The 72,089-nt window shown below is 37.8% G+C and overlaps 2 protein-coding genes across 10 annotated transcripts; both read right to left on the reverse strand.

Annotated features, from left to right (window-relative positions):
- Positions 1-2,903: 2,903 nt before the first annotated feature.
- On the reverse strand, positions 2,904-30,049 carry LOC145108677 (uncharacterized). 9 transcript variants are annotated; one of them, XM_079045748.1, is made up of 6 exons: positions 29,775-30,049; positions 29,387-29,627; positions 29,068-29,175; positions 28,615-28,703; positions 26,755-26,864; positions 20,246-20,812 (listed from the first exon to the last, which is right to left on the reverse strand). In XM_079045748.1, exons 3-6 carry the CDS (start codon positions 29,096-29,098, stop codon positions 20,476-20,478), a joined length of 567 nt encoding a protein of 188 aa, XP_078901874.1. In that variant the 5' UTR covers positions 29,099-29,175; positions 29,387-29,627; positions 29,775-30,049; the 3' UTR covers positions 20,246-20,475. The 9 variants fall into 9 exon arrangements, 1 of the variants encoding a protein (XP_078901874.1); XR_013708470.1 differs by lacking the exon at positions 28,615-28,703 and having other exon boundaries at positions 20,446-20,812; positions 29,068-29,627; XR_013708469.1 differs by lacking the exon at positions 26,755-26,864 and having other exon boundaries at positions 20,449-20,812; positions 29,068-29,627.
- A 3,142-nt stretch (positions 30,050-33,191) lies between these two features.
- On the reverse strand, positions 33,192-33,614 carry LOC145106284 (uncharacterized). Its single transcript, XM_079043293.1, has one exon. It carries the CDS (start codon positions 33,612-33,614, stop codon positions 33,192-33,194), a length of 423 nt encoding a protein of 140 aa, XP_078899419.1.
- Between the last annotated feature and the right edge of the window lie 38,475 nt (positions 33,615-72,089).

A 72,089-nucleotide genomic window follows, 5' to 3' on the forward strand; every position in this document is an offset into this window, starting at 1 on the left:
ACATAGGCGACATATCCTACGCAACCATGCTGAAGGTAACGCCTAGCCCTCGCTGTTGAACACAAAGTCGGCCCACGCTGCGGCCTCTCACCCTGAATCACTAGCTCTCCCCTACTTGGGGTCCTGACCCGAACCAACTGCTGCTCGCAGTCGATCACCTCCCCATTAGGGCTCAACCAGTCCATGCCTATGATGACCTTCTTCCCACGCAACGGAATGGGAACCAAATCCACGAGGTAACGCTCGCCGTACAACTTCAAGACCCAATCTCTGAAAACCTCTGATGCCCGGACAGATCGGTCGTCCGTAATCTCGAACTCTAATGGACAATCTAATGTTCCTGAAGACTCATCAAACCTCTTGCTGAGTGCAAGGGATACAAATGATCGGGTAGCTCCCGAATCAAATAACACCAATACTGGAATATCGTTCACATGAAACGATCCTAACAGAATACTTGAAACATAAATATCAAAACTGACATATAAATAAAGATAGGGAGAAGAAACATACCCGTCACCACATTCGGTGTGGCACGCACCTCCTCGGCGGTCAACTGGAAGGCTCGGCTCCTCACCACTGGAGCATTTGTCTTGCCATGTCGGTCATCTGTGATTCGCGGGGTCGCTGGGGCTGGCGCCGCCACTGGCGCTCCGGATGTCAATCTCGGGCAGTTGGCCTTTTTATGGCCCTTCTGATTGCAATGAAAGAAAATCAGGTCTGATGTCTGAAAGGTGGGGATAGGGGCAGTATAATCCCTTCCAAAGTGCCCAGTCTTGCCGCACTTATAGCAGTCCGATTCCCCCGCTCGGAAAACTCCCTCGTGTGGCTTGTCGCACTTCCCACAGCGGCGCTGGCCCTGGTGGCCCTTCGACCTGAAGTTGAATCCCTTGGGTTTCTTCCCAGAAACCCCATTCGCCTGCCGAGTCTCCGCCTTCCTCTCCTGATGTGCTATATATCAATATGCCTCTCCCTCGCCCTCGCAATCATGTCATCCAAAGTCGGGCATGCCGAGTAGCTGACATGTTTCCGAATGTTAGCTCTCAACATGGCATGGTACCGGGTCTTCCTCATCTCCTCATCACCTACGTACTGAGGCACTAGTAAGGCCCTCTCCCTGAACTTGGCGGTAATATCTGTCACCGACTCAGTAGTATGCCTCATATCCAGAAACTCCCTAGCCAGCTGCTGAATCTCCACAGCCGGCACAAACTCAGCCCTAAGCCTAGTCACAAAGTCCGACCAGGTCATAGCCTCAATGGCTGGGGCTCCCAGCGTGTCACTGACTTCCTCCCACCAGTCTCTAGCTCTGTCTCTCAAACATCTCGCCGCATACCGGACCTTCGACCCCTCAGGGTAGAATCTCATCAAATGTGCAGACTCAATGTCTGCAATCCATCTCCTGGACATAATGGGGTCCTTCACCCTGTGAAAGTCTGGCGCACCACATCCCCTGAAATCCTTGAAGAAGAGTGTGCGAGTCCCTGACTGCTGCAGTGCCATGTCTCTCCTGAATGTCCTGAGGCGATCCTCCATCAGCTCAATGATACCTTCCTTGATCGACCCAAAAATAGTCGGGGTCGACTCAATGATGCCTCTCGTAATCTCGGACGTGATGAACTCGCGCAATCCATCATCGACTTGCTCGGAACCCGAACCCGAACCTGAACCTGACCCAGACCATGAACCTCCCGCTCTGTGACGTGTCGACACCATTCTGAAACAAAATACATAATCGTTAGGGTCATACATAACCTCGAGAGGTCTCACCCCACAAGTTCCCTGGTTCTACCTCAGCCCTCCTTGACTCGAGTACGGATCCTCTGCTTTCAGTAGTACGGGCCCATACTACCTTCCACATATATCCGTACTTTCCTCAAGGATTGCCTTGACTTCACCAAGTCCCTTCTGCTACTATTTCTCTCCATGCTAATCTCATCCTAGGCGTACCCTAGGGTAATCTCCGACCCACTCTCCCCCATCAGATGCATAAGAAGTCCATGTTATCCTTCCCTAACTAGCTCGCGAATACCATTACATATCACTAAGACTAGATAATTCTTCGAATGAGAGGTCCTACCCTACAACGGTTGGACTCAAACAAGAGTTGCAAAATAGGGCTAGACATAACCTTCTGAAATTATTTAGTCCTCATAATATGTAAATTAACGTATTCGTTTACTAGTTCATTACAGATAACTAGAACTCCTAAAAGCACAAAGCAAGCAGCATTCGGGCTTTGAGTAACCAAAACCAAGCATATCCTAATCAGGCCATGATATCACTGACTAATCAGTTCTAGCATGTAATTCAATAAGCATCTATAGCAGGCATATAAGGCATCTTCCTAGATCCTTAGCCCTAATCTAACATGCAGTTCTCATACACATACAATAGGCATATAAGGCATCCTTCCTAGATCCTCGACCCTAATCTAGCATACAGTTCTCATAATCATATCCTATCATATCATGTATGGGTATCTTGGGGAAAACTTACTTGAGCTCGGCCGATTGCACGCATCACACTCCTTGTTCTTTCTCAAAAAAAAAAACAAAAAAAACACTTCATTTTAAATTTTGAAAAATTTAATTTTGTAAAAACTTTTGAAATCCTAGATTTGAGTCCAGACACCCCTGAATGTGTGTCTGAATCCCTCAAACCAAGGCTCTGATACCAACTTGTAACATCCCAAAATCCAAGACCAAAAACTTCATTTTTAATTTAATAATTCATAAAAACAGATTATTGAAAACGTCATTAAGTTATCTCATATCATAAAAACCCATAAGTCACACGTCTCAAAAACATGTCATATAATAATAATGTCAGAGTACAAATCCCAAGAATATCATAGTGCGGAAAATCATGGTGTGATGCGCTGTAGTCATGTCGGCTCCTTTCCCTTCGAAGAAGAGGTACCTGAAACCAAAACTGTAAATCGTAAGCACAAAGCTTAGTGAGTTCCCCCATTATACCACATAAACACATACTGTCAGGCATATCTGGGTGCCCGACCTACCCTGTTGAGCATAACTGGGTGCTCAACCTATCCATGGTAGGCATAGTAGGGTGCCCAACCTACCCCTGTCAAACATATCGGGGTGTCCGACCTACCCCTGTCAGGCATATCTGGGTGCCCAACCTACCCTCCGGTTTATCTCAACCGGTTACGGGGACTATTTCACCCCTACCACTACCACATAATTGATGGGTTTTGAGCACTACAACATTCCTATGGTGTACATGCAAACCCTAAAGCTTTGGATCTAGTTTGTCTAATGAAAATGCAATAATCATCCAAAGCCATAAAACCTTAGATCTAGCATGTGATAATCAAATAACATATGAATTAGGGTTTAGATCTTACCTTGATTGTTATGTAGCAATAACAATCTCAATTCCTTCTTATAATTGGCTTCTAAAAGCTTAGAGTCACAAATGTCACTCCTCTAATGGCTCACAAACACCAAGAGCAAGAGGATGAAGAAGGAGAAGTGGAGAGGCACTCAAAAACGTCTAGAAACCCTAAGGAAACTCTTAGCCATGTTTTTGGTGCCCTAGGGGTGCTTAAATAGTGAGGCTATTAGGGTTATCTAAAAAGGAAACCCTAATTTCACTAGTTAGGCCCTAAGCAACCCATGGACTCCTCCTTTAGAGGCCTTGGACGATTTCTAATGGGTTTCCCCATAGAATTCGTCCACCCCTCTAATAAGAAGTCCATTAGCCCAATATTCAACTATCACACAATTGATAGTTCTAGTCCCCTAAGTTTAATTAATCTCTTTTAGCCACAAAATTAATTCTTAGTTAATTATTGACTAATATTAATTAAACAATATGATTTCTCCTTTAATATATTATTCTCATAATATATTAATAAATCATAATTAATCCTCTCTCTCCATAATTCATCATATCAAGTTGCTTTGGTGAAGGCAACCCAAAAGGACCATGCACCATCGGGTCAAGTACATACCAAAATAGTTATAGGCTTAGACACTAATCCAACAATCTCCCACTTGGATAAGTCTAATAACTATTATGCATATGACTTCAGATCCTGATCAGCAATCGTAGCTTTCAAAAGTCGCTGTCAACTCTGATCTTATCAGAAACGCGTCCTTTAGACAAGGGATCATATATTCCTCCATTCTAGATATTGTATAGACGTGAGACATGGATTGAAATCATTCTCTCAGTCTATGTGTCGTTTCCCGATTTCCGATTTATGACAACTGACTAATTGAACAAATCAAATCAGTCCTGGCCCGACCGAGCACTTTCCTTTGTCATCACTAAATCATCGAGGGGCCCACAGATATCGCTTTAATCCCACTTTGGGTAAAAGGAACGGATAAACTTCGACTCAATGCTCGCTTGTACTTACTCACCGAATCACACACAACAATACGTTTTATAACACCAAGTTACTGGCGCGTTTACATATTATCAATGTGCAACCGACTCGCAAGATACAACTCACACATCTCGGTTTCAAGAATATAAGATATTATCATCTCACCAATCACTCGTGATAAAATCCATGAAGCGATCCAAGTGAGCGTGAGTTTAATGCAATGCTCAAATCATATTCGTAAGCACTCATGAACGTTGTAGCAAACTTTTGCTATGTCTAATACATTTTAGACAATCTACAAACCAATTCATGACAATCTTCTTTCATACTTACTTCCAAAGTATGAGCGACTATGGAACGTTCGAATAATCTTATTATTCAGGAAGTCAAAACATGCAAATTTGAAACACAAGAATAATACTAATCTTATATGGCCCCAAACTTTTGAGTATAAATAAAACACTTTTATTTAATCACCATATTACTCATTATTTGTTGTTTCGGGTAATCAACTTCTTACCTGAATTATAACGACAATTGTCCCATGCTCTTAGCATGCACTCTATGTTTACTTATGGTCCTTACTTTGTGAAATGGTATAATTGAATAACATTTTCAATCACACTCATTTTACAATTCCCAATCCTTACCACAAGTGTAAGAATACCAAATTCTTGCCACTTATAGAATATGTTAGATTCTAACACTTTACGCAACGGTCCTTTCGTAATGTCACGGTACTAAAGTCACCAAGACTCGGCCAATGAAATTACAAAATGCTCTATTGGAGATTGTTACAAGACAATTCCATAGACATGAAGTCTCACATTCAAAGTACATTCCTTTGAACATCCTTCTTGCATAAACGTTTTTCTAATCTAAACATAAATCTTAACGTCCAACTTCCAATATGGAAACATTTCCATATTTGCCATATGACAACTCATTATTAATATAATCGTATCTAATAATAATAATGTCAATATGGTCATTCCATTACTATACTTCCAACTGTTCACAAGCGACCAATCCTTGGCGAACCTTAGATTATCCTTGACAGTTGTTTAACTAATTCAGTCAAATCCGATTCTAGTCCTCTTTCCCTCTTAATGCCCTAGGCATTTGGAAAATTTTAGAACGGTCGAATATTACAACGACATGATACTTTACCAGTCTTTGCCATAATATTTCTATTTGCCATGTTCTCACGATTCGAACTATGAAGAGGGATGCCGTAATCATAATCGAGTGTGAGAACGCAACAATTATTTCCATATATAGAATTCTCTTACGTTGAATCCTTTCAACATAACATTCATATATCTTTTTGACTAAACTTTATCAAAATTTATCGATCTAAACCTTTAGATATAAACGAAGTATAATATTCTCTCCCTTAATTATAGCAAAACAACTATTCAACCTATGCAACTTTGCAAAGTGAAACTTTTGTTTTCTATAATTAATATTGATAACTTGCAATAATAATCATGCTCCCACTAACATGATGATTATATCCATACCAGCATAACATTTATGCTCCCACTAGCTTTGACACGTATTCAGAAAACAGCTGAACTTCTAGAAAACAATGTTTATCGAATTTCTTATGTTCATATTTCCAATACGATGTGCTTCGATAAGCCTTTATCTAAGCTTCTCAAATTCACATGCCTTCCTTAGATAGCTCACATGTGTGTCTAAAATAATTCATAACTTATATCACTAAGTCCCAAATGTTCAGGCTAATTGCCAAATCTCACAATTCAAACTATGAAGAGGGATGTCGTAATCATAATCGAATTTGAGAATGCAATTTACATAATCGCTATCTCCTTAAAATCTCTCTTAGTGAAAGCGTTTTCTCACAATCATTTTCATGAAGGAGAGAAACCTTATGACACTTAGATTTTATGGTGCATGTGTTCCTATCCATGCAAATTTGTCATAAGCATAATCATAAGATGATGTTTGTGATAAATTCAACCTCTTATAGACAGAACTTGTTCATTCTTAATTTCTTGTCATCAAGGGTCCCACCATTGCTTCCAAGTTATTTAGCAGCTCACCTATGCCACTCAATGTATTTTCATTGATCAATGTGTTTGCCCTTATGCATTCAATTGAGAACTCGTAGAACTCATATGCATAATCACTCAACTGGATTGGCACGGAAATAAAATTTTGTCAACACGATAGGTTACAATCCTCAAGTCGTGTGCTAGTGTTTATTAGGTTTACTTCTTGATTTGTTCTTGAAACTTTTCAAGATCTTTAGACTCCCACTGACCTCTTGACATATAAGATTCGCTTATCAAGAAACATTTCTTGACAAAACAAATATTCAAGAGTCAGTGTGTGTCTTTATCAAGACAAACCTACACACAATTTTGGTACTAGTTGGTCTTTGTCTTATCCAAGACATCACAACTTACCAATTTCAAATGTGCAAGAGCAAGAAAACATTTTCCTACTTCACATTTGATGAGTGTGTTAAATTTCTTAACATGATGTCACTCAAATCACAATTTTCGAGTACGACTCTAAAACTTGATTTTGGAATGAAGTACGATTCATCTTGTTGACTTAACCCATTTTGACAATTCCCGACTCCTCTTCTTAGCCATACTAGTGCACTAAGACGTCCTTAGAGGATGAATTGTAATATGGTTCTTATAATCTTTAAGACGATCATAAAACACGATCCAAAAGTACTCTCCCTTCTTCTTAGATTGGAGAAACTTTTATCTTTCTTGCCTAATTGATTCTTCTTATTCGTTCTGCCATTCATTGAAACTTTTCAATGATTCATAATCATACTTAATCTTTTAAGTATAATCATATTTACTAATCTTTTAGCAAATCATGACGAATATTTTATCGTTCTTTGTGGTGGACTTGACTAGTGCACAACATTGTGTACCAGATCTCATTATCCTTCACTTGACTCACATACTTATGTGAACAAGGAATTAGTCTCAATTTTTCAAATACGAAGGTTCTCATTCGTCACACAATACCAGTTGCATGATTCCAAGTTTCTGTCCAATTGAAACTTGGGTGATGAGAATCTTTCCTCATTTGGTAAATTTCTGACATTACCACAAATAACATAACTAAGAATCAAATTCATTCACAATATTGCTAACAATAGAACCATTCAAACACCAATTTTCAAAAAATCCATCGCAAGGAAACATAAATAAGTTAAATCAAAATTTATTTTATTGCGGAAAAATATTGTCCTTACAATGCGATTACAAATGAAAACTATGTAAATACTACTTAGCAATCTATCCTAACTCTAAAGTAGTAGCTTAAATATCTGATCCTTGAATCATGCGATCGAAATCCATTTCTTCGCGATCAGACTCAGCTTGCTCCTTCCTTTAAGCTCCCTTTCCTTTCTTTGATCCTTCAAAACATCGAAATGTAATCTTATCACATCATGTATTAAGAATCTCCAAATAGGAACTTAATGGAGTTAGATAGTGTATATTTCCTGAAGCAGAGTCATACATCTTGACTCTCCCATCTCTTAGATCTCTCAGGTAGTCAGAGCAACTTCGTAACCAATGCTCCTTCTTTTGGCAGTAGAAACACATTGATTCTTATGGAATGGTACACAGGACTATCTCAGACTCAGCCTTTCTCTTGCGTAGAGAAAACTTTTCTGGACTTCCAATGTTACCATTGTCCATAGAGGGTTGGGATATTGACTTACCAGACAAATTTGCTGACCAGTGCGCCAAATCATTTCTGATTCAGCAGCAATAAGCAAATAAGTCAAATCAATAAGAGTCATGTCGTGTTCCATCAGATAGTACTCTCTAACGAACTTACCATATGATTCGGGAAGTTACTGAAGAACCAAGTTAACAGCCAACTTCCTTTAAACATCGATACCTAACAATCCCAATCTATCAATATGTAACCTTTTATCCAAGACATGAGCACAAATAGACTTCCCATTTTCATGTCTTTTGCCAATAGGGCTTGAGTGACCTTGAACTTTTCAAGTCTTCGAACACGTGGGTCAGGGAGAATTATTGGAGGAGGTGGAGGAAATGAAGCATGATTTCCATTTCCACAATACAATCGTGGAACATCATCTTCACGTGGAAAACTTTTTCCAACGGATTTAGAAAGACCATAGTTGTCAGACTTTGACATCTATGAAACGGGAGAAAATTCAAGTTTAGTTGATTGAGTCCTTAATAAAACACCCAAATGAGATATTAAGGCTAGGACCCAACACAATATCCTACAAATTGGAAGAGGGATTCCGTAATCCAACTCGCAGAACATTTGAAGGTAGGTAAATGACGATTTACCAATTTCCACCATGAAAAACGAAAAGAATGTTAAGTTTTAAATGAATTGAAACTCCTAGATCTTTTGAGATTCATTGAACTTTTCAATGTCATGTTTAATCTCGATTATGCCCTTCATTTGTGACTGGGATGCCGATGATCACAAATAAGGTGTGAATAACCATGCGAATGTACGTGGTGCCCTCAATGTTACAGTCACCTAATCGACGTGCCGGTTAACCACACACGCTCCATTGATCTATGACAAACATCGAGTCACCCTTCGCTACCAATGCCAAACCCAACTTAGTGTGCCGGATAACCACACACGCTCCACTAATTGTCTCGACAAGGGTACAAAGTGTAATTCCATGGAATTGCATCGATTTCACTTTTTCCTAAAGTAACTAAGATTTGGGAATTTAGTAAAAACATTTAGTTACTTTAACATTCATTATACTTTCATGAGGAGAGGGTTTGCCCTATCCTACCCGTTCGGCTAACGACCCTCCACCAATCAAGGAAGCGGTGGGTGAGAGTGGACACCCATTAAACGGTCATTTTATAGGCCATAACCTTATACCCCCCTTATAGATTGACTTCGTGAATGAGGCCTACTAACGGTAAGACTAGCAGTTTAAGTTATACATATATAATATTAGACTTTTAATGTTATATATAGTATAGGGTGTATTTTACACTTTTAAAATACTAGGTGGGTTAATTTAATAAATTATACCTTTAATTTAATTAAATATAAACCATGTTTTTTTTAGAACGTCAAATCTACACTACTCCTAAGCTACTCCTAATACCACCTGTCTCCAATGAGACTTGAACCTTCAACCTCTAGGAGGGAGGGCAACACCGGTACCGTTGGGCTAGAAGCCCTTTGGTAAATATAAACCATGTCATTATGGATTTATTAACTCTCTTTTAATTATACTTTTAATTAACTTAATAAAACCATGAGGATGTAATTTGAACTTTTTCAAAACTAGAGTTTTAGAATTTAAAATTTTCAAAAATTAAACTTTTAGTCAAAAATTTAAATTCCAAAACTTGAGGGCAAGTTTTGAAACATTTCAAAACATTAGGGTTTAGAATTTAAATATTTCCAAATTAACCTTTTAATCAAAAAATTTTAATTCCAAAACTTGTGGACAAATTTTGAAACCTTTCAAAATATTAGGGTTTAACTATTTAAATTTCAAAACTAAAACTTTTAAAGATCAAATTTAAACTATAAAACCTAAGGGGTGTAAATAGAAACTTTTCAAACTTACTAGGTCAAATATTTGACTAATAATAATCTTATATTATCCATATTTAACCAAATCCATCAATTTTGATGAAGATAACCATTCCAAACTTAAAAAATCGGATTTTGGCAAGAAAAACGAGTTTTGGCAATTATCCTCAACAAAATCTGGCAAAAAATTCGAAAATCCCGGGACCAGAGCCCTGGACTCGTCGAGTCCACAATGGAACTCGTCAAGTAGGACCTACTCGTCGAGTCCATTCATGGACTCGGCGAGTTTGGCAGTCAGAACCCAAAAAAATCGATTTTTCAAGCAATAAACGATCAAATATGCATCAATTCATCAACAAACAGCCCTAGGCTCTGATACCACTGATGGGTTTTGAGCACTACAACATTCCTATGGTGTACATGCAAACCCTAAAGCTTTGGATCTAGTTTGTCTAATAAACATGCAATAATCATCCAAAGCCATAAAACCTTAGATCTAACATGTGATAATCAAATAACATATGAATTAGGGTTCAGATCTTACCTTGATTGTTATGTAGCAATAACAATCTCAATTCCTTCTTGTAATTGGCTTCTAAAAGCTTAGAGTCACAAATGTCACTCCTCTAATGGCTCACAAACACCAAGAGCAAGAGGATGAAGAAGGAGAAGTGGAGAGGCACTCAAAAACGTCTAGAAACCCTAAGGAAACTCTTAGCCACGTTTTTGGTGCCCTAGGGGTGCTTAAATAGTGAGGCTATTAGGGTTATCTAACAAGGAAACCCTAATTTGACTGCTTAGGCCCTAAGCAACCCATGGACTCCTCCTTTAGAGGCCTTGGACGATTTCTAATGGGTTTCCCCATAGAATTCGTCCACCCCTCTAATAAGAAGTCCATTAGCCCAATATTCAACTATGACACAATTGATAGTTCTAGTCCCCTAAGTTTAATTAAAATCTCTTTTAGCCACAAAATTAACTCTTAATTAATTATTGACTAATATTAATTAAACAATATGATTTCTCCTTTAATATATTATTCTCATAATATATTAATAAATCATAATTAATCCTCTATCTCCATAATTCATCCTATCAAGTTGCTTTGGTGAAGGCAACCCAAAAGGACCATGCACCATCGGGTCAAGTACATATCAAAATAGTTATGGGCTTAGACACTAATCCAACAATAATAACATATCATAAACATACTGCTAGGCATATATGGGTACTGTCTACCCCTTCGTCTCTTTCAACCAGTAACCGGGGACTATTTCACCCCAACTACCACTATCACATAATATCATAGCATACTAGCACATAAAACATAACCAATGGTGGCATACCAGACAATTATCACAAAGACAATCGTCCCTACTATAAACACCTACTAGTGGGCCGACATTAGTGTCGTAGACCCACTTCTACTGGAAGGTAACTCACCTCAAATGTCGTGAAGTAGCTGAACTGTCCTTGGCTCTGGAATCAACTCCACTCAAACTCCTACACATTAAAATCTCCTTTAATTACTCTTTCATACTCATAACCCCCCCCCCCCCCCCCCTTAAGAGTCAACTCTAGTCAAAGTCCAAGTCAAAGTCAACGTTCTGGTCAAAGTCAACCTTCTGGGTTGACTCAACTCGCCGAGTTCCATAAATCATAAACCCTGAAATCGCGACCCAACTCGTCGAGTTCTTTCACGAACTCGTCGAGTTCCTCCTATCAACAGAATCGGGACTTTTCACTACAACTTATCGAGTACTTCCTTGAACTCGTCGAGTTCTTTAATCTTCAAAACTCGAAAACTCGTCGAGTCGTCTCCTAGACTCACTGAGTTTGCTCAATAATCAGAAAAGGTTGGGGACCCCGATCCAACTCGCCGATTTAGATGAACAACTCGTCGAGTTCCCTTAGTCTAAACCCATTCAGTTGCTTCCAATCGAGTTCAATGCTTCCAAACCATATATCTGGTCCCCTTGGACTAAGTTACCACGTAAAGTTGATAACTTTACGTCCATACATGGTGTCATGAAGCTAAAAACACCAAAACTAAGCTTTATAGGAGATTTAGGGCATGGAGAAGGGCCAAGGCTTGATAAAGTTGGCAACTTTAAGTCTCATAAGTCCACGAGTGCCTAGATCTGAAGTCACAACTTCATGATATACTCAAATCCCGAAAATGACTTCAATACGGCCAAGAATGACAAAATACTACCCTAGATGAAGATCTAAGTAATAGAAAGCCAATGTATCAACTTTATACCTCAAATGAGTCAGAAATGAAGCTCAACTTCTGGATCTACTAGCTTGTTCTTGAATCCCCAAGCTTCTCCTTCCTTCACAAGCTTCAAAATCACAAGGAATGCACAAAAATGGCTCAAAACTCTCCAAAAGTGGATTAGGGTTTCGTGGCTAGGGTTTGGGACGATGGAGGCTATAAATGAGGCCAACCTTTGGAGGTTAAGGTGATTAAATAGGGTGCAAAACCCTTAAAATTAGGGTTTCATTCTGTCAGACCTACTCGTCGAGTTGAGGCTCTCAACTCGTCGAGTAGACTTCCTATCCCGCTTCCAAATTCCATCTCTACTCGACAATTTTGGGGCCTCCAGATCGTCGAGTTCTAAACAAAATGAATAAATTTGATTTAAAAATACATACCAGGAACCGGGCGTTACAATTTTGGGACGTATTACTCATCGCCTTGATGATGTAAACAATGATCCATTCTCTCAACCGACTGCGATTAAACATTTAAATTTTGACAAGGTTAATTTGCAGGGTACCAATCTTATTCTTGGATATATGCGAAGGTGGTTCTTAATCTACAAACGGAAGATACGATTGAGATTGAACTCAGCAAGTTCTTGGAGTTGTTTGAGAAAGAGCGTGTGTAAGTATAGGATGAACAAATAAGAGAAGGATCCACATCGTTCCATCTATTCTTGATGATACTAGATAAAGTTATAGCCAATCATCCCATTACAAAAAAGGAATATCATTTGATGAATCGGAAACTAAATGCTCTTGTTCGCAGAGTAGACTATTTTTGTCCAACAAATTTCCAAAACATGATGACGGTGAATGAAGCTTCTTCAAAAACTATTCTTTCTGAGAGTAGAATATTATTTAATGCTCAAGAGAAGTTGGTTCCTGAATCAACTGTGAAGGTTTATGTAACTCTTCCCAAGGCCATTGAAGTGATATCCAAAGTGGATAATGTTCTTTTTGAAGTTCAAACTCTTAAATCTTCAATCACATCCGAGAACATTGGTCATCATCAAGTTGTTACATTTGCATTTAACACTCTTGTTGATCACTATTCTTTGGAAGCAAAGATGGCAGATTTAATCGCAGAAAAGGAGAACAATATCAAGTCTCTTAAACTGGAATTGAGATAAATGAAGGAGTTTGAAAAGAAGATGAAAAGTTGTTGTTTGTTAAAGGAAGAAATTTTGAGATTAATCAAAGACTAGTTCACACTGTGGAGGGAAAAGATGCTCCTCATATTGACTACATGTCTCAAGTACTAGATGTGAAGCTCCTACCCATCCTTTCGCAACTTAGTGCTGATGTAGGTGTTACGAGTAGCAGGGCTACTTCGCAACAAGGGAGATAATGTAATGCTCCAATGAATGTTCCTCAAGTCAACATTAATAATCCTTATGATGTTCCACCAATGGTTAAAAATAATGATGCTCCAAAGGTTATAATTGTAGATAGATCACTAAAAAGGTGATTAGATGGATATTACTCCTGAAATTCCTGAAATTAATGTGGGAATTAATGAGGGAACAAGTTCAGTGAAGATCCTTTCGCAACCTGAAGTTGATCCAAACGATAAAGATGTAGAGAAGGAAGCTCAACTAAAGAAGGATAAAGAATTAGAAAGGATGAAACAACTTCAAATTTAGTTAGATAGACAAGATGCAAAAAAGGAGAGTAAAGGAAGCAGCTGAAGTAACATTGAAAGCTCTTTGGTCTGATGGACTGTTGAGAGAATTCAAAGTAAGGACATAAAGAATGTTGAAAAGTATTGGCTAGATCCACGATCTTCTTTTTATGATTAACAATTCATGTGATTTCCAGTTAGATCTTCTAATGATTGCAAGAAATTTTCTTTTTAGAAGCTTTCGGAATATTATTGGATTTCCCTTAGCAAACACTGTTGCGAATAAAAGCTTTTCAAGTTCTATGTTACTTATTCAAAGCCACAATACTATGTTGGAAGTCTAAAGAATATTGGTTCAGTCAAGAAGATTGAAGAAGTTAAAGTGCAAGGGTACACGAATTACAAATTGATAGTGTTGAGGGGATAAAATAATGAAATTTCTTCATTCACATTTTCTAATATTCCGATTATGAATCCCTGTGATTGGATTATGTTGTTTAGTATGTTGAAGAAGCATGAATGAAAGTTCCCAACTCAAATTCAACACTTAAAGCGAATGTTGAGATCGTATGTCATGGAGTTGTGCAAGATGGATATAGAAGTGGATGAGATTTTGAAGAACAATATAAGTGTTAAACCCAGCAAACAACCAGAAAATCTTGAATAGATGAGAGATAGGTTTATACAAAAGGAGCCATGGGGTATCGTATACAAAGTGAATCAAAATTATACTATGAAGAATTGCATGATGTATCTCCAAGACAAACATTGTTATAGATCTTCAACACTAACTGGAATCTTGACAAAAAAGAGGTTTGCAAAGCTAACACTAAAGATGATATGAAGTGCGTCTTAGATATGCTTAGATAGTGGATGATAGTTCGTATCATTATTATTGGATTGATACCTAAAGTGTTTGAAGAGACAAGATGAAGACCACTTTCGCAACTCAACACAAAATGGGAGATTGTTGGGATTCGCAGATTTATTATATAGTGTTTGAGTTATGATGTGAAAGGGATTTCAAAGTTATATGTTTTATTCTTCACTTGTATATGCGAACAACTTTCTTTGTGTTCGTATTTTTTGTACTTAGGCTTCGCAATTTATGTTTTTGTTTTGACAGCTATGTTAGCTTAGGTGTCCTGACCTCACTGATCAGAGCACAACCGAATTCTTTGTGCTCATTATATAAGGATAGTTAGTAGTAGAGAATATCTTTTGAGAGGTGTCTTACATTATTTGTAATTGTATGCCTTTTTCTCTCTAAATGAAAAAGCATATCTTATTTATCTTGATGTGTTCATTCGGTTATGTCATGACATTGTTGATTTTTATAGAATCTGTCGATCGTATCACAATAGTTTATTGTTTGATATGATCTTATCAACTTTTTTTTTTTTTGAAACAGCAAATATCATTGAAAAAGAAGCACCCGTAAGCAAGAAGCTAAAACGAGGCGAAATATATAATGCATAGAGAAAATGATATAAAAAAGATATAAACAAGAAAAATAGATTAAAATGAAAGATGAGTGAATGGTGAAACACTCCGGTCGTCCCATGCTCCATAACCAAGATTACATATATGTTTACACTAGACATATCATAAGGAAATAATGTTCAACTATTTTTTCCAGGGCACACCAGTTTTCTTGAAAACCTTGTCATTCATGGTCATACAAATGTTCCAAATAAGACAATAGAACACCATACTTATGATCGATTTCTTCCTAGGACAATTTCCCCAAGCAGCCGCATAATCAATGAAATCACTAACATTTGAGAATCTCCTGTTTTGGACCCCACACCATTTAAATATCCAATCTTGCACCACCTAAGTATACTTACAAGTAATGAGGAGGTGATCAGCTATTTCGATCTCCTTGTTACATAGTGGACAAATAGTGTTGGGGAAGTTAATTCCCCTAAACGCCAAACCATCCGCTATAGGGATCCTATCCAATGAGCCTCTCCAAATAAAGCATCAAACTTTTAAAGGAATCATCTTTGACCAGCAAATTATAAATTGTACTTTTGAAGTTTAAAACCTCTAAAAACGTTTGGTATTATTATTATTATTATTATTATTATTATTATTATTATTATTATTACTATTATTGTTACTGTTATTACTACTACTACTACTACTATTATTATTATCATTATTATTAGGACTTTATTAACGAAATGGTATCTATAAGTCACTAGACCTTCAGCTATTTTACTAATTTTTTTGCTACTAAAAGTATTATATTTGAGCATCACTTTTTTGGCTTATTATACAAGATGATATCATGCGGTTCGTAAAGCATTTTGAATTGGTTGGTTGTCTTTCAAGGGGTAGCAATTCTTCTTTTATTACTCTAGCTATTACCCAAAGTCAAGGATCCTCTTTCCTTATGTGATTATAGGCCCGTCAGTCTCGTTGGATGTGTCTATAAAATTATCGAGAAAGTCCTTGCTTATAGATTAAAAAATGAGATTGGTTCGGTGATTGATGGAGTCCATTCCACATACATTGAGGGATGTAATATTATTGATGGTCCTATGATCATTAATGAGGCGGTTTCTTGGGCTAAAAATACCAAAAACAAAATGTTATTGTTGAAAGTTGATTTTGACAAAGCTTTTGATTGTATTAATTAGTTGTTTCTGGATTCGGTGATGGCGCAAATGGGCTTTAGTGATAAATGGAGATTGTGGATAAAGGAATGTATCTCATCCTATAGAGCCTCGATTTTAATAAACATAGCTACAACCAAGTAATTTCCCATTATGAAAGGTGTTAGTCAACACGATCCTCTCTCGCCTTTTCTTTTCATTATTGCCATGGAGGGTCTCAATGTCGCCATGAAACCTTCATGTCAAAGTCTCTCTTTCACGGGATTCAAATTCCCAATGGTGGTGATGTGTTATTGCATCTCTTTTATGCTGATGATATTGTTTTTGTGGGTAATTGCTCTAGCTCTAATTTTGCAAATTTGGCATGTATTTGAAGATGCTTTCATGCTGCCTTCGGTCTAAAGGTTAATTTTCACAAGTAAAATGTCTATGAAATTGGTGTTTCGGCTAATGATGTCTCGAATTGTGCCCGAATTCTTGGTTGTAATGCATGATTCCCTCCTTTCAAATATTTAAGAGTTCTAGTAGGAGCTAATATGACTCTCAAAAGAAATTGGATCCCTATTGTTGATAGAGTTCAGAATCGTCTTTCTTCTTGGAAGGCTAAGACTCTCTCTTTTGGGGGGGGGGGGGGGGGGGGGGCTAACACTTTTGAAGTTTTTTATTGGCAATCTCCAGTTGTATTTCTTTCCTTTGTTCAAAGCTCCAAAATCGATTATTTATCTTCTTGAGAAATTGAGAAAACGGTTTTTATGGGGTGGTTGTGATGCGAAAAATAAAATAAATTGGGTGGCTTGGAATGTTATCCTTGGTGCTAAAGATACGAGAGGCTTGGGGGTTGGCTCTTTATGCTCTCTAAATTGGGCTCTTTTAATCAAATGGATTTGGCGATTCAAGGTTGATCATAAATCCCTTGTAGGGGCGTGTCATTAGTGGTATTCATAATCTTGCTTGCAGATCGGGTGAATTCATTTGCAAAGAAATCGTTCCCCGGTGTTTGGTACAATATTTCGAGGGTCATTCATGACATAAAGGGCATTGGTATCAATTTTTGTTCTCTCTTTGATATTTGTGTCACGTCTGGATCGACCACTCTGTTAAGATTTATGGAGTCATGAACAAATTGACAAGTTCCTAAGAGTTCAAGGGCCATAAATGAAACTTGGAAATTAAAACAATTGAATTGTTGAATGGACGGTGGAATCAATTGTTTAATATTTATTGTCACTATCTCTAATGTGAACGCAACAATTGAACATTTGAATTGGACGCAAACTTTCGGTGGAATAATCAATGGACGGCTAAAGAAAAATCTACGCATTTTTCAATCTTTGCGGCAATCTTGTGCATATTGCGGCTCACAAATATACCTATATATATGCATGTATGTTTTGCATATTTTGTGTGCAAAAACTTGAGAGAACATCAAGTGTCGAGTGATATTACCATTTGTAATCTTATAGTGGGTTAATATAAAATTCTCTAGTTGCAGCCCGTGGACGTAGGATTTGCACCGAATCCGAACCACGTAAAATCCTTGTGTTCTTCTTGCTTTATTTTCTCGTTTCGTTTGTGAGTGTGTGATAGTGTGTTTCCGTTGCGTGTACCCGGTCCGGTTCCTAACAACTGGTATCAGAGCTAGATTAGCAAGGTTTGGAGGGTACGATCGTTTTTTTATCACGCACGAGTGTACCTGATTTGTATCTTGTTTGTCATAATGGCTGAAGACAAGGTGGTAATCGAGAAGTTCAATGGTTCTGATTTTAGCTGGTGGAAAATGCAATTAGAAGCATTACTATGTCAGAAAGACTTGGACGTGGTACTCGGAGACAAACCGGAGAAAATGGAAAAAGCTTTTGAAGATGCGTGGAACTCAAAGGACAAGAAAGCCAAGGCGGTTATTACATTGTCGTTGACGAAGAGTGTTGCTTTCAACATCATGAATGAAACCACGGCGCGTGGTATGATGGAGGCTCTGTCAAATATGTATGAGAAACCATCGGCGGCTAACAAGGTGTTCTTGATGAAGGAGTTGTTCACTACAAGGATGAATGAGGAAGGCTCAGTTACGGTTCACATTAACAATCTAAATTCAATTCTGTCCAGATTATCATCTGTGGGAATTAAATTTGATAACGAGACTCAAGCATCACTGCTACTAGCTTCTCTACCTGATAGCTGGTCCGGAACAGTTACAGCTGTTACAAGTTTCGTGGGGACCAGTGGTATGACTTTTGAAGGGGTTAGAGATTTGGTTCTAGGCGAGGATATCAGACGCAAGAATCAAGGTGGATCTTCCTCTTCTGATTTATTAAATATCGGAAGAGGTAGAGGGAATAGCAGGAATAGTGGAAGCAGTGGGAGTCGGGGAAAAAGTTCTTCTAGAACTTTGAAGAATGTGAAATGCTGGAACTGCCAAGAGGTGGGACATGTTAAGAGTCAATGTCCAAAGAAAGAATTAAACATTGCTGGTGCTGAGAGTGTGTCTGAGGATGATGCACTGATACTCAATATGGAAAGTTCTGTGGACTCTTGGGTCATGGATTCAGGGGCTTCGTTTCACGCCATGGACAACGGGGAAACGATGGTGAATCTAAAAAAAGGAGATTTTGGAAAGGTACGTTTGGCAAATGACGAGATGCTTCAAGTAACGGGCATGGGAGATATTGATTTGGTTACTTCATTGGGAACTACATGGAGCCTGAAGGATGTCAGGGTGATTCCGGAGCTGAAAAAGAAATTGATTTATGTTGGTCAGCTGGATAAACAAGGACTGGAAGTAAGGTTTGGAAGTGGTAAATGGATGGTGGTCAATGGTAATTCGGTGATTGCTCAAGGTTTGAAGCGTGGGTCATTGTATATGGTTGAGGTATCTGATGAGGGAATTATGACCGTCCCTGTTAAGCAAGACAAAATCTGGTTCGCTAAATCTACGGCTAAGAGAGTTCATTTTGCAAACATGAATTCTGGAGCCAAAGAGATGTTAGCTGAACGAGTTCAAAAGTCTAAACCATTCAGGGGATTCTGTGACAGTGGGAGCACGAGACGTGTTCCTGGTACAGTTACAAAGAGTCGTTGGGTTTTGAAGACTAAGACTGAAAAATTCTCTCCTGTTGAATGTTTGCAAAGTTTGGAGAGTGTTAATGGTCCTCGGTGTATCTCTGGATCCGGTGGAGTGTCCAAACCGGTTGAGACAGAGGATGAGTCGGTGGCGGGATTAGCTATGGCTAAGTTGGAGCTAGTGGGAGCTTCAACTGGCCCTTTCTAGTAATTGATGATGAGGGGCGGCTGCAATTAGAGAAATCAGACTAAGTTTTAGCTTGTTCTTTGGAACTGGAAGCTTGAAGGACTTGGTTGTTTTTTTAAGATTACTGGAGTAATTGAGAGTTGGATGGCGGAGAAAGACTAATTTGTTCAAGTCTCCAAGTGGGAGATTGTTAAGATTTATGGAGTCATGAACAAATTGACAAGTTCCTAAGAGTTCAAGGACCATAAATGAAACTTGGAAATTAAAACAATTGAATTGTTGAATGGACGGTGGAATCAATTGTTTAATATTTATTGTCACTATCTCTAATGTGAACGCAACAATTGAACATTTGAATTGGACGCGAACTTTCGGTGGAATAATCAATGGACGGCTAAAGAAAAATCTACGCATTTTTCAATCTTTGCGGCAATCTTGTGCATATTGCGGCTCACAAATGTACCTATATATATGCATGTATGTTTTGCATATTTTGTGTGCAAAAACTTGAGAGAACATCAAATGTAGAGTGTCAAGCCAATTGTAATCTTGTGAGTTTTAATAAAATTCTCTAGTTGCAGCCCGTGGACGTAGGATTTGCACCGAATCCGAACCACGTAAAATCCTTGTGTTATTCTTGCTTTATTTTCTCGTTTCGTTTGTGAGTGTGTGATAGTGTGTTTCCGCTGCGTGTACCCGGTCCGGTTCCTAACACACTCTCATAATATAATCTTTGTTTATAAGAATACCCTGCGTATGTTGCTGTATCTAAATATCTGGTCATTAAAAACTATGGATCTTCATTATTTTCAAAATAAAGAATGATATCTTTATTTTCTAAAATTATGATATTATCTTTATGAGATGACTCTTTATATTCAAAATTATCATTGATGGTTTCACCATCTGTAATCATTTGAGCGAAGCTAGGAATATTTTCCTTTTTTGTTTCCAGAAATGCTTTAAATTCCTCATATAATGGGCTTCCAGGAACTGGAAGGGGCTGATTGTTTGCTTGTGATGAAGTTCCAGCTCTATAAGAACTGCTTGAAGCCGTACGATTTCCTCGACCTCTATTATAACCACCCCTATATGAAAGATGGCCTCTTCCCCGATTGGGATTCATCCTGCAAGTTAGCATGTAGTTTCAGAAAAAAAAATTATGAAGATATTTGAACATAACGTTATACATTTGTATGTCAATTCTTGTAATTGGCCTATTATCCTTTTTATTTCGTTTGATAAGGAATCTAAGGCCTTTATTTGTTTACAATGAAGATTATTCTTTACTTGTAATTTTGAGTCACTCATAATATTAATTCAAGAGTAATATAAGTTTGTTTTCAAGATTTTTAAGATGAATTCTTAATCCTATCAGTCTTAGTTTAATTACTGTTCTTCTATAATATGGTTCATTAGTTAGGTTGGCTAATTCAACTTCTGCCTCTTTAATTGAATTTTTTATTTCGATAATATTATGAGATAATTGTCTTAGATGGTTGAGACTCATTTAGAAATTCTCTAGTTAAAAAATCTGGAAGACTATTATCACTTCGTTTTTTATATTGAATTTCAAAATCAAAACATACTAATGTAGCTTGCCATCTAGTAAACATTTGTTTGGAAACATTATGTTTAAAGTCTTTATTAAACATAAATTTAGCTGCTTGACAATCTGTTTTTATAATGAAATGTTGATTATATAAATCATCTTGAAATTTAAGAATACATTTTACTAGTGCCAAAATTTCTTTAGCAGTAGTAGAATAATTCTTTTGACTAGGAGTCCATTTTCCAGAATGGAACCTAACTAGGAATTCTTGTCTATTATTAGGGTGAATTTGTTTCAAGATTCCTCCAAAACCTATTTCAGAGGCATCTGTTTCAACTATTTTTTCCCAATTTGGATTAGCCAAAGATAAACATGGTAGATTTTTTACTTTATTTTTTATTCTTTTGACTGCTTGGGTATGATTATTAGTCCAAGCACAAGGATTTTTCTTTAATCTATCATATAAAATTGCACTATCGGATGATAAATCTTTATAAAAAGGTGATATATAGTTTAGGCTACCCAAAAATCTTTGTAGCTGAGTTTTATCTTTTATCTCATCTGGGAATTTTGCAGCAAACTCTATACTTCTTTGTATAGGAATGACCTGTCCTTTTTCAATATTATGACCTAAAAATCTCACATTTGTTTGGAATAAAGACATCTTAGATTGTGAAATTACTAAACCATTTTTTAATATTATTGCTTCAAAAGTATGCAAATGATCAAAATGTTCTTGAATATGTTTTGAAAATACTAAGATATCATCTATATATACTATAATAAAATTACTATAAGGATTGAATATATCATTCATTATATTTTGAAATTCTGAAGGGACATTTTTTAAGCCAAATGGCATAACATTCCATTCATATTGCCCAAAAGGAACATTAAAGGCAGTCTTATATCTATCTTTTTTATCAATCTGGATTTGCCAATATCCTGATTTTAAATCAAACTTTGAAAATATTAGAGAATCATGTAAACGATCTAATAAATCTTTTTTATTAGGAATAGGATATCTGATCCATTTTAAAACCTTATTAAGTGGCTTATAATTTATAACTAGTCTTGGTATTCCTCTTTCTTGTTCTGAATGTTTGTTAACATAAAACGTCGTACATGACCATGGAGATTTAGAAGGTTGTATTAAATTTTTATCTAATAAAGAAGCTATTTCCTTTTTACATATATTTAAGTATTCGAAATTAATTTGACAAGGTCTTGCCTTGGTAGGAATTTGTTTTTCATTGAAATCTTCCTCATAGGGAAGCATGGCTATATGTTTTTTTCTTTCCCAAAAGGCATTAGGATGCTCATTACAAATTTTTAAAGAAAATTGGTTTGTTAAAAGTTTAATTTTTTCCTGTTGTTCTAACTGTTCATCTATTTGAACTGTCCTAATTTCCTCTTTAAGAAAATTTATCTGGTTTTTCTTTAAATCCAACTCATTTACCCAAATAGAATAAGGGTCAGAGACAAAATTTAAAATAACAGGTTGATTCTTATAAGATCCTATTATTTTATTTTTATCAATAGTTAGTGGAAGTATCCTTTCCAGAAAAGGATTTCCTAAAATCATTGTATTGCTTGTCATATTTTTAATTACTGTGAAATTAATAGGTATACAAATATTTTCTGTACAAATTTTTGCATCTGTTAATTTATATCTAATATCCAATTTTGAACTTGATACTTCTCTCAACGTATGTGTTGATTTTTGAAAATATTTAGTAGGTATTATTCCTTCTCGTATGCAGTTTAGATCTGCACCACTATCTATTAAAGCAACAAAATTTCTTTGATAATTGTAAGTAATAAATAAACTGACTGTGACATGCCATTTTCTAGAGATTACTAGTTCCATGGACTGAAGGAAACTATTATCATTATTATTACTAGTACCAATGTCATGTTTATTTTGTAGTTTTTCTAATCTATTAATTCGTTGATTGTTTATCAATTGGTCATTTTTTATTTTAGATATGTCCTATTTAAATGATTGAATTTCATCTTGTAAATCCTGTACTGTAGGCTTATTAGCACAACTTTTATTTCTTCTTTCTTTTAGCATATCCTGTACGTTTTTCATGGAATAGATCCCTTCTTCTTTAATACTTTGTTCCCTAGTATTCAAATTTTCTATTATTTTTTGCCTTATTTCTGGATCATCAATTTCTCTTAATAAGTTTGCTATATCATTGCTAATCATATTTATGGTTAAATTTTCTTTAAATTGAGACTGGAGTAAGTATAACTGATGGTCTATGTTACATGAGCATTGTTCTAAATTATCACAATGACATTCATCTTCTTCAGATTTTGAAGAATAATCAGAATGGTAGTCTATTATATTATCAGAATTATTATCTGAACTTTCTTCATCAGAAGAAGAATTATCAATCAAATTTATTAATTGCAGCTTTATATCTTCACTTAAGTCCATGTTATTAATTTGTTTTTTTATCTTTTTATTTTTGCATTCATTAGCATAGTGCCCTGTTTTTCCACACGAAAAACAAGTAGGGGGTTTTTTATTAATGTTTTCTTTTCTAATAAATTTCTTTTTTATGTGTTTATCCTTTTTGTTAGGATCATTATATCTTTTTTTGTAAAACTTTTTCTTTTGTTGAAAATCTTTTTTCTGTTTTTTCTTACTTCTATTAGTTTCTATTCCGAATTGATCACAAAATTCTCCTAGTTGTCGTTTTTCATTAAGATGTTGGGTCTTAATTTGATGATTAAGTTTTATTTCACTACATAAGGCTAAGCCTTCCTGTATACAGGTTCCTATTAATTTTCCATACGTATAATCTTCGTAAGGAATTGTATTATCTATTCTTAATTGCTTTTTTACTTTTTCAGCAAAAAGATTTGGCAAACCATCTATGAATTTGAATTTCCAATAAACACTATTACAATCATTGAGCTCCATTACTCTGCTTAAAAAAGTATCCTTATACCATCTAAAGGATGTAAGAGTTTTTACAAAATAATCTGTTTAATAGAGTACGAATGTTTTCAGAATTGTCTGACCATCTTCCTGTGAAATGTTCTATTATAGTACAAGTAAGGGTATAAACTACATTAGGAGTAGTAATCCCATTCTCTATTTTAACTGTATTAAGAATAGCTTGTTGAGTTTTTTCATCCACATAGTTGTCCCACCAACCTTTTAATTGGCCAGTAAATCCAGCAATTAGCATATTAGCTACTTGTCTATCACTATTTCCTGTATTTTTAGCGATTGTACTATACATTAACATTCTATGAATCATATTATATATATGTCTTTCAGTATAACCGTCTAAGTTCCATTCATAGACATTTTTACCACTATAACTATTGTTAATTTCATATTCTTGTTCCTCATATAGAACATCTTGAGGGCTTGGCCTTGGATAATAATACATTCTTTGAACAGGCTTTCAAGCAAATTTACTATCGTAATTATTAATTTTATTTATTTGGGAATCATTTATATCTGAGTCATCATCCGAGTCTTTATTTATGGTATTAATATGTAATTTTTTCATTTGTTCTTGTATAATGTCTAGCATATAATCGTAATTTTTTAATTTATAACCAGTAATATTTGGTGGTGGTTGAATAGTAGCATTTATTTGTTTTTCTGTCTTTTTTCTGTATTATTATATCTTTTTGACTATTTATTTTTTCTATTTTTTATGTAAATCCATTAATTGTTCTCCTAATATTATAGAATATAAATTATGGAAATTTAGCTGTTGAATCATATTGTTAATATGATTTATATCTACTGTAAGAGTTTTTTTTCAAAAAAGTTTTTGATAAGCCGAAAATTTTATAGTAACATTGTTATTTGTGATTGTAAAAAGCCGAAAATCTTGTCTCCTGATAGAGTATATTATCTTTCTATATTGTGAATATTATGTAAAAAAATATAAGTAAACCAAGGAATAAAATGTATAATTTGATTTATAGAGGATAAATATTCATAAAATTTATTTTGTATTTCTTGTAACTCCTCTTTAGAATAATTTTTAAATAACCATTCTTTAAAAAATGTCCATTTAGTTGAATAAAATTCTTCTGAAATAATTTTTCTTGCCTGAGAACCAGGACTAAAATCTATTTTTTCTTTTAAATCCATTAAACTGTAAAATTTATTTCAGAAGGAGTAGATGCCTCCGCCTCATACACAATATCATCATGTATATTTAAATTATTTATCTTTCTAATATCAACAGAAGCACGAGTAGAAAGGGACTTCTACCTTATAATCTAGAGGTGATATGTATGAATGTGAAGATCTTGCAGATCTTGTTCGTTTTATTAGATTGTTTTCATATTTTGTTTCTTTGTTAAACTCAATAGTAACGACGCCATCAGAAGTTTGTATAATACTTTCTACATTATTATTTATTAAAGGTGTGGGTGGTACATTATTTTCTAAAACCCAGTGTTAAGGAATTTTTATTTCATCCCATTTTATAGATTTTCTGGTTGTAATTTTTGACATATCAAAATTACTTTCTATCAAAATTGTTTCATTTATAGGTTTATTAACTCTCTTACATTTAGGATTCATAGTTTTTAATGGTTTAAAATATATACGATAACATATACATATTACTTCTGAACCTGGTAAATAATTATAACCATGAGTTTTGACATTTAATGTCAGAGCTTGAAAAATATTTTTATCAGACAAGGAAAGTTGTACATTTGGGTAAACATTAAAATACACCGGTCCATGAGATAAACTAGGTTCTATAATACCCATTAAATATTGTTTCCAATTTTTATTTCTAGCATCCCTAAGGACTACTAAAAAGCTTTCAGGTAATCCCTGTAATGTTAATGGTTTAAAAGCAATTTGTACTAAACCAATATGTAAGTAATTATAAATATATTTATATCTATCAATATCTTGTGGGGTTATTAATTGAACTGTCATATCATCTTCATTCATAGTTAAATTCTCTTCTGTAGTTTTAACAGTTTGAATAAAACCTAGTTCTTCAAAGGTTCCTAATTCATATATTAATTTAGGGTTGATACCAGGAATTGTCCATTTATTAAGAAGATCTAGATTCTTTGGTACTTCATATTCTTCTATTAATTGATTTTTAATCAGTTGTTTATTACTATTTTTGAATTTACTGAATATACTCATAAACAGTAAAATGAAATAATATCACATAGTATTTCATGGCCCTGATACCAAAACCAAAATCTACAGGACCATATCATGATATGAGTAATGTAAAAATTTTGAAATAAAAGAGTTTAGTGAGTTAGGCGAGTCAATGAGTAAAAATGCCCTAAAACAGCACTGTGGCCACAATAGCGGGCTATAACACGACTTTGCCCTTTTTCTCCAGACTTTTTTTTTTACTCATATCTGATTATGATCTGCTGATCATAATACTGCTTCCATGATAATATTATGTGATATTAACAAGTTAATATCACATAGTATTATCACATAATATATATATATATATATATATATATATATATATATATCACCTGGTATGTTGGTGTGAGTGAAAATACACCATACGGTTTTTTTGTATATATACACTGTACTTCATTTTGTCAACCATAAAATGGTAGGAAGACAATTTACACCATAAAACCTGAAAAAGCACAATATCATAATATTCACATCGTTTTCTTCAAATAGAGGTTATCCATTCCAAAAATATTGCTAAAGTTTATCATGACACACAATTTAAAATCATTTTGTTTGGCTATTCTTAAAAAATAATGTTCAATATAGACAAAAGTGAAAGACCTAAGCAAAATTCAATAGATTTTTGTAACCTTAACACAAAAATTTAACATCCATGGATAAATACTAGAATGTTAGTGAGAGGTAAGAATTAATTTTAACACTCATCGAGTTGAACATCTCAAATAGTTTTTAATCTTCTTCACGTAACATGATTTATTTATTTTTGTGAGATCTTGACTTGAATCTATGTGTTTACTGCACTGCATTTACTTTTCTGTTCACATTCATAACTTGAACTCCAAGACTAATTATTTATATTTCTTTGCAATTAACCTCTTTAAGTAGTAAATTTAGGCTCACACCATTAAAGCGAAGCCCCTTCATATTTATTAATAGGCAACAATAATATATATTTTGTTAAAGAAAGGCATGCTAATACTCGTGAGTAATATTCTTAAATTTATTTGGTAAAAATGTTAAAAATTATAAATCAGATAAGATAAAGAAAAGAATACACATTCAACTAAATTCTAACAATGTGTAAAAGTACGATCCGAGTATTTCCGGTGGTTCCCTTCTTTCTAAAATGTAATAAGCAAATTAACATGCATGATTTCATCTCATAGATACTTTAGGAAAAGATTTTATTTAAAAACAACAAAAAGCACTCATAGGTCTGCAATTTCTTCAGTTTATGAGGAATGACATCCCGCAACTTTTTTCTACCTCAAATTACAGCAAAATAAATAAATAAATAAATTCAAAGATCAGATATTTATAAAAATTTATTGCTTATTTCACTATTTTGAACTATTGTTTCTCATGCCGTCAAAACACTTGACCCTTTTTTACACTCTACTCTGATTTTATGTGATTTCTACATGACCTTATGACAAGAAGATGATTGAAAGAGTATGTAAGGTTTATAATAAATATAATAATGATATTTTAGTGAAGTTTCCATATTTGAAAACATTATCATATGGAAGCCTTTTGTTTTGCTTTTTGAGCCAAATTTTACAGTAATTACTCATTTAAACGGGTTAAGCCTTTTGTTTTGCTTTTTGAGCCAAATTTTACAGTAATTACTCATTTAAACGGGTTAATGCTTCCTAAGTTGCATTCTTTAAATCCTTGTTAACCACAATGGTTAGGGTTTCTAGTGCGTTGATGATTTTAAAAGAAGAAATTAAATATCCTCCTACCTTTTCTTCCTACCCACATGAAATTGTGACAAGTGTCATATTTAGATAAAACTAATGATATTTTAGGACACTAGTAATCATTTCAAATGTGTAGGAAGATAATTAAGAAGAAAAGTAGGAGGATATTTAATTTCTCTTTTAAAAGCTACTAAAGTACAAAAAAATGTCCTACAAGAACTCTTGCATTTCATTTTGGTGGAAATACATGTTAAATTACCCTTTCTTTTGTTTATTTTTTTCTTTATTATAGTTTCCGATTAGCAAGTGCTTCCTTTTTGTAAGGTACCCCTAGTTTTGGAGCCTATATATAGGACTGCAAAAATTAAAGATTTTAACTTGAAATTTTATTAAATAAAGTTTTCTTGGGATTGTGAGGCTATTCTCTTGTGAGGAGTTATAGTAATGTTAAAATATATCAAAATTTTAGATATTAAACGCTACACATACCTGAAATGCGGTTCTAAATTGTTCACAAGAGGCTGCTTCGTAGTTAGAATAAGCTTTATGTGCATCAAATTCACTACAGGCCCTTCGAGCTCATTGCCAAAATGCCCAAAAAAAAAAAAAATTATACAACAACAATAATTGTCATCGGAGCAACCATCCAACCTAAGAATGGGCTACAGAGACAAAAATGAATGAACATCAATCCTTTCCTAGACTGTATAATCATAGGTGATCTTCGCAAACAATATAAACCACCATAATCATGCATTTAAGAATCATAACTATATGAACAATAATAATCCAACTAATTATCAAGGACCAGTCCTGGTTCACTAATTAAGAAACGACACTACTTCCAAAATAACACAAAACATAAATTGGGGCTTTTTCATGCATGAGGAACAGATAAAAGATTTGCAATTCTGAAGTTCGAATTATATTAAGAAAAAATACCTTGAACGATTGGACAATTTAGGTCGGCCATGAGAGAAAGCGGCGAAGCGTGGTGGGTTGAAGGGCGCTGAAACGCCGATGATTTCGATTAGAGCTTCTCTACTTTTTCTACATACGAATTTGATTTCCAATCTCAGTCTCTTAATGAACGAATTCTCCAGAAAAAAGATGTTGAAGATGAAAGGAGTTAAAAATGTAAACAAAATCCACATCGTCATCTGAGGTTCAGTTTCATTAGCCAAAGAAAAGTGAATTGAAGCTTCATAGATAAAAAGAACCCTAATCACAATAAATATTTAAATAAAGAAATTATTGTTACGGATAATGGGGATAAGTGGAAGCGGTCACAGATGGAGATGGTGGAAAGGTTGTCGTTGTCGTTGGATGCACGAGAAAAGGGCTACTTCTTTCATTATCAGGAAAAACTTAAGAATACGCGATAAACATCAACGTGTTGGCTTATTTCGCAATACTTGCGATAAACAATTTTGCAATAACTTCTTTCTTCCTCCTTTACAACTTCATGTTTAGCATTCTCTTCCGACACTGCAATCTCCTATCTGTACGGATTAAACAAAAAAGAAACAAACAGTGAATCTTTATATCAGAATAGATGTTTGGGTGTAGAAGATGGATGAAACCAAAGGCAACGAACACAAGGTGAAATTAATTAAACCCTAATCGAAGTGTTTAAAATGAAGACATACCGTTTGGAGCTGTGTTGGGATGGCATGATTGGAGATGTTCGTCGGTGGTGTCGAAACAGAAGTAATCGATAGAAAGAAGGAGAAAATCGCAGTCGATATGTAGTTGAGAGTGGAGATGGAGGCGCAGACGATTGAAATAGGTTTTAGGGCTTTTGTTGGGCACCACCGGTGGAGGTATCGGTGATTCAGTGTGGAAACTTTGGTCAGTCGTCTTCTTCTCTCAGCTGTACCGATATCGATCCAACATTTTGATGGAACGAGTGACAAATGATAAAGGGGTGTTTGGCTTACCTTAGTCAAAAGTCCTTTTTTGAAAATGTGCAAAAAATAGGTTTTCTAACTTTTCCAAAAAGTTGATTTTCCTTCTATCCAAAATTCAAAAACAGCTTTTAAAAGCCTTTTGCCAAACATCTTTTACATTTTGATCTTTTCTAAAAAGGATTTTTACACTCTCAAAAGCCAAGTCAAACACCCCCTAAGATGGTGTTTAGCAAAGCTTATTTAAAAAAAACTTATTAATTTTTTTTTTTACTTATAACTTATTTGGTGGAATAATGAGTTTTTAATAAGTAAGGGACAGGTTATTTATTATTTTTTGACTTATTAGAGGTTACCAGCAGCTATAAGTTATTTTTTACCCAAACATTTTTTTTAACTTATACCGATATCAAACCGGTAATAAGTCAAAAAGCTCTTTTTTAAGCTTTGTCAAACACCTCCTAAACGGTGTTGTATAAATTAGCTTATAGCTTGTTTATATTGAGTGTTTGGGATAGTTTTTCAAAAAAAGCTTATTAGCTTTTTAGTTTTTCAAAAAGCTAATAAGCTAAAAAAGTGTTTGTGTATTTAAAAAACGTTTTTTAAAACAATTTTTTGGATAAGAAAAAGTAAAGCTTTCAAAAATCTGGAAAATCTTATTTTTTTAGTTTTTTAGCCATTTTACTCCTGAAAAATCAGTTTTTCTCATCCAAACACTTTTTAAAATTCAGTTTTTCCTAAAAGTCATAAGCTAATAAACACTTTTCTTAAAATCACTTTTGAAATAAAAAAGCTAACCCAAACATACCATTTTATTAGCTTATTAGCTTATAGGGGTGTTTAATTTTTTAGGTTTCGGGTAATTCGGGTTTTTCATGTCAAAAAAATATCCCTTACCCGACCAAATTAAATTCCGGTAGTGGATCGGATTTGGGTAATTCGGATATTACCTGAAAATATATATATATATATATATATATATATATATATATATATATATATATATATATATATATATATATATATATATATATTTAATGCCACCTGAAAATAAATTTAATGAAATAAATATGTCTTGTTCAAACTTTAAACATTGAGATTTTTTAGTCAATAATACTTAGAGATATCAAGTAATCTTTTAACAGCTTAAACTAATCTAATAAGATCTTAAAAAAACAAATACTTAAAGATCTTAGTTTAAAAGTTGAATCTAATGATATAATCAAAAAATAGTTTAATATGTAGACTAGATTTATTATTCATTGTTTTAGATGGAAGATTTGTAAATTAAAACACTAGAAATAAACAAAAAATGAAAAACAAAGAAAAGTATACACGAATGCATTTTGATGAAATAATAACAACCAATGTCAACCATCTAAATTACTTGATAACAATGTATATGTATGTATTTTGCATTTACCAAAAAAACCAATGTCTTAAATCTTGAAAACATAGAAAACCATTATATATTATGAAAATAATAACATGTCAAGTTCCAAAAGACATTCATAAATCATAAATATACTCGTTCTTCTTGCACCTTCACTATTTCATCTTGCTCAATTCTATATAAAAAAGGTCAAATAATGTTAGTATTAAAAGGAAAAGATATTAAATTTACAATCATTAAAATAATAAACGATAAACAATTATATGTGTCAATTTGTTGATTTTCTTCCCAATCTTTTTCATAATCGATTGTGTCACTTATGCAACCCCGAATCCAATCTTGTGTACAAATTAAACTTTCAACAATCTTAGGAGTCAAAGAACTCCTAAACGGATCCAAAACCCTCCCACTAGTGCTAAAAACGGATTCTGAAGCCACCGTTGAGACGGGAATGGCAAACACATCTCTAGCCATCAATGATAGAATCGGGAATATTGGACTATTCACATTCCACCAATCTAGAATATTAAACATTTCTGAGTCGTCTTCAACACTTTCTTGCAAATAATTTTCTAACTCCCCAATTGATTCAACTATGTTCATCTTCATCTTTTCTCTTAGTTTATTTCTCAATGGGGGGTTAGGTGCCATAAAATTCGGGTTTTGGCGTTTCCCTAATATTAATGATGAAGTGGTAGACTCGCAGTACTTGAAGTAGAACTTGCAGAATGAATTCTAATATAATCATTATATAATTCATACATAGACTCCATGATATATTTCTTTTTGGCCTCCACCATCTTTTCTCCATAACGATCCTCAAGTAGTATAACCAAATACTTTGCTTTGTTCCTCGGAGCCTCGAATCAAGAATCAAAGCAAAGTAGAGCAATAAATTCATTTTTTCTATGTCGCCAAAATACTTATCAAACTTTATTTTCATGGCCAATGCAATATCACAAAGACTAGAATCGGAAATAGCATCATCCAAGAGCGTACGAATGGAATATATATCTTCAATGCACGTGTTTGATGTCACATAAAGCGTCCCGAAAATCCTCAAAGTAACATCATGAAAAGGTTTTAAAAAATGGCATACATTCCTAACCTTTTTTTCAATCGCTTGATGAAGGTATCGACAAACCCGCCTTTTCAATTTTGTATGTGAAAATCAAATTCCTCAAGATCATATCTCTAAAGTTTTTTCATAAGCTTCGGTAATTTCCAACATATGGTAAGTAGAGTTTCATCTTGTTGGCACATCTCTCTTCAAGTGTTTCGTTATACCCGGATTAGCAACCTTAGCAAACTCAGTAAACTTGTGAATTCTAGAAGGCGATTGTCTAAACCATTTAACCGCCCATCGAACTATCCCAACCGCCCTATCAACTTTTTTATGCCATCTTGCACCACTAAATTTAAAATGTGGGCAACACATCGAATGTGCATCTGATTCCCATTTAGAATACACTTGTTGGAGTTTTGAAACCTTTTTTTCAAGAAGTCAATTGACACATCATTCGTACTTGCATTGTCAACAGAAATTGAGAAAACATTTTCTATTTCCCACTCCATTAAACATTTCTCAACCATTTTTCCAATATCAACCCCACGATGACTCTCTTGAGAAGAAAAACACATCACTTTTTTTTCAATTTCCATTCGTTATCAATAAAGTGGGCGGTGAGACACATATAACATGATTATTGTTTAGAAGTCCATATATCGGTGGTCAAACATATTCTACCAACATTTTTTTAATAAAGTCACGAATTTTTTTCTTTTTCGTCTACAAACAATTGGTAGACACCTGTTGTGCTTGTACTTCTACATGGAACTTTAAACAATGGTTGAGTAACAATATTGTAATACCTAAAGCCCACACCTTCTACAAAGCTAAAAGGAAGTTCGTCAACTACTAACATGTGGGCTAGAGCCTTCCGACTCTCATTTTGACCAAATTTCCAAGTTAACAATTTGTTTTCATCACCATATTGGAAAGCTAGTTGTTTTTGCCCACCACTAAGTTTAGCCAAGTAAGCTTTACATTTAGTTAAATGATAACCTAGATTTTTGGTCCCATAACCACCTGATTCGCACTTGTAATTCCCGCCATCACAATGCTTACTTTTACATCTTTGAACACCCTTTTCGTCCTTATACCTTTCAAATTCTGTCACAACTGGCATTTTAGCTAGGAAATTCTATATATGATAATATTTGTAACTCTAACTTGATATCATACACTATGTTCATTCTTTGACAACAAACTTAGTCAAGATTTACAATTGTAGTTCAAAACTCTATGCAAAACATTTCAGAAAAGCCAATTGGGAGTTGAAAACCCTAAAAATCTCGGTTCAAGTTCTTTATGGACTAGGATTTTCTTATTGGGCCTAATGGACCAATAAGCATTCAATTCGACTATATTGGGCTTAGAAACCCTATTTGGATTCTAAATGGACCCAATTCATAAATGTATAACATTTTGGACCATATGGGCCTAGAATGATTCATTCTAACCCTAATGGGCCATAAACTCCCTTTCTTTCATTCAAATGGGTCGTGAACCATCTAATGGGCCCAATGGGCCAAAAAATAATATTGGGCCCATGAAATTCGAACAAAGCCAAGGATTTGAGCCCAAAGCCATTTTCCTTCATTCCATAGGGCCCATTCTCGGCCAAGGTTAAAAAAAAGGATTAATGAAGGATTATTTAACAATGACACCTAAGTATTATTTAGAGGCAATCCATGCATTACCTCTCATATTTCCATGTAAAACCCTACATGTAATAACCAAAGATCTCATCCTCCTCTCTTCTTATTCCTTTCGACCGAGAGCAACAAACACACACACATCTTCAAACTTTTCCTTCAATCTCTCTCTAATATCTCAAGAACACCTTCCTTCCTCCACCAAAATCTTGTGACTTGGGTTGTGCTTCAAGAATCTTCATCAAGTTTTCAACCTTTGGTAAGTTGTTATTAAACACAAACATCTACTTTCCATCTTAATGTTAAGAACTCATTCTTACATAGCTTTACTTCATGATCTAACTCCATAGAACACCTCTAAGTTCGAAAATCCCCTCAAGAAGCTTGCTAGGGCCGAAAATCACATCATCTTCTTCCATTCTTCTTCAAAAACCGAAACATCAAGCAAAGGTGAGTTCATACCCCCCTTGTTTTCGGTTTTATATGTTTTTAGGGGGAGAATACAAGTGTTTATGTGTAGATCTATGTATTTATGCATGTTTTGTGTGATTTTCTTGGTTTATGTTGTGATTATGTGATGAATCTTGATGAATATCGAATACTCTAACAAAAATGGGTGAGATTCATAAACTAAAACACTCTAAACATCATTCTACAAGGATAAAAGTGTTATACATGCCTAAGATGTGAAAAACAAAACAAAAATCTTGTATAAGGATCATTTTTGACAAGTAAAAAAAAGATTTGGGAAATTTTTGCCACTTACGGTTTTGTAAGGATCAAAAGGGTCACATTTGTATAAATGAGTTTTTCTAACAACTATACCTTCCATAGGACCAAAAGTGTAATATTTTGCATTATGGGCCTTAATTTGGACCTTAAGGCTTTTTGGGCCCAAATTGCAAAAATATAAATTTTTATGGACCAAAAATGTTATTTGATCAAAACTTGAGTAAAAAAATGAAAACTTACAAATTTAGGGGCTGAAAATGACAATTATTTCAAAATTTGGCCAATAATGTAAATTTTATAAAGTTTGGGCCGATAATGTCATTTTATTCAAATAAGGGCTAAAAATGTAATTTTCTGCAAAAATGGGCTGAAAATGTCAATATATGTATTTTTGGGCCAAACCCGTCAATTACTAAACATTTGGGGCGAAAATATAAATTTTTATAAATTTATGGGCTAAAATGTTATTTTAGACCAAAATGACATTTTATGTAAAAATAAGCCTTTAAATGTTCAATTTAGTTCTTAAGGGACCTAAAGTGTAATTTTTAATAAATACGGGTTCAAATTATAGAATTTTGACGTATCAAACTAAAAAATATCATTATAACAAAACATCGGACTTTTTATAACATTATGGATAAATGTTTCGACTAAATGAACTATACTATAACAAACAAACAAAATACAACAATGGTACGATTATTGGGCCTGGTACTCGCTATACATGTTTATTGGGCCTTCGTGATCCATATGCATGTTTATCTGGCCCAGTATAATCATTTCATGTCGATTGGGCCTTCGCGATCCAATTACATGCTTAATGGGGCTAAATTAGCATTTACATGTTATTGGGCCTTAGTGGCCCATTTACATGCTAATTTAGCCTCGAATAATTCATCATATGCTTAATGAGCATAAATGTGTCCATTGCATACTTAACAAGCGTGGAAATAACTTACATGTCTAATGGGCCATAATTGTCTTTTCTTCATGTTTATTGGGCCTTAACCTTTCATAATCATGTATCATCTGGTGTTCGAAATTCTAAATACATATAACGTATACATATTTATGTGGCAATAATTGGGATCTAGTGAGACTTTTCGGTTGACACCATTGAGTGTATGGCAGTAGCCTGTAGTTATAATCAGAGTCTCCTGGAGGGAGAGTGAGAGTTTGTGTATAGATCTATACGGGGGTGACTCCCCCACACCTGAGCTGTTCGCTACAGTTAGACTAGGCCAGTCTAGGGTGACAAAACCTTGATCAAAATCCGGCGTTTGGAAAAATGCCAAGATAGGCAATTCAGTCACTATCATGCATGGTTATAACGACTCATATAGAGATCCATTACAATCACAACATTATGGAAATCAAAACTCGTAAATCATATTGATACAAAACAAATCATACGATAATGCAAGGACCGCAACATTTTTATAAATCAGGGAATATCGGATTTTCTGGGGAAATACTATCATTCAATTACCATCTACTTACAACAGGAAGAATACAAATAAATTTGGACTACATACTTATACATGTTTTACTATAAAATTCACTCATACATCTATACTCGATTTTCACATCATTTTTCAGACTTTTTACAGAAAATATCGGATTTTCTGGGTTTTACAAACAATACCATGACTTTCATTCAAACATGCTTATGAACTCACCAACATTATATATGTTGATCGTTTTCAAAATAACTTGTATTCTCAGGTAACCGTTAAGCAGGGGAACTTTCAAGTGTAGGAAATTTATTTTGTGTAATGTCAAATCATCGTACAATTAATATTTTGGGAACATGTAATCTAAGACAATGTACTTGATGTGAACAATACCAGTTGTAATATGTATTGTTTGGTGAAGATTGTGTTATGTTTCATGTATATTCATTGTGATGATAATTCAATTGATAGTCACATGATCCCCCGGACGATTCCGCCGTCTGGTTCGGGGGTGTGACAGATTGGTATCAGAGGATTGTTTATAGTGAACTGGCATATCTAACCATACTTGATATGCAACTATAAATACAATGGGACTAAAACAATCTGAATAAAGTGCATACATTAAAAACTATAACATTAAAAGTCTCTAGAGGAAATGGAACACTGTGATTAAACCCGGGCAGTTATGTAGTTATATTGGGGGTAAATATAGCCTGATCAACTATATTTATTCAAAATATGACCAACATGTGTTTGGGGGTAATTATGGCGGGAAATTGACCTAGAAGCTTACCCTTTTTCCAAAACTTCTCAGGAATTCAAACACAAATAATTAAAATACTATAGGAGTATTTTGAAATTTTATACATGCCCCCTTTACACACTTCTCACTTCCAGTTTCTCACACAGTCGCCATGGACAAAGCACAACAGGGCATTCTTTTCTACCAAAACCTAGTGGCCCACAGAGTAGTTGAGGAAGACCCCGTGGTGGAGGCGGCCCCCGATGTCGGGCCCGAAGAATACGTGGAGACGAATTATGAGTTTGGGGAATACGATGAGATCATAGGGGAGGATAGAAATATGAATGAAGAACCTAGCGAACCTCCTACTTCCGAGACAGTGCAGGATCACTCCATAGCACCACGGGATCCCGTAGATAGGACTCCATCCCTAGAGAAGGAGGTTTCCACTCTTCGGCAACAACTTTTAGCGACGGAGGCCCGAGCGGTTCAGGCCGAGCACGAGAGAGATGAAGTGGTCAGGGAAATGACCGAGATGGCTAATCTAGTCGCACGGCATATGATATTGTTGGCAGACCCATCCCATCGTAGTTAGCACCTGTTCACGTACTCCCGTTACGATTTCCTTCTCTATGTTTTACTCTATGTACTAACGACCATATGTTTAAGTGATTACACTACTCATAGGGTCGTCATGCTATCAGATTATATGTTTTCCCATGTACTGTATGCCTTTTTGGCAAATTTTCATGTATTAAAAACAATTAGTATTAATGGAAATGCTTTATGTTTTTATCGTGATGTTGTTATCTGCTATGTGTTTTATTTCCTTATTTTATGTTAATGCATTGAATCACTTAAATGCACACTCGATACGCCAACTCTAAGGAATTCTAAACTCGGAATACGATATGTACTCAACATCTTTCTGTTCTTTAACAAAAAGATGCCTCAAAGACCCAACCGTGGAAACAACGCAACACCGACCCCGCCTGAAATAAACTCAGTTGCATTCCAAGCAGCAGTGTCCGCTGCGGTCACTGCAGGACTTGCGCAGATTCGCAACGGAAACAACGGAGAAGGCAACAGACAGGGAACCGGAAGCACAAATCAAGGAACAAACCACGGAACCACACGAACCTGCACCTACAAGGACTTCACCAGCGCCAAACCCCGAACCTTCAATGGAATAGGAGGCGTAATAGCCCTGAAGCAATGGATTGAGAAGGTGGAATCAGTTTTTGAAATTTGCGGGTGTCCGGATGGGTGCAAGGTCAAGTTTGCGGCCTGCACATTCATTGATCAAGCTCTCTCCTGGTGGAATGGCCACGTAGAGGCCATGACACTCCCGGTGGCGAACGCGATGTCATGTGAAGAGCTTAAGGAAATGATGTTGGCTGAATACTGTCCAAGAGGCGAAATTTAGAAGATGGAACAAGAGTTGTGGAACCTCACGGTTCAAAACTCCGATATCGACGCATACATATCCAGGTTTAGCGAGCTATCTCTCTTGTGTCCCGGAATGATCACCTCAGAAGGGAAAAAGATTGAGAGGTTTATCCGGGGATTGACCGCGCCAATCCAAGGGAACGTCATTGCGGCAAACCCTGAGACGTTTGATAGTGCAAAGAGGCTGGCCAAGAAATTGTATGATCATGGCAACAAAAGGGTGCCAAAACAGGAGAAGCGGAGGTTAAGAAAGAAGGTGAGAGCAAAAAGGGGAAAAACAACAAGCGAAAGGGAAAACAAAACTCTGAATCATCAAAGAAACAACAAACTGTGACTGTCCATGCTGAAACTCAAGCTACCACCACACCACATGCTCCAGCCTCACCTACACCAAATAATCCCAAGCAATACTCAGAGACCCTACCAAAGTGCAGCAAATGCACTTTTCACCATCAGGGAGAATGCAAAGAGATGCACTGCACAGGCTGCAACCGAAAGGGTGACACAGCAAGGTACTGCAGAACTTACCCGCAACAAAACCAACAGTCAAACAACAACAACAACAACCGCAACAACAACAACAACAACAACAACAACAACAACAACAATGTTGGGGCCAGTTACACCTGCTATGGGTATGGAGAAACCGGCCATTTTCCGGTGAAACTGCCCCAAAGCAAACAATCAAGGGGCAGGAGTAGCAGGGAGAGTGTTGACAATGGGTCAAGGTGAAGCAGTTCAGGACCCAGCAGTTGTTACTGGTACGTTCCTACTTAACAACTCGTACGCATGCATCTTATTTGATAGTGGGGCGGAGCGAAGTTTTGTTAGTAATAAATTCAAACACTTACTAAATCAACAACCCCAGAAGCTCAACGAAGCCTTCACAGTGGAAATAGCTAATGGGAAAACTGAAACAACCAAAGATATCTATGTAGGGTGCACTTTAACGCTAAACAATCACTCATTTCAAATATACTTGATGCCGGTAAATATTAGGAGTTTTGATGTGATAATCGGCATGGATTGGTTAAGCCCCCACCACGCTGATATAATGTGTTGCGAGAAGGTCGTTCGCCTTCATCTCCCCGATCACAAAACCCTAATAATCTATGGCGATAAACATGGTGCCAACCTTCGCCTTATCGTGGATAAGACCAAAGGGGAAGTGAACATTCAAGACATGCCAGTGGCATGCGAATTCCCAGATGTATTTCTAGAAGATCTTCCGGGAATACCCCCAGAAAGACAAGTCAAATTCCGAATCGACCTCGTGCCTGGAGCCACTCCGATCGCCAAATCACCCTATAGGTTGGCTCCCGCTGAAATGCAAGAATTATCAAGCCAACTGAGTGAACTCCTGGGTAAAGGATTCATAAGACCAAACTTCTCTCCATTGGGAGCTCCGGTTCTTTTCGTTAAAAAGAAAGACGGATCCTTCAGGATGTGCATTGACTATAGGGAACTGAATAAGCTCACCATCAAAAATCGATATCCACTTCCACGTATCGACGATCTATTCGACCAGCTTCAAGGGGCTAGTTACTTTTCGAAGATAGATCTGAGATCTGGTTATCATCAACTCAAAGTCCGAGATGAGGACATTCCTAAGATTGCTTTCCGAACTCGCTATGGTCATTACGAATTTGTCGTGATGCCCTTCGGTCTAACAAATGCTCCCGCTGTATTCATGGACCTCATGAATCGAGTATGCCGCCCATTCCTTGACAATTTTGTAATCGTTTTCATCGATGATATTCTTATTTATTCTCGAAGCGAAGAAGAGCATGGTCAACATCTCCGTCAAATCTTGGAAACCCTAAGAGCTTAAAGACTTTATGCGAAGCTTTCCAAATGCGAATTATGGATCCGCAGCGTAAACTTTTTGGGACATGTAGTTAGCAAAGAAGGTATTCATGTAGATCCTTCCAAGATAAAGGCCATTGAAGGCTGGGCTATCCCGAGAACCCCAACAGAAATCCATCAATTCTTGGGTCTCGCAGGCTACTACTGAAGGTTTATCCAGAATTTTTCTAAGATCGTCAAACCCCTTACAGCCTTGACACAAAAGAGTGTGTCTTTCAAATGGGCAGAAAAGCAAGAAGCCTCCTTCCAAACCCTTAAGCGAGCCCTTTGCAGCGCACCAGTACTATCCTTACCACAACGAACCAAAGATTTCGTGGTCTACTGCGATGCTTCGAACCAAGGGTTAGGTTGTGTCCTCATGCAGCGCGGGAAGGTGATAGCTTATGCATCCAGGCAATTAAAGACGCACGAAGTAAATTACACCACTCATGATCTCGAACTGGGAGAGGTGGTCTATGGACTTCGTGACCAAATTACCAAAGACAGCAGACGGATTGGATGCTATCTGGGTAATCGTCGATAGGTTAACAAAATCCGCTCATTTCCTGCCAATAAAAGAATTCTACAAGATGGAAAGACTGAGCCGAATCTACATCAAGGAGATCGTGAGACTCCATGGAGTGACAGTGTCTATTATCTCGGATCGATATAGTAGGTTCACTTCAATATTTTGGCAATCTCTTCAGAAGGCAATGGGAACACAGCTAGATATGAGCACTGCTTACCACCCTCAAACTGACGGTCAAAGTGAACGAACCATACAAACACTTGAGGACATGCTCCGAGCTTGCGTAATTGACTTCAGAAAGTCATGGGATACCCACTTATCGCTAATTGAGTTCTCATACAACAACATTTATCACACAAGCATCAAGGTTGCTCCTTTCGAGGCTCTTTATGGTCGTAAATGCAGATCGCCTCTATGTTGGGCTGAGGTGGGTGACACCCAGCTAGCAAAAAGGCAATCATCGAACAGTACTTTAACAGGGCCAGAGATTATTCGTGAAACGACAGAGAAGATAATCCAAATCAAAGCTCGACTTCAAGCATCGCGAGACCGACAGAAGAGCTATGCTGACAAGCGACGAAAGCCATTAGAATTTCAAGTCGCGGATCGAGTGTTATTGAAGGTCTCTCCGTGGAAAGGAATGATCCGCTTTGGGAAACGGGGAAAACTGAACCCGCGATACATTGGACCATTTGAGATTCTTGCCCCAGATTGGTCCAGTGGCTTACAAGCTGCAGCTACCTGCCGAGCTCAGCAACGTACACCCATGTTCCACGTCTCGAATCTGAAAAGTGCCTATCAGTTGAAACCCTTGTCATTCCTCTAGAAGAGATCGAGATCAATGAGAATCTCATGTTCGTCGAAGAACCAGTCGAGGTATTGGATAGGGAAGTGAAGCGTACGAAGCAGAGTCACATTCCGATTGTGAAGGTTCGATGGAACACTAGCATGGACCGGAATTCACATAGGAATGCGAAGACCAAATGAAGCAAAAGTACCCTCACTTATTCTCTCCTTCATAATCCTAGTTTTCAAAAGAATTTCGGGACAAAATTCCCTCTAACAGGGGATGATGTCACAACTGGCATTTTAGCCAGGAAATTCTATGATCATGTAACCGTCATGTAACATCCCAAATTTCGAGTCCAAAAATTTCATTTCAATTAACTGATTATAAAAGCATTCATAAGAAAACCACATAAATATATCATGTCGGAAAACTAAAGTCATAAAACAACATCATGTCAGAGTAAAATCCCAAAATATCTCCAGTGCGGAAATCAATGCGAGTGTGTATGATGTGCTGCTACCGCGCCGGCTCCTTCCCCTTCGCTGAAGAGGTACCTGAAACCAAAACTATAAACTGTAAGCACAAAGCTTAGTGAGTTCCCCAGATACCACACACCATACAAACCAACTGATCCATACATGCCATACATAGCCAAGAGCCATGCATAACCAACATATCCATAATCAAGTAAGGTGCTACGTGCCAAACATAGTCTTGCTAAGGTGCTATGTGCCAAACATAGTCTTGCGGTTATGCCACGGGCCGCACGTGGTCTTCCTGGTCAAGCCTGGGGCCATTCCCTGGGTCTTACAGACAAGTGCCAAGGGCCACCCCCTGGTCTTTCATGCAAGTATCACAAAGACAACTATACAGACTACTCTACTAGGCCACTCCGCATATAGTGTGCCAGGACCCACCCCCTGGTCTTTCATACACAATAGCATACAGTGCGCCAGGAGCCACCTCCTGGTCTTTCATACATATTGCCTAGGGCTAACCCCCGGGTCTTCCTATCATACATAATAACATACTGTGTGCTAGGAGCCACCTCTTGGTCTTTCATGCATAATGCCTAGGGCTAACCCCCGGGTCTTCCTACCATACATAACAACATACTGTGTGCCAGGAGCCTCCTCCTGGTCTTTCATGCATAATGCCTAGGGCTAACCCCCGGGTCTTCCTACCATACATAAACTAAATGGGACGGCATTGTGGTCATAGACCCATACAAACAGTGAGGAGACTCACCTCGCACTGCTGAACTTTGCTGATAACCCTCTGGCTGCTGTCCGACCACTTTCTGAACCGCTGCTCCACTAGCTCCCCGAGCTACTAATATCAATAAAACACTTAGCTCCAAACTGAACTCTAGAATTCAAACTAAGTCAACTCTGGTTAAAGTCAAAGTCCTAGTCAAAGTCAACCTTCCAGTTGACTCGACTCGCCGAGTCAACCCGAAGACTCACCGAGTCCTTAAACTCAGAAGCTCTCAAAATACGACCCAGCTCGCCGAGTCACCCCAGGACTCGTCGAGTTCAACGATCTCTGAGACCCATCCTGTCCAACTCACTGAGTCACCACTCAACTCACTGATCTGCGTCTTAACCAGAAGAGGTTGGGGGTTCTGCGACCTGACTCGTCGAGTCCAAGAACAGACTCGCCGAGTCCTAGGTAATCTTCAACAGACTCGTCGAGTTGTTCTTCCAACTCGTCGAGCCCATGCACATATTTATACAACTCATCGAGTACACCCATGTGACTCGCCGAGTCTCTCCAGTTCTCAATCCATACAGTGGCTTTTCGAGCCATGCAGGGGCTCCATTCCATAGATCCACTCTTCTACAGTCTATCCCCCACATAAAGTTGCAAACTTTACGTGAAACCAAGGAGCTAAAGGCCCAAAACACTCAAGGGCTAGGGTTTAAGACAAAAGGGGCTTCACCAACAACTTATTGACATGAACTTTATGACCTTCTGGACCATCACAAGTCTAGATCTGAGGTAGCAACCTCAGATCTAGGCCTCTAACTCGACATAGATCTCAATCATGCCCAAAATGCCCTAAATCTCAACATAAGATAGATCTATTTGCAATAAAGCCAAAGCAACAACTTATTACCTCTAATATATGCTCCAACTGAAGTAGATCTCGGTTCTACACCACTGCTTTGCAGCAAGCCTCTTGATCTTCAAGCCCCTTTCCACCAAAATCACTTATCTAGGCTCTAAGTTGCTTCCAAGGGCTCTCACTCACGATTTAGGGTTTCTGGATCTCAAAAGGGGAGTAAAGAGGTTGGGGAAGGGATGTAATGTTCTTTAAATAGGGCACAACCCCCGGGATTAGGGTTTTTCTCGCCCAGACCAGACTCGCCGAGTCCACTAGCCGACTCGTCGAGTCGTTCACTTACTCTATGCCCCGGATCCTGCTCGGACTCGTTGAGTTCCTCCCTGGACTCGACGAGTTGACTCTTGACTTAGAGCCTTTCCTTTCTTTTCTTGGTCTTTCTGATTCTGGGTGTTACAACACTCCCCCACTTAAACTAGACTTCGTCCTCGAAGTCTGCCACGGCCAACTACCTTACCATCTGGTCGCCACGTACCACAAGGTACACACTCCGCCCATCCGATCCAAACCTTGAAGATGTCATCTTCAGAATAACCCGTTACTTACTACCTTCGAGTACAACACTTTTATCCAACTGGTAAACATATCGATACTCCTGATACACTTACCCTTGATTCGCAAGGGGTTTACCCTTTTACCCTACACTGTCAGTGGCCCTTCTAAGGCACTCTTCACAAGCAACAACCTTCCCAATTTCCTTCGAGGACCGATCCTCTGCTGAAACCGCAATCCCGGCCACTCCCAGCGCCGGCCATCATACCAATACTCACGGAATAACCCCCATACAATGCTCCAATACTGAAAATTCCACCCAATCGTGAGAATTCAGACAATCCTTCGGGTAGCAGATCCCTCTTTGCTACGTTTAAGGCTCAGACGAGAACGGCGTCACCGAGCCCAATCCTTTACTCTGAGATCATTTGATCCCGCGATGAGCAGCTTAGCATCATCCGATCAGCTCACGGCTTTTCACACCGAATCCCTTACCATCATTCCTGCCTGTAGTCCTGTTGACTCTCATCCGCCTACCGGATGAACCGAGACCGCCCTGGTCCCGACTGATCTACCATTACCCGGAATACCGGTTTCCCCCATGCTACCTCGGAGATACGGGCCCCCGCCCACACTCCGCGAACAAACTACTAATGAATGTCACGGCTTACCCGCAGTCTTACGCCACTCTTGGTCTCCAATGACCTACCGCCTTCCGGACCCAATCATAATGTGGCCCATTCACATCCGGGCGGCTGCCCCGTCCTGAACTTAACTATCTAAAAAAACCCTGCCACTGAATCACACACCTTATACATTCGCACTAGCGAATAGGGTCCGACGAATGTTACGGGCCACCCCGTAGTCTACTATACTCGCTCTGTCAACTAGTGAATGCTACGGCCACCCACATAGTCTTACAACACTTCTGCGCTGCCAGCCAACTAAAGCTATGGGCCACCCCGCAGTCTTGCTAAACCAGTGCTACGGGCCACACAGCAGCCTAACTATACTCACATACGATTGCTACGGGCCACACCGCAGTCTTACTAAACTAATGCTACGGGCCACACCGCAGTCTAACTAAACTAATGCTACGGGCCATACCGCAGTCTAACTATCCTCACATACGATTGCTACGGGCCACACCGCAGTCTTACTAAACTAATGCTACGGGCCACACCACAGTCTTACCATACTCTTCTTACTATCTGACCACTGGTGAATGCTACGACCATCCGGTAGTCTGACAACACCTTTCCACACCAACTGGCTGCTAGTGGATGCTACGACTAACCCATAGTCGAGCATACAAGCACAATCTAGTACCCCCAAGTGGTGCTCATGTCCCAACTGAAACTCCCAACCGATTCCTCTGCGATCTGCTACCAGACATCTCGAGAATGAGGTCTCACAATTGGCAAGTTTTTTCAAACTTCCAATTCATACTGTCCTCAATTCATACAGCCACCTGGGCCGTCTTCCTTCCTGACAGGAGAGCGAAACTTATCCTAGTTTCAAAACTGCTTCTGCTCCCATAACATGATTGTTTTTCTCCCACTTAGCTTCAGCTAAGTCTTTCCTGCCTGCGAAACCCGCGGATTTCCATTCCTTCCTCCCTTGTACAAAAGGCATGATAACTACCATCGCCTTGATGCCACTAGCGATCCATCACTAGTCCACTCCAAATACCGTACGATTACCGGATACTAGATGAACACCTCCTGCATCCCCGATACTGATAATCCCCTGAGCTCCAACTAATGCCCTTAAGGTCCGAATGACTAATGCTCAGAGCAACCCCATCAGTGATAGACCATTTCCCTTGATGCTTCCAAAAGCTATCCCAAGTCCCAAGACTAGAACCACCAAACCCTAATGATGGTGGAGGGCTACTCCATGGACTCTGTCCACCAACCTCCACGCAACGCTCCTGAACCGCTTTGGTCATAATCGAGATAATACTGGACACTTCGATCCCGAAGTGAGGGATGACCCTACACGAGCTACTAATAGTTCCCAGTATGCAATTGGCATATGACAATTCTGAAAGTACAATCCGAATACAAGCAGAGAGACAACTCATACATACCATTACCTGAGTCCGGGGTAAGAACAACCCTAATACACATAGAATCGAAAATAGCCATAGATACGTACCTGCAACATTCCCTGCTGTAATCCAGATCTTCCTCATCTGTCACTGCAAGGCCCTACCCTCTTACCCATCTGTAATCCTCAAGTTGTTGGGGCAGACGCACTCCCTGCTCTTCCCCTCACTGTCGGGCAGTCGACCTTCTTGTGTCCCACCTGATTGCAGTGAAAACATAATGGGCTTGCCCCCTGTGGGCAGTCCCTGCTGACGTGACCATCACTGCCACACTTGTAGCAGCCTGAACCCCTGGAACGACAAACTCCCTCGTGTGGTTTCCCGCACGTGCTACACTGACTTCGGACCTGCCGACCTACTAATCGCTGATCCGAAGTCTTGGGTCTCTTCTCGGGACCCTCCAAAGTATAAGTCTGATCCGACCTCCTTTTCGCAATGTGCTCCAAATCAATCTCCCTTTCCCGCGCCCTGGCAATCATAGAGTCCAGGGTCGGGCATGCCGAGAAGCTGACATGCTCCCGAATATCAGCTCTCAACATGTCATGATAGCGGGTCCTCTGCATCTCATCATCCCCTGCATACTGAGGCAGCAATAAGGCCCTCTCCTGAAACTTGGCGGTAATCTCCGCCACCGACTCTGCCGTCTGTCTCATGTCTAGGAACTCTCTGGCCAGCTGCTGAAGCTCCACTGCAGGTGCAAACTCCGCTCTGAACCGAGTCACAAAGTCCGGCCATGTCATAGCCTCAACCGCCGGGGCTCCCAGAGAGTCACCAACCGACTCCCACCAATCCCTGACCCTATCTCTCAAGCATCCTGCTGCATATCTCACCTTCGACCCCTTAGGGCAGAAGCTGGTCAACTGTGCAGACTCAATGTATGCAATCCACCGCCTGGCCACAATGAGGTCCTTCGCCCCATGGAAATCCGGCGCACCACTGCCCCTGAAGTCCTTAAAGGACAGTGTGCGTGATCCCGACTGGCTGATCGTCATGTCGCTCCGGAACGCTCGGAGGCGATCCTCCATCAGCTCGACAATCCCTTCCTTGATCGACCCAAAGATGATCGGGGTCTCATCAAGGATGCCTCTAGTAATCTCGGACGCGATAAAATCGCGTAGCCTCTCATCCACTGGTTCGGAACCTGAGCCCGAACCCGATCCCTCCCCTGAACTGCCAACTGCTGGCCTCGGATGTAGTACCACCATTCTGCAATACATAATGACAACCGTCAGTGATACTGATACATCTAGAGGGACCATCCCCATCACAAGTTCCCTGGTCTTGCCTTAGCCTTCCTCGATTCGAGTACGGATCCTCTGCTTTCAGTAGTACGGGCCCAAACTACCTTCCACATCTATCCGTACTTTCCTCAAGGACCGCCTCGACTCCACCAAGTCCCTTCTACTACTACTGATCTCTGCTACTCTCATCCTAGGCTTGCCCTAGGGAAATCTCTGACTCTACCCAAACCAGTCCTCAACTACTGAAGGCCTCCTTATAATGCCAACTAACCATTACCTGAATATCATCACATGTAACGAGGCTCAGATAATCTTTTGAGTAAAAGACTCGTCCCTACAACGGTTAGACTCAAACGAGAGCTGCGCAATAGGGCCAAATCCATCACTCTGAGATTATTCAATCCTGATCACATGTGATGTGACGTATTCACCTAATGGCTAACTCCCATCACTCAGAGTCCCACAAAGCACAAAGCAAGCAACATTCAGACAAAGGGAACGATCTCAAGCAATCCTATCCTCATAACAGGAAACTGCACCAACACACAATGCTAAGCTCATACTATCAGGCATAACCTAAACATGCTATCCTACTGCTGTCTACTCAATACTAGCATGCAATTCTCATAAGCTGAAACACATAAAGCACGCACATAAGGCATCATTCCTAGATCCTTAGTCCTATTCTAGCATGCTGTTCTACTGAAGCTGATAAACATAACATAAACTTGTATGGGTACTTTGGGGAATACTTACTTGAGCTCGGCCGGTCGCGCACATCACACACTTCGTTCTTTCTCAAAACTCCTTTAAATTATATTTTAGAAAACCATTTTCTTGTAAAAAGCTTTTAATCCCTCGATTTGAGTCCAGACACCCCCGAGGGTGTGTCTGAATCCCTCAAACCAGGGTTCTGATACCAACTTGTAACATCCCAAATTTCGAGTCCAAAAATTTCATTTCAATTAACTGATTATAAAAGCATTCATAAGAAAACCACATAAATATATCATGTCTGAAAACTCAAGTAATAAAACAACATCATGTCAGAGTAAAATCCCAAAATATATCCAGTGCAGAAATCAATGCGAGTGTGTATGATGTGATGCTACCACGCCGGCTCCTTCCCCTTCGCTGAAGAGGTACCTGAAACCAAAACTATAAACTGTAAGCACGAAGCTTAGTGAGTTACCCAGATACCACACACCATACAAACCAACTGATCCATACATGCCATACATAGCCAAGAGCCATACATAACCAACATATCCATAATCAAGTAAGGTGCTACGTGCCAAACATAGTCTTGCTAAGGTGCTATGTGCCAAACATAGTCTTGCGGTTATGCCACGGGCCGCACGTGGTCTTCCTGGTCAAGCCTGGGGCCATTCCCTGGGTCTTACAGACAAGTGCCAAGGGCCACCCCCTGGTCTTTCATGCAAGTATCACAAAGACAACTATACAGACTACTCTACTAGGCCACTCCGCATATAGTGTGCCAGGACCCACCCCCTGGTCTTTCATACACAATAGCATACAGTGCGCCAGGAGCCACCTCCTGGTCTTTCATACATATTGCCTAGGGCTAACCCCCGGGTCTTCCTATCATACATAATAACATACTGTGTGCTAGGAGCCACCTCTTGGTCTTTCATGCATAATGCCTAGGGCTAACCCCCGGGTCTTCCTACCATACATAACAACATACTGTGTGCCAGGAGCCTCCTCCTGGTCTTTCATGCATAATGCCTAGGGCTAACCCCCGGGTCTTCCTACCATACATAAACTAAATGGGACGGCATTGTGGTCATAGACCCATACAAACAGTGAGGAGACTCACCTCGCACTGCTGAACTTTGTTGATAACCCTCTGGCTGCTGTCCGACCACTTTCTGAACCGCTGCTCCACTAGCTCCCCGAGCTACTAATATCAATAAAACACTTAGCTCCAAACTGAACTCTAGAATTCAAACTAAGTCAACTCTGGTTAAAGTCAAAGTCCTAGTCAAAGTCAACCTTCCAGTTGACTCGACTCGCCGAGTCAACCCGAAGACTCACCGAGTCCTTAAACTCAGAAGCTCTCAAAATATGACCCAGCTCGCCGAGTCACCCCAGGACTCGTCGAGTTCAACGATCTCTGAGACCCATCCTGTCCAACTCACTGAGTCACCACTCAACTCACTGATCTGCGTCTTAACCAGAAGAGGTTGGGGGTTCTGCGACCTGACTCGTCGAGTCCAAGAACAGACTCGCCGAGTCCTAGGTAATCTTCAACAGACTCGTCGAGTTGTTCTTCCAACTCGTCGAGCCCATGCACATATTTATACAACTCATCGAGTACACCCATGTGACTCGCCGAGTCTCTCCAGTTCTCAATCCATACAGTGGCTTTTCGAGCCATGCAGGGGCTCCATTCCATAGATCCACTCTTCTACAGTCTATCCCCCACATAAAGTTGCAAACTTTACGTGAAACCAAGGAGCTAAAGGCCCAAAACACTCAAGGGCTAGGGTTTAAGACAAAGGGGCTTCACCAACAACTTATTGACATGAACTTTATGACCTTCTGAACCATCACAAGTCTAGATCTGAGGTAGCAACCTCAGATCTAGGCCTCTAACTCGACATAGATCTCAATCATGCCCAAAATGCCCCAAATCTCAACATAAGATAGATCTATTTGCAATAAAGCCAAAGCAACAACTTATTACCTCTAATATATGCTCCAACTGAAGTAGATCCCGGATCTACACCACTCCTTTGCAGCAAGCCTCCTGATCTTCAAGCCCCTTTCCACCAAAATCACTTATCTAGGCTCTAAGTTGCTTCCAAGGACTCTCACTCACGATTTAGGGTTTCTGGATCTCAAAATGGGAGTAAAGAGGCTGGGGAAGGGATGTAATGTTCTTTAAATAGGGCACAACCCCCGCGATTAGGGTTTTTCTCGCCCAGACCAGACTCGCCGAGTCCACTAGCCGACTTGTCGAGTCGGTCACTTACTCTATGCCCCGAATCCCGCTCCGACTCGTCGAGTTCCTCCCTGGACTCGACGAGTTGACTCTTGACTTAGAGCCTTTCCTTTCTTTTCTTGGTCTTTCTGATTCTGGGTGTTACACGTCATCTATGATAATATTTGTAACTCTAACTTGATATCATACACTATGTTCATTCTTTGACAACAAACTTAGTCAAGATTTACAATTGTAGTTCAAAACTCTATGCATAACATTTTAGAAAAGCCAATTGGGAGTTGAAAACCCTAAAAATCCCGGTTCAAGTTCTTTATGGACTAGGATTTTCTTATTGGGCCTAATGGACCAATAAGCATTCAATTCGACTATATTGGACTTAGAAACCCTATTTGGATTCTAAATGGACCCAATTCATAAATCTATAACATTTTGGACCATATGGGCCTAGAATGATTCATTCTAACCCTAATGGGCCTTAGTGGGCCATAAACTCCCTTTCTTTCATTCAAATGGGCCGTGAACCATCTAATTGGCCCAATGGGCCGAAAAATAATATTAGGCCCATGAAATTCGAACAAAGCCAAGGATTTGAGCCCAAAGCCATTTTCCTTCATTCCATAGGGCCCATTCTCGGCCAAGGTTAAAAAAAAGGATTAATGAAGGATTATTTAACAATGACACCTAAGTATTATGTAGAGGTAATCCATGCATTACCTCTCATATTTCCATGTAAAACCCTACATGTAATAACCAAAGATCTCATCCTCCTCTCTTCTTATTCCTTTCGGCCGAGAGCAACAAACACACACACACATCTTCAAACTTTTCCTTCAAACTCTCTCTAATATCTCAAGAACACCTTCCTTCCTCCACCAAAATCTCGTGACTTGGGTTGTGCTTCAAGAATCTTCATCAAGTTTTCAACCTTTGGTAAGTTGTTATTAAACACAAACATCTACTTTCCATCTTAATGTTAAGAACTCCTTCTTACATAGCTTTACTTCATGATATAACTCCATAGAACACCTCTAAGTTCGAAAATCCCCTCAAGAAGCTTTCTAGGGCCGAAAATCACATCATCTTCTTCCATTCTTCTTCAAAAACCGAAACATCAAGCAAAGATGAGTTCATACCCCCTTGTTTTCGGTTTTACATGTTTTGGGGGGGAGAATACAAGTGTTTATGTGTAGATCTATGTATTTATCCATGTTATGTGTGATTTTCTTGGTTTATGTTGTGATTATGTGATGAATCTTGATGAATCACGAATACTCTAACAAAAATGGGTGAGATTCATAAACTAAAACACTCTAAACATCATTCTACAAGGATAAAAGTGTTATACATGCCTAAGATGTGAAAAACAAAACAAAAATCTTGTATAAGGATCATTTTTGACAAGTAAACAAAAGATTTGGGAAATTTTTGCCACTTACGGTTTTGTAAGGATCAAAAGGGTCACATTTGTATAAAAATGAGTTTTTGTAACAACTATACCTTCCAAAGGACCAAAAGTGTAATATTTTGCATTATGGGCCTTAATTTGGGCCTTAAGGCTTTTTGGGCCCAAATTGCAAAAATATAAATTTTTATGGACCAAAAATGTTATTTGATCAAAACTTGAGTCAAAAATGAAAACTTACAAATTTAGGGGCTGAAAATGACAATTATTTCAAAATTGGGCCAATAATGTAAATTTTATAAAGTTTGGGCCGATAATGTAATTTTATTCAAATAAGGGCTAAAAATGTAATTTTATGCAAAAATGGGCTGAAAATGTCAATATATGTATTTTTGGGCCAAACCCGTCAATTACTAAACATTTGGGGCGAAAATATAAATTTTTGTAAATTTATGGGCTAAAATGTTATTTTAGACCAAAATGACATTTTATGTAAAAATAAGTCTTTAAATGTTCAATTTAGTTCTTAAGGGACCTAAAGTGTAATTTTTAATAAATACGGGTTCAAATTATAGAATTTTGACGTATCAAACTAAAAAATATCATTATAACAAAACACCGGACTTTTTATAACATTATGGATAAATGTTTCAACTAAATGAACTATACTATAACAAACAAACAAAATACAACAATGGTACGATTATTGGGCCTGGTACTCGCTATACATGCTTATTGGGCCTTCCTGATCCACATGCATATTTATCGGGCCGAGTATAATCATTTCATGTCGATTGGGCCTTCACGATCCAATTACATGCTTAATGGGGCTAAATTAGCCTTTACATGTTATTGGGCCTTAGTGACCCATTTACATGCTAATTTAGCCTGGAATAATTGATCGTATGCTTAATGAGCTTAAATGTGTCCATTGCATACTTAACAAGCGTGGAAATAACTTACATGTCTAATGGGTCATAGTTGTCTTTTCTTCATGTTTGTTGGGCCTTAACCTTTCATAATCATGTATCATCTGGTGTTCGAAATTCTAAATACATATAACGTATAGATATTCATGTGGCAATATTTGGGATCTAGTGAGACTTGTTAGTTGACACCATTGAGTGTATGGCAGTAGCCTGTAGTTATAATCAGAGTCTCCTGGAGGGAGAGCGAGAGTTTGTGTATAGATCTATACGGGGGTGACTCCCCCACACCTGAGCTGTTCGCTACAGTTAGACTAGGCCAGTCTAGGGTGACAAAACCTTGATCAAAATCCGGCGTTTGGAAAAATGCCAAGACAGGCAATTCAGTCACTATCATGCATGGTTATAACGACTCATATAGAGATCCATTACCATCACAGTACGGAAATCAAAACTCGTAAATCATATTGATACAAAACAAATCATACGATAATGCAAGGACCGCAACATTTTTATAAATAAGGAAATATCGGATTTTCTGGGGAAATACTATCATTCAATTACCATCTACTTACAACAGGAAGAATACAAATAAATTTGGATTGCATACTTATACATGTTTTACTATAAAATTTACACATGGATCTATACTCGATTTTCACATCATTTTTCAGACTTTTTACAGAAAATATCGGATTTTCTGGGTTTTACAAACAATACAATGACTTTCATTCAAACATGCTTATGAACTCACCAACATTATATATGTTGACCGTTTTCAAAATAACTTGTATTCTCAGGTGACCGTTAAGCAGGGGAACTTTCAAGTGTAGGAAATTTATTTTGTGTAATGTCAAATCATCGTACAATTAATATTTTGGGAACATGTAATCTAAGACAATGTACTTGATGTGAACAATACCAGTTGTAATATGTAATGTTTGGTGAAGATTGTGTTATGTTTCATGTATATTCATTGTGATGATAATTCAATTGATAGTCACACGAGTCCCCGGACGATTCCGCCGTCTGATTCGGGGGTGTGACAAATTCTTCCCAAACTTTCGATCTTGGGTTGAATTCTTTAGTTTTTTTTCTCTTTTTCTTGTGGAACTTGATCATTGGTTGGGTTTTCAACTTCAATCGTGTCATCTTCCACTTCAATATAGTCATTTGTTTTTGACATCTAAAAAAAGAAAAAAGAAAAACTGTTAAAAAACATGAAAACAATTAAAAAACATGAAAATCGGGAAAAAAAACAGGAAAAAAACATGAAAAATAGGAAAAAAAACAGAAAACAGAAAAAGAAAAACAGGAATCATCAAACTAACAATACACATTACTCATATTATTATAGCACAAGAACTCATCAACATATTAAAGTTTCACGTTACAGCTTGATACTAATCTATTCATATTATCAGATTTTATACAATGTGAATAACTCTCGTAACGAATCCATAATGGTATAAAGAGTTTATAATCATATAAACTAGGATCAAATTTGTTGTCTAAAGAGTATATAATCATACAAACATAACATGCAGTTTTCAACCAAATTATAATCAATCCAACCAATCTCTCCATAATATTGAACTCTAAAGTATCACCATTTGCTGCTTTGTCATAATTTCAACCAAAAAACATCCAAACACTACAACATACCAACTGAAATTCCTCCTTTGTGAAATTAAAATGGATGAAATTCTAGAAGATAGAACTAGCTAAATTGTTTGAAATCAATAATAAATTAAGATATCTTATCAAATTAACCTTGAAAGACCAAATTATTATCAAACAATATTTTAGTGCAAAATCTGGTTTTTTGGAACCTGTTCACAACGATGGAAATTTTTTGACTAAATTTTCAAGTTTAACATTAAATTTATTTGTTTTTTATATACTAGATGTTTAAAATCTCAACGTGAAGACAAGAAACCAACAACAAAACAAAAACTAAGTGGAGGACCCTACTCTCTATCTTTTTTTTTATAATCAAAGTAAATGCTTTTATCTGTGACACCCAAATCAAATTAACTATGATCAAATTTCATACCACAAACTACAGTAATTTTCAAACAAGAAGCTTCGAATTAATCATAACTATTAAGATAGCAAGAGTGTAACTTGACTCTGCAAATCAAATGCAATAAGATAACTAACCTTACTTTCACAAAACGAAGCTGATGACCGGCGATGACGAATTGATAAGAGGTGATGACGATCGAAGAGGGTTTTTTTGACGTTAATGATCGAAAATGAGGGTTAGAAAGAAAAAAAAGAAAAGGAACGTTGGGGAGGAGATAATAAAGGGTGTGGGATGGGCTCATTTTAATTAATATTATTAAAAAAGAAGAAAAAGAAAATGAAAAGGAAAAAAAGTTGGAAGGATATAGCATTTATGTCTTGCATGACGATAATTGTAAAAAAGAAAAATAAAAGATAGGGATGCAATGCATAGATTGAACCAAACCATATGAAATATTCGAATAATTTAGTCTAAAAACGAGTACTAATACAAAACCTTAGACAAAACATCAAATTTTGTCCTTGTGGTTTGCAAAAAACCGTGGGTATGATCCAAAAAGTTTCCGACTTGAATGGAAGGTCCAAAATCAAAATTTTTCCGTGATTTTGGTCCCAAAATTAAGAGATTCCCGTGGTTTTGGTCCTTGGAAAACCTAAAATGACAGTTTTGCCCTTTTAATTTCTTTTTTACATTATTTTTACCATTTATAATGTTTTTATAACTACAAAATAAAAAGAAATTAATAAAAAAAATATACACCCACCATACCGCGTCTCTCTCTCTCTCTCTCTCTCTCTCTCTCTCTCTCTCTCTCTCTCTCTCCTCTTCTTTATTCTTCTTCTTTAAAACCTACAACAAAACACAAACCCACTTGAAGATTGAGTTAGAGCTTCATTGCAACCCACTATTCCTCCCTTTCCATTTCTTCAAGCTGTCATATTTGCTGTCGGATTCAACGTTGTCGACTTTATCGAGGTTTCGATCCAGATGGCATGCTTCAAGCTCCAAGACGTAAACCCACTGGCTCGGGAAGAAGGGGGAATGGAGGCCGTGTGAGGTAAGAAACTTACCGGTAAGAAAGGTCGACGACTATTATAGGGCTTCTTGACGGGAAAGGAATGTGATACCTATGGAGAGGAATTGATCATGAGAGAGAGAGAGAGAGAGAAATTTGTAGGGTGGGTGTTGTGTGGTCAACCGCCCGTTTCTTTTTTTTTTCTTTTAAAACAATCAAAATAAACAAAGAAAATGTAAAAAAGAAACAATAAGTGCAAAATAGTATTTTTCATATTTATTTGGACCAAAATCACAGAAAAGTCATGATTTTGGATCTTCTATGCAAGTTGAAACCTTTTTGGATCCTATCTATAGTTTTTTGCAAACCACAAGGACTAAATTTGCAGTTTTGTCAAAACCTTTTATACCTCCCTTTCACTTTGAGATATTTCGAAAAGACAAAACTACATACTTGGTACAAACAGTTTTTAACTTGCATGGAAGGTCTAAAATCAAAAAATTTATGCGATTTTGGTCAAAAAAAAAACTTGAAAAGACGGTTATGCCCTTTTTATTTTATTTTTTGTATTTTATATACTTATTTTGATTTCTTTTTATTTATTTTTTTAAAAAAAAAAAAGAAAAAGAAAATTAGCTTACCCCACCTTATCACTCCATCGTACTGTTGGATTAGGTGTCTAAGCCCATAACTATAATTGGTATGTACTTGACCCGATACAAGCATGGTCCATTTGGGTTGTAACACTCTGGAACAATTTGATAGGATGAATATTTGAGAAAGAGGTTAATGTGCTTTATTAATATATCATAATTATAATATATTAGTTGAGAAATCATATTATTTAATTAGTATTGATCAAGATTTAATTTGGAATTAATTTAGTGATCAAAAGAGACTAATTAAATTAACGGGGACTGATCGTGTAAATCAGTGATATATATAGTTTGGGCTAATGATCCATATTGATTAGTAATGGACTAAGTTCATGTAAGACTCCATGAAGAGTTAGTCCAAAGGGCATATCATATGGATGATTGGTTTAAGGCCAAAGGAAGTGGATTAGGGTTTAACTCTTGGATTCTACACTATATAAATGTAACCCCTAAGCCAAAAATAGCGGACTAGTGATTCTAAGAAGCTCTAGACGATTTTTGTGTCTCCAAACCTCTCTCTCTCAAGTTCCTCCTCTTGTTCTTGGTTTGTTATAAGATATTTGAGGCATCACACTTGAGGTGTTAGGCTCTTGAAAGACCAATTCCTATAAGCTACAATTAAGAGGTATTCTTCTAACTTACTTTTATGTTTTAATTACCAATATTGTATGCTAGTTGTAGGTTTCAAGCTTTGGAAATTTTTGTTGCATGTATAACTAGAGAAAACTTAGATCCAAAGCTATTAGGGTTGTATAGATGCATTGTCTAATTGTTCAAAGCTGAAAAACCTAAAAAACTGCCTTCTGACTGCTGGACTCGACGAGTCCATACATGAACTCGACGAGTCCATGTTCATAAGTGATGAACTCGATGAGCCCATCATCAGACTCGACGACTTGGATCATCTGTTGGCAGAATTTTCGTTTTTTGGCCTGTTTTGGATTAGGATCATTACCACAAACTGTTTTGGTTCATAAAATTTGATTTTGTTGATATGGTAAAGATTATCCCCATCCAATAACATGATGATTGCAAAATTTTAATATAATTGCTTAATTTTATGAAAAACTAATTATTTGTAAAATTTGAATCATTTTGCTACAAGAGTTGAATTTGATCAATTTAGTAAAAGATAAAATGATATGAGTGTTTAATTAGTTTAAAGTTTGATCTAAATGTTTTAAGGAGTTACAAATTTTGTCATCAAATTTGGAACTCAAAAGTTTTTTAAGGAGTTACAAATAAATATTAGTTAAATTGATCTTAATGTTTTTGAAGAGTTCCATAAGTTATGGAACTAGAAAAGTCTCATCTTCATAAAACAAATTAACTCCTTAAGTGTAACGCCCGCAGATCCGGGCTAGTCAATTTAGAGACAATGAACATCAAAAATGAGTTTTTGATGGAAGATTATTTAGAAGGAATAATCTTAACCAAGTGGTAGTATATGTTACAAGGGTTCCGTACATATAAAGAACGCCGAAATCCGAGTTATAACGAAGATGTTATGGCCTGTCGAAGTTTTACGGCAAAACCGGTACGGCACCGGGAGACGCAAATAGTGAAATTACGATGGAGGACTTTTTAGCCTTAGTGATCTAAATGAAAGTTGTAGTATACGTTAAACCAAGAACATACAAAAAAAAAAGAACGCCCAAATCTGACTTCGTATGAGGAAGTTATGAATTTTCTAAGATTTGGCTTAGCAATGCACGACCCGAAACTCGAATTTTAGTTCGAGCGGTTTTTGGCTTACGCAACCTAAATGAGAGTTGAAGATCTCGATAATAGGAACTCAACGATAAAAAGACAGACGAAAACGGAGTCTGTATGAAGAAGTTACGAATTTTACGCAGACATTTAATAGTGTAATCTTCTCATACAATTAAATTTAAAATCGGTCAAAAACTAGCCGATGGAGTCAAAAGGAAAGTTGTAGATCTTGTCTTTACCTACGCGTGGATATAAAGAACGTCAAAAACAGAGTTTGTATGCGAAAGATATGAATTTTTAAAGATTGAATGTTTTACCTGCGTCCGACGCCACGTGTCAGCACCAGACTTCGCCTTGGAGCCTACGCAAGGCTCACGACGTGAGCTCCCTTTCTCACGACGTGAATCGGCCCAGACAGCCTATAAATAGAGGCGTAAATCACCCCCAAAACTCACACCTTTGATACTCTTTCTCTCCCATTACCCCCAAACCCTCTTCCCCCTTCCCTAGCACCTCCTAGGTGTTAGAGGCGAGTCCCGGAGCGCCGGAAGGCTCCGAGAAGAAGAGCTTTTGTAACATCCGGGAATTTAGATATATCTATTTAACCCTTCTTCTTCTTCAAGTTGTCAAGATTAGCCCTTAAATGAAGTTATGGCAAATGAGTACGCTGGGCGTACTAAAGAGTACGCTGCGCGTACTCATGCGCTTAAGTTGGACGCAGAATACTCACGGTAAGCTGGGCGTACCTTGAACTACGCTGGGCGTAGTGGGCCCAGACTCAAACCCTAAATGAGACTTGTGCACTATATAAGGAATGCTATGGCCTTATCCTCAACCACCATTCCACAGAGAGAAACCCTAAGAGAGCATTATCTTCGTTCTAAAGCTTGTGTGTGAGTGTTTTGAGCTAGAAGGTGCCTTTGTGTGTTAGCAAAGAAGAAGGGGAGGTGCTTGTGGAGGCTAGGGTTTGGAGTTCAAGCTTGGATCTGAGTTCTTCAGAGGGAGGAGCTTCACTTGGAGGTAAAAAGCTCAGAACTTTCCTCTTTATTTTGGTTTTGTGTTCATGGTCCATTTTCTAGGGTTTTGTCCCAAGATGGAGACTTTTTGGTGTAAATGGTCTCCCTAAGCCTTGATCTGACCCATTTCAGTTTAGGATGTGTTGTGGATCTATAAAAATCCAAACTTGGTCGTGGTTATGGGGTCATGCTTGAGTTTTGGTCTTAATGAGAAAAGGGGATAAAAGGTTGGAGTGAGTTATAACCTTTTCAGCCATGCAAAGGCCTAAAGGTCTCGACTTTATGGTTTAGGAGACTGAGGAATGTCGAGATCTGAGATATGAACTGTTATCTTAATCTATTCAGACCAAAAATATAGAAAGGATGAGTCTGGGACTTACGATGGGCGTAAGTCTCAGAACGCGCCGCGTAGGGGGTCGAGTCCCCGATTCTGGTTAGCCGGTGTACGCCCCGTGTACACGAGTTGGTACACCCCGCGTACTGCTTGATGTTGACTTTCGTTGACTTTTAGGGTTTTGGTCAACATCTGGACTTTTGAGTAAGGGAGGGGTAAAATGGTCTTTTACCCTTCTGTGGGATAATAGGAAGGGTTTAATCTAGCCTTTGAGAGCCATTATTTATTTGAGGATATTGTTTATGTGATTAGGCGGGGGCTAGATCCGTATATTCGTGAGCGAGATTATCCGAGTTACCCGAGGTGAGTCTTCTCACTATACACTACCTAGAGTGGTATCTATGTGTAGACCGGAGGGTCTTGTGTGCTATGTGTATGTATGAGATTATGTGCATTGGGATATATGTATGCTATGTGTTGTATAGACCGGACCGGAGGGTCCAACGATATAGACCGGACCGAAGGGTCCAATGATACAGACCGGACCGAAGGGTCCAACGAGCTACGGGACTGGAGGGTTCCGCTGAGACACATCGACCTGAGGGTCGTACTGTAGCCTCGAGTGGCGTATGTGTTGTATGTGGCATATTGGGGGAACTCACTAAGCATTTATGCTTACCGTATTATCTGATATGTGGACCAGAGGGTCCAACGAGCTACGGGACTGGAGGGTTCCGCTGAGACACATCGACCGGAGGGTCGTACTGTAGCCTCGAGTGGCGTATGTGTTGTATGTGGCATATTGGGGAACTCACTAAGCATTTATGCTTACCGTGTTATCTGATATGTGTTTCAGGTACTAGCGAGGATCGCGGGAAGGCGCCGGCATGATCTGTACACACTGATGAAGATTTATGTACTTGAGATTCTGGGGTTGCTTATGAGATAATATGTGATACAATGGATTTTGTTAAGAATGAAATTATGTTTTAAAAATGAAAAATTGTTTGAATATTTTACGTTGTTACAAGTTGGTATCAAAGCCTTGGTTTGAGGGATTCGGATGCACCTTCGGGCGTATCTGAACTCAAACTGAGGGTTTGAGGAAGTTTTTCACAAAATAAACAAATTTTCTAAGGAAGTAAAAGAATTTGAGAAAAGCAGAAGAAAGCAGTGTGTACGATCAGCCAGCGCCCGAACGGTGATTTCCCAAAATACCCTTACATTATGTGTTATGAGATATGTTATGATATGTTATGCATGGTAGAGTAGGCTAGGTATTCATATTAGGACTAGAGTGGCCTGATTTGTGATGCCTTAGCCTAGGAAGATTTCTGCTGCTATGAGATGCTTGAGAGTGAGTAGGTAGCAGTGAGGAGCTGATGAGAGGTCTACCGAAGGGTAGCCTATGCTAGCGAGATGTAGAGTACTTGTGATCTGGGATCCAAGGAGGAGGACTTGGGGTGAATACTGATGCCGTGTGGACGGTAGTATAGGGCCCGTACTACTGAAGACACCGGATCAGTGCGCAGTCCAAGTAAGAATCCTTAGGGTACTAAGGAACAAGTAGGGTTGGGGGATCGAGTGCGAGTATACTCGATCGAGTCTCTGGTATCTTTGTGTTGTGTTTCAGAGACATCATGGTGGGTACACGTCACACTCCAGAGAGCAGCGGAGTTAGCGATGACGAGATTCGTCGAATGATTCGTGATGAGGTGGCCGCGACCATACGTGAGGTCATACACGAGGTTCTTCAAGTCGTCAAGATTAGCCCTTAAATGAAGTTATGGCAAATGAGTACGCTGGGCGTACTAAAGAGTACACTGCGCGTACTCATGCGCTTAAGTTGGACGCAGAATACTCACGGTACGCTAGGCGTACCTTGAACTATGCCGGGCGTAGTGGGCCCAGACTCAAACCCTAAATGAGACTTGTGCACTATATAAGGAATGCTATGACCTTATCCTCAGCCACCATTGCATAGATAGAAACCCTAAGAGAGAATTATCTTCGTTCTAAAGCTTGTGTGTGAGTGTTTTGAGCTAGAAGGTGCTTTTGTGTGTTAGCAAAGAAGAAGGGGAGGTGCTTGTGGAGGCTAGGGTTTGGAGTTCAAGCTTGGATCTGAGTTCTTCAGAGGGAGGAGCTTCACTTGGAGGTAAAAAGCTTAGAACTTTCCTCTTTATTTTGGTTTTGTGTTTCATGGTCCATTTTCTAGGGTTTTGTCCCAAGATGGAGACTTTTTGGTGTAAATGGTCTCCCTAAGCCTTGATCTGACCCATTTCAGTTTAGGATGTGTTGTGGATCTATAAAAATCCAAACTTGGTCGTGGTTATGGGTTCATGCTTGAGTTTTGGTCTTAATGAGAAAAGGGGATAAAAGGTTGGAGTGAGTTATAACCTTTTCAGCCATGCAAAGGCCTAAAGGTCTCGACTTTATGGTTTAGGAGACTGAGGAATGTCGAGATCTGAGATATGAACTGTTGTCTTAATCTATTCAGACCAAAAATATAGAAAGGATGAGTTTGGGACTTATGCTGGGCGTAAGTCTCAGAACGCGCCGCGTAGGGGGTCGAGTCCCCGATTCTGGTTAGCCGGTGTACGCCCCGCGTACACGAGTTGGTACGCCCCGCGTACTGCTTGCAGTTGACTTTCGTTGACTTTTAGGGTTGTGGTCAACATGTGGACTTTTGAGTAAGGGAGGGGTAAAATGGTCTTTTACCCTTCTGTGGGATAATAGGAAGGGTTTAATCTAGCCTTTGAGAGCCATTATTTATTTGAGGATATTGTTTATGTGATTAGGCGGGGGCTAGATCTGTATATTCGTGAGCGAGATTATCCGAGTTACCCGAGGTGAATCTTCTCACTATACACTACCTAGAGTGGTATCTATGTGTAGACCGGAGGGTCTTGTATACTATGTGTATGTATGAGATTATGTGCATTGTGATATATGTATGCTATGTGTTGTATAGACCGAACCGGAGGGTCCAACGATATAGACCGGACCGAAGGGTCCAACGATATAGACCGGACCGAAGGGTCCAATGATACAGACCGGACCGAAGGGTCCAACGAGCTATGACCGGACCAGAGGGTCCAACGAGCTACGGGACTGGAGGGTTCCGCTGAGACACATCTACCGGAGGGTCGTACTGTAGCCTCGAGTGGCGTATGTGTTGTATGTGGCATATTGGGGAACTCACTAAGCATTTATGCTTACCGTGTTATGTGATATGTGTTTCAGGTACTAGCGAGGATCGCGGGAAGGCGCCGACATGATCTGTACACACTGATGAAGATTTATGTACTTGAGATTCTGGGGTTACTTATGAGATAATATATGATACAATGGATTTTGTTAAGAATGAAATTATGTTTTAAAAATGAAAAATTGTTTGAAAATTTTACGTTGTTACAACTTTCGTCTCGGATGTTCTGCCCCTGCAGAGCCTGACTCCTAGCCAAACCCCTGGTAAGTGAGATATGCTTACCCTACCTTAAGTATAGCTTATGTTTAAATATAGTAATGTTATTAGGACCTTATAATAAATATATGGGCTATTATTATGAGTTACATAAGAGTGTTACTTAACGATTATATAATAGTAATAATAGCTAGACTATTAATTAGTCGCGGTTAACGTTAGACTAAACCCTAGTGGTATTGATAGTAGGTTTTGTCAAGGGAAAATTGTTTTGAGTTAACGAAGTGATGTCCGAGTACCGAGTCACCACCTTACCAAGTGAGTGCATAGTTACTTTCATCTTACACATAGATATGAAGTGTTTTATATAAACTACGTGCTATGTGTGCATATTATCTGTATACTTGCTATCTATGCTGGATGAACGATTTTATACGAGTTTTATATGATTTAAACTGTATATGTATTTATATCTACATAATATGTTGGGTAAAACATGGGTAGATGAAATATGAGTTGGATGATAAGTTGAGAGGTAATATAGACCATGAGGTAAGGGTGAGAGGCAGATGATGTGAGAAGCCTTGTTCCCAACTGCTGGCCCCGTCATCTAGCAGAGTATGGATGACAACCACGGACTATTCTAGACAGTCCGGTGGAACACTAGGAGGCTCGCAACCTGTAGGTGTTGTGAACGATGTGTTCACCCGGTGTACTCTAAACCCTGGCGATCATGCAGACTTGGTGCCTAAACCTTGGCGATCATGCAGACTTGGTGCCAAAACCCTGGCGACTATACGGACTTAGTGCCTGTTGTATAAACTCTGGCGACTATGCAGACTTAGTGCCAAAACCCTGGCGACTATTCGGACTTAGTGCCTGTTGTATAAACCCTGACGACTATGCAGACTTAGTGCCTAAACCCTGGCGACTATGCGGACTTAGTGCCTGTTGTATAAATCCTGGCGACTATGCAGACTTAGTGCCTAAACCCCGGTGACGATGGACTTCGTGCCGATTCCTTAGGATGATCCTTAGGAATAAATGAACGAGGAATAGTTGATTCTTAGGGTAGATCCTTAAGAGTAAAGACGATAATGGGGATGGGTAATTGAGTTGATTGTTTGATGTTTAAACATAATAATTATATTATTGTGGGTTGAAAACCCTATGTACTCATCAGGTTTCCCAACCTGATTCACTCCAGCTTATTTCTATCACATGTGTCGATATGAAGTTACATTACACTGAGAGATTTAAAAGAGATGTAGATCACTAGTGTAAATGAATGTAAGTTCTGTTTATGCTTATGTTTCTGTATTGACGATGACATCCCAAATGTTTTAAAAATGAATAAAAATACATTTCTTCGGAAATGCTTTGATAACGAATTTATCATGTTTTACTAGGAACAAATTCCGCAACATTTTTATTAAAAGAAGTACTCTGATTTTTATAAAGCATAAACAAAATCGGTCTTTTCTGGCCGTGAAAATGGGGATGTCACAGTTGGTATCAGAGCATTAGTTTAAGCGAACTAGGAATATGGATTTATTTCTAGACTTAAACTTAGAATGCTAAGCAGTGATTATGAGGAGCGTGTCTAATAAAATTTAGGTAATACACCTGAATAGACACAAGCACTAGCTAATTTAGGGAAAATGCCTAACATGCTTTTATGTGCTAAATGATTTATGATGCTTTATGATGCTAAATGTCTGATTGGATCTATGGTCTGTTGCCGACCGGATCAGGAAATTTTATGTGCTCAGGTTTCTAAATGTTTAATTACGATATTAGAACTGACATGTAACTTTTTGGAGTAATAAGGAGGAATACGCGTCTAAATCTTCATCTATCTATATTTTCGTCTCAATACACCGAATGCCTTCTTTGGTGTATAGAATGTCATGATAAGGACTCATAGCAGACTGAGCAAATGAAGGAAATGAGAAAGGCTTACGATATTGAATGATACCTATCGGAAGATATTTTAAGAGTGATATCTTGCCTTTAGAACGCGTCTAAGAAATAATACGTCTAGTACGGGAGAAGTACACTTTTGATTAGCAGAAAGAAAGATTTTTGTGTATAATCCATGAAGTTATCCCATCGTCTGACATTTCCATCACCAACCAAGTTGAATCAGAATTGATGATTGAAGATACGCATGGAAGAAGTCCTAGTAGAGTCTAGGGAAAATTATGTGATTGTTTGGACACATTTGTATGTGTTAAATTTTTTTTGTGGTAATAACTTGGAGAACTACGAGACAATACTTGGGACGAGTATGAGTAGGTGTGAATGGTAGTAGAGGCCTATACTACCGGAAGCACATGACTCACGCTTGGATCAGGGAAAGTCACAAGATTACGAAGAAGCTAGTAATTGATACCATTTTATTCAAGTATGTCGTTACCATTGTTTCGATAATGACTAAGAAGATTGTTGTTATTCCGACCTTAGTGATCATATCGAATTGAGTCCGACTACGAGGAGTATGTTACGTGGTTCGAAGAACCAAGTTTGATGTAACATCTGACTTAAGCCGGAAGATTGAAATAAAAGATAATCAAAGCGATCGGTAGAGGTATCACAATAGTTGCTTATAGCTAGAAATGATACCATTTAAGATAGGATTAGAACATGAAGGAAGGTATAGTATGTTCTGGAATTTGACTCTAAAAGACCTGAGTCCAAGCAATGCATCCTACGATGAGAGGTCATTAGAACATGACCCATCGGTCTATTATGATAATCGAAGGAAGAAACTTATCTCAAGTTTGTTAAAGAAGGAGTCTCCAATAAAGATCGAGATCGTGACATAAAGATCATGATTGGAAGTCTAACATGAGATAGAGAGCAGGTCCAAGATCGGGCACCGCCTGCAGTCAGGAAGTCTTAGAGTTAGATACTCGTTCGAAGAAACATCAAAGTTACGCTTATTACTTAGGATGAAGAGATAACGTATGGAGTCATCATGTGAGCCCTGTTTCGTCGATGATTCCGGGACGTAATCATCCTATGGGGGAGATAATTGTAACGCCCACAGATCCGGGCTAGTCAATTTAGAGACAATGAGCATCAAAAATGAGTTTTTGATGGAAGATTATTTAGAAGGAATAATATTAACCAAGTGGTAGTATATGTTACAAGGGTTCCATACGTATAAAGAACGCCGAAATCCGAGTTATAACGAAGAAGTTATGACCCGTAGTTTTACGGCAAAACCGGCACGGCACCGGGAGACGTAAATAGTGAAATTACGATGGAGGACTTTTTAGCCTTAGTGATCTAAACGAAAGTTGTAGTATACGTTAAACCGAGAACATACAAAAAAAGAACGCCCAAAATTTGGTAATTACGATGGAGGACTTTTTAGCCTTAGTGAGGAAGTTATGAATTTTCTAAAATTTGGCTTAGTAGTGCACGACCCGAAACTCGAATTTTAGTTCGAGCGGTTTTTGGCTTACGCAACCTAAATGAGAGTTGAAGATCTCATTAATAGGAACTCAACGATAAAAAGACAGACGAAAACGGAGTCTGTATGAAGAAGTTACGAATTTTACGCGGACATTTAACAATGTAATCTTCTCATACTATTAAATTTAAAATCGGTCGAGAATAAGCCGATGGAGTCAAAAGGAAAGTTGTAGATCTTGTCTTTACCTACACGTGGATATAAAGAACGTCAAAAACAGAGTTCGTATGCGAAAGTTATGAATTTTTAAAGATTGGTTGTTTTACCTGCGCCCGACGCCACGTGTCAGCACCAGACTTCGCCTTGGAGCCTACGCAAGGCTCACGACGTGAGCACCCTTTCTCACGACGTGAATCTACAAATAGAGGCGTAAATCACCCCCAAAACTCACACCTTTCATACTCTTTCTCTCCCATTACCCCCAAACCCTCTTCCCCCTTCCCTAGCACCTCCTAGGTGTTAGAGGCGAGTCCCGGAGCGCCGAAAGGCTCCGAGAAGAAGAGCTTTCGGCTCGGAAGTTCTGCCCCTGCAGAGCCCGGCTCCTAGCCAAACCCCTGGTAAGTGAGATATGCTTACCCTACCTTAAGTATAGCTTATGTTTAAATATTGTAATGTTATTAGGACCTTATAATAAATATATGGGCTATTATTATGAGTTACATAAGAGTGTTACTTAACGCTTATATAATAGTAATAATAGCTAGACTATTAATTAGTCGCGGTTAACGTTAGACTAAACCCTAGTGGTATTGATACTAGGTTTTGTCAAGGGAAAATTATTTTGAGATAATGAAGTGCTGTCCGAGTACCGAGTCACCACCTTACCAGGTGAGTGCATAGTTACTTTCATCTTACACATAGATATGAAGTATTTTATATAAACTACGTGCTATGTGTGCATATTATCTGTATACTTGTTATCTATGCTGGATGAATAATTTTATATGAGTTTTATATGATTTAAACTGTATATGTATTTATATCTACATAATATGTTGGGTAAAACATTGGTAGATGAAATATGAGTTGGACGATAAGTTGAGAGGTAATATAGACAATGAGGTAAGGGTGAGAGGTGGACGATGTGAGAAGCCTTGTTCCCAAATGTTGGCCCCGTCATCTAGCAGAGTATGGATGACAACCACAGACTATTCTAGACAGTCCAGTGGAACACTAGCAGGCTTGCAACCTGTAGGTGTTGTGAACGATGTGTTCACCCGGTGTACTCTATACCCTGGCGATCATGCAGACTTGGTGCCTAAACCTTGGCGATCATGCAGACTTGGTGCCAAAACCCTGGCGACTATACGGACTTAGTGCCTGTTGTATAAACTCTGGCGACTATGCAGACTTAGTGCCAAAACCCTGGCGACTATGCGGACTTAGTGCCTGTTGTATAAACCCTGGCGACTATGCAGACTTATTGCCTAAACCCTGACGACTATGCGGACTTAGTGCATGTTGTATAAATCCTGGCGACTATGCAGACTTAGTGCCTAAACCCCGGTGACGATGGACTTCGTGCCGATTCCTTAGGAATGAATGAACGAGGAATAGTTGATTCTTAGGGTAGATCCTTAAGAGTAAAGAAGATAATGGGGATGGGTAATTGGGTTGATTGTTTGATGTTTAAACATAATAATTATATTATTGTGGGTTGAAAACCCTATGTACTCACCAGGTTTCCCAACCTGATCCACTCCAGCTTATTTCTATCACAGGTGTCGATATGAAGTTACATTACACTGAGAGATTTAAAAGAGATGTAGATCACTAGTGTAAATGCATGTAAGTTCTGTTTATGCTTATGTTTCTGTATTGACGATGACATCCCAAATGTTTTAAAAATGAATAAAAATATATTTCTTCGGAAATGCTTTGATAACGTATTTATCATGTTTTACTGGGAACAAATTCCGCAACATTTTTATTAAAAGAAGTACTCTGATTTTTATAAAGCATAAACAAAATCGGTCTTTTCTGGCCGTGAAAATGGGGATGTCACATTAAGTTATGAAGTTCAAAAGTTTTTTCAAGAATTACAAAACTTGCCCTCAAGTTTTAAAAGTTGAAAAGTCTCAATTAAGAAACATTGAATTCATAGAAACCCTAGTAATTTGAAAAGTTTTCAAAAATGTAACTCATGACTTCATAACTTAAAATTAATTAAATAGTTTTAATTTGATTTAGCATCTTGATTTTTTTTTGAATAGTTCAATTAACTCTTATGGACTTTATTAATAGTTAATTAAATGTTTAATTAAAAGAGTATTATTAAATCCATAATTATATGGCTTAAGTTTAATTAAGTTAAGAGTATAATTTATTAATAGTTTAAACCATCAAGTATTTTAAAAGTTTAAAATACACCCTTATACTATATAAAATTAAAACTCTAATATATTATATATGTATAAGTTAAAAGTTAGTCTTACCGTTAGTAAGTCTCATTCACGAAGTTGGTCCATAAGGGGTGTTTAGGGAAGCGGCCTATAAAATGACCGCCATTGGGTATACACTCTTACCCACCACACCCTTGACCAGTGGAGGGTCTTTAGCCGAACAGGTTTGACAGGACATTTAAAATCCTCATTAAAAGTATAATGAAGTATAAAGCAACTAAAATTTTATAAACTCCCAATCTTAGTTACTTTAGGAAAAATGTGAATTTGGTGCTAACCCATGAAATTGCACTTTGCACCTTGCTAAGTTGTTAGTGGAGTGTGTGTGGTTAACCGGCACACTAATTTGGGACTAGCAAGGGTGGCAAAGGATAGCTTGGTGTTGATCATTGATCAATGGAGCGTGTGTGGTTAACCGGCACATTGATTAGGTGATATGTAACATCGAGAGTACCAAGTTAATTTGCATGGTTATTCACACCTTGTTTGTGATCCTCGGCATCCCAGTCACAAACTTGAAGGGCATAATCGAGATTAAACATGCCATTGACAAGTTCAATGAATCTCAAAGAATCTAGGAATTTCAATTCATCTAAAACCTAATATTCATTTTCTTTTTTCATTGTGGAAATTGGTAAATTGTCATTTACCTACCTTCAAATATTTTACAATTGGATTACGACATCCCTCTTCCGAATTGTAGAATATTGTGTTGGGTCCTAGCCTTAATATTTCATTTTGGATGTTATATTAAGGACTTAAATCAACTAACTTGAATTTCTCCCTGTAGATTTCTAGTTCTGAAAACTATGGTCTTCCCGAATCTTTTAGAAAAAGCTTTCCTCATGAAGATGACGTCCCACGATTGGATCGTGGAAATCATGATTCTCTTCCTCCACCTCCTCCAATAGTTCTCCCTAACCCACATATTCAAAGACTTGAAAAGTTCAAGGCCACTCAAACCCTATTGGCTAGCAAACACCAAGATGGAAGGTCTGTGTATGCAGATGTCTTGGAGATGAAGTCACACACTGATAGGCTGGGAATGTTGGGAGTCGATGTCTCGAGGAAGTTGGTTGTTGAGTTGGTTCTTCAATCACTTCCTAAGTCATATAGTGAGTTCATTAAAGATTACTATATGACAGACCGCGGCGTGACCCTTATCGATCTTACCTATTTGCTAATTGCTGTTGAATCAGAAATGATTTGGTGCACTAGTAAAGCAAATTTGATTGGAAGATCTACTTCCCAAACTTCCATAGACATTGACAATGGAAACATTGGAAGTCTAGAAAAGTCTTCTCTTCCCAATGGAAAGGGATTGACCAAGGTCAAACCATTTGACCAAATGGTAAAGAAAAAGGCTATGTCTGTGATGGTCTCGTGTACCATTCTGAGAGAGTCTATTTGTTTCTATTGCCAAGAGAAGGGGCATTGGTTGTGAAGCTGTCGTATCTACCTGAAGGACCACACGGATGGTAAAGTCAAAATGTTTGACTCTGCTTCAGGTAAGTCCACTATCTAACTCTATTAAGTTCCTATTTGAAGATTCTTAATACATGATGTGATGAGATTACATTATGATGTTTTGTAGGATCGAAGAAAAGAAAGGAAACTTAAAGAAAGAGCAGGTTGAGTCTGATCGCGAAGGGATGGATTTCAATCGCATGGTTCGATGATCAGATTTTTGAGCTGCTACTTAAGAGTTATGATAGATTGCTTAGAAATATGTAGTAACATAGTTTTCATTTGTAATTGCATTGTAAGGATAAGTTTTTCCGCATTTTATAAATAAAGAAAGTTTTTTTATTTTACCTTACTTTATTTCCTTGCAATGACATTTGTGAAAATTGATGTTTGTATGTGTCTATTCTTTAGAAATAAAATGGATTTGATTCTATCATTTGTGGTAGTGTCATAATTACCAAATAAGGAAAGATTCTCATCACCAAGTTTCAACTGGATAGAAACTTGGAATCATGCAACTTGTATTGTATGATGAATGAGAACCTTCATCTTTGGGAAATTAAGACTAATTCCTTGTTCACATATAGATGTGAGTCAAGTGAAGGACTAGGGGATCTAGTACACTTGGTTGTGCACTGGTCAGGTCCACCACAAAGAACAATACGACTATTTGTCATAATTTACTAAAAGTTTAGTGAATATGATTATGCTTACAAGTTAAGTGTAATTCTGAAACATTGGAAAAGTTTCAATGTATAGCAGAACGAATAAGAAGAATCAAATTAGGAAGAAAGATAAAAGTTTCTCCAATCTGAAAGGAAAGGAGAGTACTTTAGTATTGTGTTTTATGATCATCCTAAATGATTATGAAAACCATATCACAATTGATCCTCTAAGGACACCTTAGTGCACTTGTATGGCTAAGAAGAGGAATCAGGAATTGTTGAAATGGTTAAATCAAGAAGATGAGTCATACTTTGTTCCAAAAATCGAGTCTTAGAGTTATTCTCCAAGATTGTAACTTGAGTGACATATCTTGTGTGAAGTGTTATTCTTGATAAGAATCCACACTGACTCTTGAATATTTGTTTGTCAATGAGTGTTTCTTAACAAGAGAATCTTATATGTCAAGAAGTCAGTGGGAGTCTTAAAGACCTTGAAAAGCTTCAAGAACTAATCAAGTATAAACCTATTGTTTATTACTAGCACACGACTTGAGGTTCATAACCTATCGTGTTGACATATTCTTGTTTCTGTGCCAATTCCAGTTAAAGTTGACTATGCATGTTAGTTCTATGAGTTCTCAGTTGTTTGCATAAGGCAATGCACCTTGATCAGTAAGGGTGAGCTGCTAAGAAACTTGGAAAACATGGTAGGCCCTTGTGCTGCCAAGTGGCAAAAGATTAAGATTGAACAAGTTCAGTCCATATGAGTTTGAATTTTTCATAGACCTTGTCTTATGATAATGGTTGGAAATGACAGATTCACATGGATAGGAACACATACACCATTAAATCTAAGTGGTAAGGTTTCTCTCCGATTCATGAAAATGATTTTGAGGAAACGCTTTCACTAAGTAGATTTTAAGCAGATAG

The sequence above is a fragment of the Lactuca virosa genome, chromosome 4 (genome assembly GCF_052849685.1).
Source record: "Lactuca virosa cultivar CGN04683 chromosome 4, Lactuca_virosa_CGN04683_v6, whole genome shotgun sequence".
NCBI lineage: Eukaryota > Viridiplantae > Streptophyta > Magnoliopsida > Asterales > Asteraceae > Lactuca > Lactuca virosa.

Excerpts from the sequence above, each read along its gene's own strand:
- LOC145108677 (XM_079045748.1), bottom strand. The coding sequence starts at position 29,098 with ATGGCCGACCTAAATTGTCCAATCGTTCAAG. Across the intron at positions 28,704-29,067 it reads AAATTGTCCAATCGTTCAAG|CTCGAAGGGCCTGTAGTGAA; the intron begins GTATTTTTTCTT and ends TTTGGCAATGAG. Across the intron at positions 20,813-26,754 it reads CACTCACACCAACATACCAG|GATGAATCCCAATCGGGGAA; the intron begins GTGATATATATA and ends GCTAACTTGCAG.
- LOC145106284 (XM_079043293.1), bottom strand. The coding sequence starts at position 33,614 with ATGCCAGTTGTGACAGAATTTGAAAGGTATAAGGACGAAAAGGGTGTT.